Here is a 72,089-nt window from a genome sequence, read left to right on the forward strand (position 1 = left end):
GGGTGCCTGAACTGGCCTTGCCCCACTATCACACTGATGATTATCTCAAATATCACCATAGAATCTTCGTCCAGCGATGGATGGAGATAGAGACCCTCATCAGAGCAACGGACTGAGCCCCCAAGGTCCAGTTGAAGAGCACAAGGAGGGAGAAGACGAGCAAGGAAATCAGGACCACGAGGGCTTGGTCCACCAACTGAGGCAGTGTGCCTGTTCTAATGGGAGCTCACCAAATCCAGCTGGACTGGGACTGAACGAGCATGTGATCAAACCAGACTCTCTGATTGTGGCTGACAGAGAAGCCATTGATAAAGGCACTGGGACTTGTTTTTACAGCATGTTCTGGCTTTTTGGGACCCTAGTCTATATGGATGCACAGCTCCCTAGGCCTGGATGTAGGGAGGAGGGCTTTGGACGTCCCACAGGCCAGGGTTCCCTGCCCTCTCTCAAGCAGGGTGGGAGAGGGAGGAGGGAAGGAAGTGTAAATAATCAAATGGAAAAATAAAAATTAAAAAAAATAAAAATTTAAATTATAAAATGAAACATTTCCCCAGCCATTAAAAGAAATGAAGCCGTGTGGTTTGAAGGAATTGTTTTGTAGTCTAAGGCAAGTATGTGCTTTCTCTCACTTGTAGTTCTTAGATTATATATACATATATATATATATATATATATAAAATCAAGTATCTATATATACATAAAAATTCAAGTATATATACATAAAATCAAATATATATTAAAAACCAGAGGAATAAATAGACTAACAGGATGAGGAAGGGTTAAAACAAGGACCATAGGGAGGTACAGTGAGAAATATGCCTAACATATATTGCATAATTGTGTAGAAATGTAAATGTGTAGCATGGCAACGTGTATGATGAATGCATACAATAAAATTAAACTACTACTATTAAAGAGGTTTGAATATGTCGTCTCCTAGAATACTTTATTGGGCTGTACTTCCCCTCCATTTCTTTATGATGATGTGAGATGGTACGACCCATGCCTGTGTAAGCAGATGACATGCAGGGAACAGTGGGGGCATTGTGACCTAGCATTGGGCTCCCTCAGCCAGGTTACTCGAACATCAGCTGTGTGGTTGTGGTATCTTCCCAGCTGATTTGAAAACCAAGGTAATAACTTAAATGTATATCCAGGATGGGGTATGAGCAGTTGAGTGGATAGTATAGATACTATATGGAGTCATGGTTTATGTGTTAGGCAGTATGAAGCAAGAGAAATTTCAACCTGCTGCTCTGATTGATGCACAATTGAAAACCTGTGAATTATTTCCAGACTTCCTTCATTGAATAGGTTTCACAATGTAGTTGGCCACAAGGGACTGAAATCATGAGAAGTGAATAAGAGAGAATACTGTATGTCTTTTGCTTTTTTACTCTGATTGAAAGTAGGAACCCTATTGTAAAATTATTTGTGATGGCTGTTACTTTCAGAAACCTTTTGGAAATAGTTTTTGTAAGTTTCAAACATTTTGGTACTGTCTTTTAAAATCACTGTATCATATTACAAAATGTTAGCTGTTTAGATTAGTTCTAATTTACTTTTGTCATAGATAATATTGACATAAACTTTATTTCTTTAAAATAAACAGATATTTATTTACGTGTGTGAATGTTTTGCCTGTGTGTGTATGTGTACCATGTATTTGCCTGGTTCTCGAGCCGGTCAGAGAAGGCGGTTGAATCCTCTGGAACTGGAGTAAGTTTCAAGTTGCCAATGTGGGTTCTGGGAACCAAACCCAGGTCTTCTACAAGAGCAGCAAGTGCATTCTCTGAGCCATCTCTCCAGCTCTTACGTCTTCATAATTTTTTTAAAAAAAAGTGTTTGAAGGATAATATCCCTTCCTTAGAACCTCTCCAGCTTTCTGTCTGTTACTTAATACATCTGTGTTTGCTTTGTTCAACACAGTATTTGAAGGACTTATGTGCTGGCTAGTTTTATGTCAACCTGACACAAACTATAGAGTCTTCAGAGAGGGAGCCACCATAATATCAGGCTGTTTCAAGCCTGTAAGGCATCTTCTTAATTGGTGATGGATGTGGTGGTACCACTGTGGATGGTGCCATCCCAGGGATCATGGTCCTGAGTTCTATAAGATAGCAGGCTGAGTAAACCATGAGAAGCAACCCAATAGGCAGCACTCGTTCATCGTCTCGGCATCAAATCCTGCCTCCTGTCCCCACTTAGATCAATGATAAACAGTGATATGGAGGTGCAAGGCAAACAAACCCTTCCTGCCCCAACTTGCTTGTTCATGATGTTTCATCTTAGCAATAGTAACCCTGACCAAACAACTTTTTTTTGCATTTTCTAGATGTAAGCTTTACATATTAAAATAATTAAAGCAATAGTTAAAATTTTAAATGTATGCACAATGAATAATTTTCATGGAAAAAGTTTTCTTTTTCAGACGTAGGGATGAATACTAATGCCTCATGGATGCTAGGGAAGCACTGTATCACCAAGCTACATCTTTAACAGTGGGGAAACGCTTTTCATAACCTAATATTATTACCCATCTCTTTATATATGCACGTCTGTATATACATATGGATAAATATCTGTCTATATCTATGTAGATATACATCTGATATGCCTTTCATTTATTTGATTAAGTAAGTCACTATTTGTATTGCTACGTTTATTATTGTTATTACTATTATTAGTTTAGGCAGGGTCTCTCTCTATAGCTCTGGCTGTCTTGGAACTATTTTTGTAGACCAGGCTGGCCTTGAACTCACAGAGATCTGCCTGCCTCTGCTTTCTGAGTGTGGTGATTAAAGGTGTGCACCACTATGCCCAGAACCATATTATTTTTAAAATAAAGCTTGCCAGTATTCCTTGATGGTTTTAAATCCCAATGCTTTCAAGATCTTGAAGTTATTCATTCGCACATTTGCAGAATTCATTCAACATCTCTAATATTTTGATTGCATTTTATTGAAGATGTATATGTTAGTTACTTTTCTGGTTGCTTTGGTAAAATAAGTTAACAAAAACAACGTAAGGGAGGAAGGGACTGTTTTGACTCACAGTTTAAGAGACAGCGGAGTATGGAAGCAAAGGCTCTGCAGAAAGAGGTAGATGCTGCTGCTCCATTCATTTTCTTCATGCTGTTCAGTCAGCCCAGGATCCTAACCGGGGTATGGTGCTGCTTACATTTGGGCGGATTTCCTGCCTCAGTTAACCCAGTCTAGAAGCTCCTTCACACACAGACCCAGAACCTTGGCCTCTAGCTGTTTATAATCCCTAAAAACCTGACCATATTACCCATCATAACGTGTTTCTCCTAAAGTCATTCTTGCCCCCCATACTTCTAATATGATCATGCCAAATGCAGATGGGTTCATGTATGATTGCTTTATTTGTGATAACAATGTTCATCCTGGAGAAGATGCATGCACTGGATGCTAACAGCATAGCCATTTCTTCAGTGCCTAAAGCTGCCACGCTGAGGAAGGAATTACAGACTAGACACAGCATATCCGAGGCAGATGTTCTTCATATTGAAGGACTTCATATTTTTTCCCCCACAGCAAATAGTGGCCAAGATCTGTGCTCGCTTGAACATAGAATGTATTCTCCCCTTTCTTTAGAAGCTCTCATATCACAATGAATACATTGGTCACAAAAATTAACCAATTTAACTTGTGAAGAATGTGTACCAGGTTTTAACTTCTATTTACCAATTTTGCTATCTCACCCACACCTACAGATGCTATCTTGAGAAGCTTCTAGCTTGCACAAGAATTGCACAACAAATGTCATTGGATTCATTACCTTACTTCACGAAGTGTTTTCATTTTTTAACATGGTTGCTTCTCCTTATGTATTCATAAATGCATACAGACACATATATGTAACTCCATATATGTATGCACATGCATACATGCCTCTGCATAATATATGTGGGGAACAGTATATTAGTACTTATACATATATTCTAAATGAAGTATTCACAAGTTGCAGACATTATGATAGATAATTCACCACGGCTAGGGTTAAGAAAAGGTGAGGGGGCAAAAAATAGAGGTTGAAAAGCAGCGTTTATTTATTTTGTGTTTGTATTCACACTTGTACACACATATGCACATGCATGCACCCCATGCCATGTATGGAGGTCAGAGGGCAACTTGTTGGAAATTGCTTTCCTACTTCCACAGTGTGGTTTGCTAGGATTGACCTCAGATCATCAAGCTTGGTAGCAGTCACCTTTTATGAGCTGAGCCATGTGACATATCTAAGTGGGAATAAAAAAGAAGCCAATTTCCAAGGTAAATTCTATAGTATAGTTTTTTTTTTAAAAAATTCTGTACCAAAGCAAAGAGCCTTACAATGATCAAAATATAAAAAATAATTTAAGCAAGACAGGCTGTTGTCTGTTATTTATGATCCTTCATTATTGGGCAATGTGAAGAGTCAAATTTATATTCTCAAATGACAGTAAAGAAGATCCCAGGTTGTTGCCCCAGGGAGAGGGAATTCATCAGCCTTTCCTATGTGTGGAAGGAGTGGAGCTGGCACACTTCCTCCTTGGCCTTGCAGTCTCATCTAGCTCTGCCCCAGTACTCCATAATACGTCTCTCAAGAACACAGAGGTTCTCTCCCAGACCCCAGAGCAGTAACGAGAGGGAGGAAGTGAGATACGGTGCGCTACCGTGTACCCCGCAGGCAGAGTTATCTTTCCATGTTTGGGACGCTATTCCTTTTCTGTCTTGTTTTCACCGTTCAAGATTCCCTTTAAAGATCAGTCAGTCATCAAGATTCTTTATTCTTCTCTCTTCTAGAAAGCTTCTTTTCAATTCTGTCTTTGGTGCCCTCGCTTTCTTATGATAAAGCATTTCTTATCTTCTCTTAACTTTTATGCAGTGACTTTTTAAAAACATTCTTGCAGGCATATAATGTGTTTGAATCCAGTCGACCCTCCTTTCCCTCCAATTCTTCCCCTATGCCCTTCCTTCTCTGGTTTCACATCCTTGCACGGACATGTAGAACAGAGCAGCCTCGCTGGTTATTCAGTGAAACAGAACAGAACAGACCTACTGGTACAGTTTTAAGAGTCCCGTCCCAGGGTTACATAGGCAATTTCACTGTTTGACTTCACCTCAGGAATACTCCATTACGCGCTACTTAAAATTATATTCTTGTTTGCATCTTATGGTCCATCTTCATGGACAGGGGTGGATGAGCGCTGTCTAAAGAAAGACCAGAGTTCTCGGCTTGCAGCCCTTGCATCAACAACAACAGAACGATAGGAACTTTGCCGAGGAGCAAGTAATTCCAAACTAGAGAAGTCGAGCGCCTCTGGGCGCCTCAAGGATTTGCACTAGGAACACTGCTGGCTGGTTGCTTCTGCAGCAACCTTGACTGATTAGAAGTCTCCCCCGCGCCTCAGCTTCAGTCCCAGCTGATGTCTATTGCTTTTGTTTGATCTTGAGATAGGACTTTGCTATGCAGTCTTGGCCTCGTACTTACTAAATAGCCAATGCAGGCCTCAAATGTGGAAATCCTTCCACCTCAGCCTCCTCACACCTGAGATTACAGGGGTGAGCCATTGGTGGTGACTTTCAAGAACCCCCAGATTCTCAGAGGGAAATGAGCTAGTAATCTGTAAGGGAGGCGTGATGTGGTTATCTAAGTGAAGATGGGGCACAGACACTGGCTCTTGTAAACAATGCCACTTGGAAGGAATGAGTATGACCCTGCCTTCTGTTGTGCTTTCCCACCCTGGACAAATTTTACTGAACATAAACACATAAACACACACATACACACACACACACACACACACACACACACATACAACACAGAGGCACACACATACACTGATGGGCACAAGGGCTCACTATGACTTACTAACACTATTGATCTCTTATGGCTTATGGTCAGCCATCTAATTTTCTATAATCATAGCTCATACATGTATTATGCAGTTCAATTTTTTTATAATAGTTCTTTAAAATGCACGCAGCTTTCCTGTAGAGAACTATTATCAAGCAGTTGACAGTCCAGCTCCCATCTAATTTGCTCGCAGTGCTCATCATAATAAATACCATGAGAAGATTCACTGCTGGTAAATTCCTTCCCAAGTGCGACAACCTAGAAATGTTCTTTTCTGCCATTTTGGAACTTAGATTTCACTGTGGGAAAAGAGCATCTTATTCAAACTGAATTAAATGTCAGAAAGTTGGACTCTGAAGATTTTAGTGGGAACAAATGGCAATAGTATCCAGCTGCCCCGAGATAGCCCTCTGTTTAAATCCCTCCTCGACCTTCTATGTCGGAAGTAAACTTTTCATTCTCTGCCAAATACGTTTATGGTTCTGCAAGGCTCTGCTGATACAGCGCTGGAAGATTTGCATGCATACCACCTTCCCTGTAAATCCTGCAACCAGAGATGGTAAGCAGTTTGGCTGCAGTTATCCCAATTTTAAATGAGCAGCCATTCTTTAAAACTAAAATTTTTACTGAGATTACAGCTTCATGTATAGTTCCAAGAAATAATGAAACAAGCTCTCCTGTGCACTTAGCCTGCCTTGATGGGAAGATGAGACCTCTTTGCAATGGTATCGTAACATGTCACCATCTGAAGTCAACATCAATGGCCCGGGCAGATAGATGGCTCAGTGGGTAATGTGGTTGTCATCCAAGTATGAGGATCTGAGTTCAGATCTCCAGCTCATAGAGAAAGTCCATGCAGGTGTGGAGGCTTACCTGTAATTCCAGTGTTCGGTAGGCGATGACAGAGGACCCCTAGAGCAAGCTGGCTGTCAACACTAGCTGAATCAATGAGCTCTGGGTTCAAGTGGGAGACTCTGAACCAATGTATATAAGATGTAAAGCAACTGAGAAAGACACCTAACGTCAATCTCTGGCTTCCATATGTGCATGTACACACATATACATTCACCCCCCCATGAACACATGCATGCACACAACATATACATACGTGCTGAAAAAAAAGAAAAAGACAACATTCATGTAATCTACTGATCTTTTTCAGTTTCCCGTATTTGCTTGTATCCAGCCATGTATGTACATATCTTTGGTTTCATATAATTTATTATATGTGTAAGAGCATACCTTTAAAAACATTTATTTTTAAGTTTTTAAATTTAGATGCATGTGTGTGCCTATGAGTGGGTATTTGAACATGAATGACAAGGGAGGCAAGAACAGGGCATTAGGTCTCTTGGAGCTAGAGTTGTGTTACAGCTCTGAGGTTGGAAAGGTTCCCCCAATACAAGTGTTGCAGCTCTGAAGGGAAAGGTATCCTGGCAGTTGAGAGCCAAGAAATACCACAAAGTCATGTCACATAACAAACCTCATGTAGGAGATTTATTGAGAAAGAAGCAAGAGGGTGCCTACCTCTGCTCGGGCAAGAAGCAACAGGGAACTGAGCAGGAGGTAGGCTTATGTAGGCTTTCTTTGGGGAGGAGTTCTCCAAGGTGGAGATTTCCAGAGTAGAGATTGGTGAGATTTCAAGCCAAACCAGAGAACTGGCAGGATTTCAAGATCAGGGACTGGTAGGTTTGAGTTCAGAGACTGATGGGTTTTTGAGCTCAGGATTGGTGGGTTTGAGCTCAGGGATGAGATCAGAGATTGGTGGGTTTGGGCAGGTTTTCAAACGTGGAGTGGACTCGGACCTCTCACCCTTACAAGAGTTACAGGCAGTTATGAGCTGTCTGATGTGGGTGCTGGGAACCAAACTCTGGTTCACTCCAGCCCCATAAGAATGTAATCTTGAATTAGTATTTCCATTCTTCGGAATCTCTTCACTAGAGAAACTTGCAGATATGTCCAAAACAATGTATGCAGAAACTGCTTATAATATGTATCTAGCGGTCCAAAAAATGGCCACATCCTGTTAGCATCATTGGGAACAAGGAAACCCTCTTTTTTTTTTTGATGTTTCAAGACAGGATTTCTCTGCATAACCCTGACTGTCCTGGAACTCATTCAAGTGCATTAAAGGCGTGTACCATGACCACCAGGCACAAGGAAATACTTTTGTCACCATGCCAAATGCAGTGGAGAATAAAGAAATGAATATATCTATATATAGGGCAATAGAAAGCTTTCCAGACTAAATGTAAATTCTATAGGACAGGATGATAGTAAAAGCACACTAAAGGTGTACAAGGGTGAGTGTATGTATGCACAGAAATGCATTAAAAATATGAAGGATGCCACCAGGTGCCACAATGCACACCTGTAATCTTAGCACTCTGGAGGTGGAGGCAGGTTTGCTAGTGGCTAGAGGCTTGCCTGACTTCATAGTGTGCTCAAGGTCAGCCTGAACCACAGAGCCATCTTTTATGTGAAAAAGCAAATAAACAGCACGCAGTGGTTACAACTAGTTACAAAATGTTGCAACTGAGAACCCCAACATCTCAAACCAACCAATCTCTAGCGTTTTGAAAGCCAGCCTGTCCTTGAGAGTGGCTCAGAGACTTTAGGGGCTAAGATAGTCTCTTCAACCTGGAAGAGAGGGAAAGTGTTCGGAATCTTTCCTGAGCAAGTGATGTGGCGCATGTAGTTTCCTGGTGCCGGAGAATGTCACGGATGGTGAGTAGATAAGGGGCAGGAAAAGCAGCAAGCCACTGAGGCTCTGCTTACACCGGGCTCCTTTCAAACCCATTGACGGTGGCCATATGAGTGAGTGCCTGGAACTAGCACCCAGGATGAAAAGTAGAAATTGAAAAGTAACCTATACTGAAAGCCTAAATCCTCATGGAGGCAAACTGAGCGGACCTTAACAAAACAGCTCTCTTTCCAACCGGCAATTGAAAGATAGTGGGTCTCTTTCACACCTGTGACCCATTTCTCTCACCACAGGCAGGCATCCAGAAGTTATTGACAGGTAGAACTAAAGTGTGTACAGGAAGGGCAACATAGGACATGGCATGAACTTGCAGCCCCCCAAAGAGGAAAGCAAGCCCTTTCTGTCCCTCTGCACCTCTACCCCTTGCATTTTTGTAACATACAGACACATTTTTCCATAAGACACTCCCAGCAAAATTGAAACCACATGTGCAGATGGCCAAGCTGGGCTGTACATGTTCCCGTGCGAGCAGTTCCTCTGAGCTCTCGCAAAAGCAGCTTTCTCGGTTCTTGGATGCTGGGGCTTGTCTGAGACGCCTGAAGTAGCAAATAGATCTCAGGAGTCTGAACAGCGGCCTCCTACACAGCCACCCAGCTCCTTTCATTATCCAAAAGTTACAAAGTGTAAATTTCTTTCTTGATAAACTCGAAAGCTTGCTCCCTGATTGGTCTTAGTTTAGAAAAGAAAGGGGCATGACATCAGCAACTTTGCAGACTTGAGGCCTGGGGGGCTGTTGTGGACTTTGGCCAGTCTCCAGCCTGCTAGGTGGAGAGTACGTGTGTGTGTGTTTGCATGTGTGGTATGCGGTGTGTGTGTGTGTGTGTGTGTGTGTGTGTGTGTGTGTATGTTTCTGTCTGCATGCGAATCTGTTTGACCACAGGTAGTACTCACATAACCCTGCCTGTGCTGTTCTCTGCTGCAGACTGCCTGGACCAGGACGTGTGCAGTTCAGCCAACCACAGAACTGGAAATTCCCAGGGACACCAGGAGCATGTCATTCGGGTGTTTCTGAGCAACTGAAGTGGAACGTAGTTTGCTGGCCTACGAGAGTACCATGGATGGTGAACAAAGGGGCAGGAGTGACAAGCCAGGAGTCTCTCCTCACCTCAAATTCCTTTCAAATCCTTTGATGGGGGGTGAGTCATAGAAGACGTGAACTCAGAGTGCCGGGATGGGTGGCTAACATCAGGAGAGAGAAGAGAGCTGGACTATGTCAGTGGGTCTTTCTGTGGGATATCCGTAGGGCAGCTACTAGACAGACGTCTATCCATAGCTTGCTAGTCTGCATCCCTAATGTGGTTATTGAAAAATCTACCTTTATCTGTAGAGTCATAAAGGTGAAACAAATTTTAATTATCTAGGAGCATTTTCTAGTGGTGAAAAGTTTTGCTGCAAGGAATCATTATTTTGTGGGTCAGATGTATTACTTATTAAATACAGGAGGTTGAAGAGTTACTTATAAACAGCAGGGTTTTGGTCTCCTGTGTGGTCCAGGTTGGCCGTAAACTCATTATCCTCTCTCTTGTCTCAGCCCCTGAAGTGCTGAGATTACAGGTGTGTGTGTGTGTGTGTGTGTGTGTGTGTGTGTGTGTGAGTGTGTATGTATATGCATCCATATATGTGTGCATCACCATTATTTGGTCCTATAGGAACACTTAAATTGCTAAGACATTTCTTTCTGCTAAAAGTTCTCCTAGACATTTCATATTTGGTGAGGCTGGGCTTGTCAAGGATTCTGGCTGATTGATTGACATTAGAAAGGAGTCTTAGAAAATACAGGAGGGTTTCCTGCAGGTGTGAAATGCACCTGTTGGGGGACAACGCTGCATGCTAGCTGGTGGAGAGTCTCATGCAGTCACTCGCTGTCACTCTCCTGTTAGCACTCAAGATGAAGCAATTCTGGGCCTAAGCGTTCAAGGAGACAGTATTCCGTTCAGTTCACTGGTAGGCTGCCTCTAACACTTGTCTGCTAGAAGGACAATAAACAGGGGTTCTAAAGCCCCCTAGGACTTAATAATGTCTTTCTGCCCCAGTATGTAAAGGGAAAACGGTAGAAGGTAGACAGCACAAAATGCCTTCCATCTCTGATTGAGGAGGCAGGCCCGCACATTCTTATTTTTTTCTCCAATTTTCCTTGCAAACTCTGCCAGTCCTCAGGGGTGAGCAGAGCGTCCATACACAAAGACAGAGCTGAATTTATTAGAATGCATAGAGCACACATTAGGGGTAGTAGGGAGGTCGAGTGGCATTAAGACTCACTGTCAAAAAAAAAAAGGGTTTGATGACTATTTTTAAAGCACGAATCCCCTCGTTGTTGGAAACGGGGAATTCAGGAGCATTCTGAACAGTCACTCCACAGCAGAGGCTTCTGCCTTTTGATGTGTTTTGTTTGTATGTGGGGAGAAGAACCAGTCACGTTCTCCTGGAGGATATGCTGCAGGCTGTTCCTACTAGGACGGAGAGTACCTTGGAGTCAATTTTGTGAGAATTAATTTGGAGAGATGGAAGTGGATGATGAAGCGCGCGCGTGTGTGTGTGTGTGTGTGTGTGTGTGTGTGTGTGTGTGTGAACATGAAAGTGAGTGCATGCACTATATACCTGCGTGTAATGGTGGCGGGCACAGACCAACACTGGCTATATTTCTCTGCTGCTCTCTATCTTGCTCTTTTGAGACAGGGTCTGTTTCTCATTGAACCTGGAGTATACATTTTGGCCAGATAAGAAGGAAGTTTGAAAGGGTGCTGGCTTTGGAGTAGGGTGGCAAAGGAAGGATGCAGAGTTCTCTCCCTCTAGCTATGTTATATGTCCATGTTCCTGTATGTGTACATATGGGTGTGCGTGCATATGTGTGTATATATGTGTGTGAAGGTCAGAGGTCATTCTTATGTGGCAAGCTTTTTAGTAAGTTGACAGTCTCCCTAGCTCACCAGAGTTCTATTTTGGACATAAAGGAATGAATCCACATAGCCTGATGTTATGGGGCTAGGGATGGAAATGAATGCAAGTTGAGTGTGAGAAGCCTCAGAATGTTCTGCAGAGGGCTTGTGGCTGAAAGCCAGGGAAAGGAGAAATTTTCCAGTGGCCAAGAACTGGCACCTGGGGGCATCAAGGATGTGGAATCATTAAGTTCAACAGAAAAGCAGACCGGGATTTCTGATACTACTATCCCATGCAGCCTAAAGGGTTAGCAGCTTTCAAAGACACAAGAATCACAGGATAGATGCTCGGACACTTGGCCATACCTGCTTGCTTACCTCCTCCTTCTCTGATCCAGAATGACAAACTCCCTCCCACCTTCCACACCCAACAGAACCATTGCACCCCTGCAGCCCTCCCAGGTTTTTTCCTTTTCCCAAATAGACATTTTTTTTTTTGCTCTCTGCTTTGCACCAGGGGTTAAAAAACAACCCTCAGTGGTAACTTGTTACATTTGTTTACACTTCTGAGGCCTTGACCTTGGTGAAGTGTGGAATGAGGAACATTCAGAATGTTAGTTTCCAAAGTTGGCTCCAAGACACTCAGCTCAGTTGAAGGTACCCTCTGGCTCAAGGACACATCAGAGGGAAGCCTAAGACTGGGTATGGTTCATTCTTTTCTCTGCTCCTTTCTGTCAAGGTAGGGAGAAACGGATGGGAAGAGGAAGAGCCAGTTCTTTCCAGAGATTTATTTAATGCTTGAATTTGCTGTCCCAGGGACAGGGAAAGAATACCATTCCTCCCCTGAAAGTACTTTGTTAGGAACTGAGTTGTACCTCCCCAAAGATACTTTGAAATCCTAACTTGTCTTTGCACTTCAGGAAGAGACTGCTATTAATAAATTGAGTGGCTGCAGGTATAATCACTAAAACGAAGCCTCGCTGGCGTGGCGTGGATCCTTAATCCCTGAAGACTGGTGTTTCAATAAGAAAAGGAGAGAGAACATTCAGAGAGAATGATAGGAGGCAGAGGCAGAGGCAGAGATTAAAGCAAGGCATCCAAGAACCAAGAGAAGCCAAGGAGGGACGTCCACTATCAGAAGCTAGAGGTGGAGAGGAAGGATTCCTTTCTGAGACTTGGAAAGAGCATGTCTTTGCTGAAGTTGTCAGGCTTCCTTTAGACTCCCAGCCTCAACAACAGCAAGACAATACATTCCAATTGTCTTAAGCCACCTGGTTTGATATGGTTTGTAACAGAATTTTAGGAAACTAACTCACATTGCTTGTAGACACTTCACAAAGTACATTGAAGTGTAAATTACCCCCCCCCATTCCATCTATCACCCATTTATTAATATCTATCCTTAAGTTGAAAGCAACATTTTTTTTTAGATTTATTCCTTTTGTATGTGTGTGAGTGTGTACCTGTGGAGGTCCCAAGGACAATTTGTGGGCATAGGTTCTCTCCTTCCACCATGTGGAGCCCAGGGATTGAACTCAGGCCGTCAGGCTTGGTGGCAAGTATCTTTACCTGCTGAGCTGTCTCTCTGGCACAAGTTGGTTTTCATTTGTTTGTTGGCCAGGAAGCTCATACATCTATAGGTAATTCTTTCTTTACAAGATTAAACCCTCCTATTAGAAGAGAATTTTCACATTTAAGCAGAAAGCAGGCAAGAATGCACATAGAAAGGAAGTAGGTTTCATCTGCGGATGGGTTGGTTACTTTAAAATATTGTGGCAACTTGGCAGAGGATTCTCGGAGGGTGTCTTCTCTGTGTAAACAGAAGAGGCCATAGTGTGAAATTGTGGAGAGCAGAAGGGAGGAGGGTCCAGAGAGGGGGAAGAAGGGAAGAGGGGAAGAAAAGGGGGTGGATAATAGATGGAATAGATATGACCATCTTGCCCAAACAGGTCTCATGTTCGCTCCACCCTCCCCTCATCAGGATTCTTCTCCAATGTTGTAGTATTGGCTCATGCCACCAAATCTGCCTTTGCCACGTCTCAGATACTCCAGTCTCTTTAGAGCAACTCCCTCCTCCCACTTTTGACCTTGCAAAATGTTTCCTAACGTGGACGGATTTATGCTACTGGCCCACATTTACTAGAGTTCTTTGAGCTTCCTTAATAGCTCTTTTCAGAATGCAGCAATTAGTGCATTTTAAATCTCTCCTGAAATAATGGAAATCTTAGAAATTGTTCCAGAAAGCACAATAAAAGTGAAACGACAACCTTCCTAATGTGCCACAGGCTTGATAGAGACGCTCTCCTTTTCTCTGCTAAGTTTAATGACACTAATTGGAGGACTCGTGGAGTAGTTTTGTCTTGAGTGTTTCCTGCGTTGTTCACGCATAAGCTACAATGCTGGATTCATGCTGTTATCAGTGACCTCGTTTGGCATCCATTTTGTTTTTGGCTGTAAAACCAGATATAGACCATAGCTGAACAAATGCTATTAATGAGTATTCGATATGCCAAGAGTGTGCACAATCTGTTGCATACAATGACTCTCCAACTTCAAAGACTGTGGTGGAGTTGATGTAAAAAAGGCATTGTGGCCTTCAGTCTCCCCGTTATCTCATGGATAGTCTCCTACCATGAGCACCGTCCGTGGTCTGATAGGAACATAGAACCCTCTTCTGCTTGTTCTGTTCTTTCTAGTTGGCAGTTGGCAGGAAGTGGGTGAGGTTGCCTTAGGATTTTATTGGCCATAGATTGAGCCTGTAGCTCATTGCTTACTTTAGACATGTGTCCTGGAGACTCCTGGAGAAGGGTGTTCTAGGTCTTTCCTAAGTTGGCTGTCACATGGACCAAAACTCAGCTTTCCTTCCCTTGTTTTGTAGAGCAAAGGGTGTGTGGATTATTTCTATCCTGCAACATTATGGTGTTTGATTTGTCCTCCCTTTCTCCCCCTCATCCGCTCCTTTCATCTCTCCCTTCCTCCCCCTTGCATGTGTGGTCTGTGCTGTGTTAATGCTAGAAAAGTGTTGATGTGTTACTCTTACCGATATCAATATTTAGGTTTTTACATACTCCTCTGTTCTGAGATATGCTAAGGGTAGAGGCCTTGTATGCACTTAAGAGAGGTTTAGGCTAAGCTTAGACCTATGTTTTTCTTCTGGGCAGGAGCACGAGCTTAACAAATGTTATATCAAAATGGCTTTGGAGTTAGAAGGGTAACCCCTGTCTATTGTTGATGGAAATACATGGTGGGACAGCCACTTTAGAAAGTACTCTCAAGAGGCTAAACATAAGTCTCATTTTTTTGGAGGGGGGGTAGACACAAATAATTGAAAGCGTACGTCTATCCCAAATATGGACAAGAATGTTTCTAACAACATTATTACTAACCCCAAAGTGGAAACAACACAAATTTGCTTCACCTGGTGAATGAGTCAATACAATGTAGTCTATCTATAACAACGGTTATTAGACTAAAGATGGGAAAGACGTGCTAATACATGCTACAGGGTGGATGCAGCTTAGAGCATGCTGAATTAAAGGCATCAGTTCCAAAGAACCACATAACATACAGTTTCACTTAGAAGAACTGTCTAGACCAGGCAAATCCTTAAAGACAAGAAACAGATCAATGGTTGTCAGGAGTTGGGGCAGGTGCAGATATCTAGTGAATGTTAATGGCCGTGAGGCTTCTTCACAAGGTAATGAAAATGGCCCGAGATCGATTGTGGTGTTGGTTGCAGAATCCCGTATTTATAAGTAAAGGCATTGGGTTATATGTACTTCCAATCATATGTGAGTTTTAGCTCAATGAGGATGTTCACTAGTTATCCAGATGTAGATACAGTATTGTCAGCCTTGTGGTGTGTTCTCAAACCATATTTTATACTTCTAAAAGATGCAGGCTGTCTCTGTTCCATAAATACTGAATTCTGCATGATTTCAAAGCATCCATTAGACTTGGTTTTGGTCTTAGGGGAGGAACATCATTCTGTATTTTCTGTAACAAAGAGGAATAATGTTTCTTTGATGACTAAGTAGGAACCGAGACCCAGTTTTGGGCCTTCAGTTAATAATATAGTTGCAACACTTTATGACATCTGGGCAGAGATGTAATTTAGGCCCTAAATGACCTTCCTGGACTGTTTAGGCTGTCAAATATAATAATCTTAGACAACATTAAAAATGCAGAGGGTTTTGACAACTGTATTTCTTAGCAGCTGAGTGCTTGGAAGAAAAAAAATAAGCTAATCATGTCACACTCAGTCACTGGAGCCCAGTTGCACATGCACTAAAACTAATTTTCAAAACCATGCTCAAGATTTGTCTTTTCTCACTGAGTATGTTCCGTGAATGGTGTCCTCCACGATCAGCATCCAAAGGATGGGATTACCTGCATTTTTATTCTAACTCAGCATCCAGCCTTTCCGTATGTCTAATCTGAAATTAAAACTCCCTAGAAGCAGTGGTGCTTTTCCTGAGAGAATTAGGAACCTCTGCGAATGCTGTGAGGATAGGTACCTAATTCAAGATTTTGGAGCTAGGAAAAGCCATTTCCCTTAAGGTGTTTTGTCTCGGGACCTTAGTGACCCCAGTACGAAAGCACAGGCTGGGCTGCGTGTAGGCGGCCCACACGGCGTCCTTTCATGTACTAAATGCTTAATGAGTCCATCTGCAAGGATGGTAATTTCCTCACTGGGACAGATTTGCCAGGGCACTGATGGCTCCAGGTGGCAGGCAGCCCTCAGCTAATGCGCGTTAGGTACAAAGTGTTCTTGTCTTCCTCTTCGTGGTCTTTTCAGTCTGCCGGGCATTAGCAATTCCCCTCGCTCTCAGGCCCTCTCAGCCCTTAACAGCCCTTAAGTGCCCATGCAAGGAGCAAGGGGCATTAGACAGTTGCACCTTGCCTGCGTGCCGGGTGCTCATCAAAGCAAGGCAGAGCTTGGAGCCGATGCCGACTCAGGCAAACCTCCCCCATTGTAGCTTCCTGCATCTGGTTGTTCTGGAAATCAGATGCAGCTTGAGATGAGAAACAAATCTGGTCTGTGCCGCATTCAATTATATCTATACTTAATTACAAGGGCAGAGGAAAGCTTAATGTGCTGGCTAGGGTTTACGGGCTTCTTTCCTGAAAATGTGTAGTCCTCTTGAATGATAGTAGACCACATTTGCTGTTTTAAATGCCGTGCTTACGGGGTGTAATCAAGGCACTGTGTAGTGTCACGACAAGATAATAATAGTAGCTAATACGTATTGAGCCATGGGTAAGTATATTTCTGTCTTTACCCAAAATTAAACCGAGTGTCAGAGTTTGTTCAGGGGGCTACTGTTCAGAAGAGGTCAGCTGGGTCAGAATTCACGATGTTCTTTTAATCTCATTAGGACATTGGTTAGCCGGGAGGGCCACAGATGATGCCAGTTTCAAGGTTAGGCTGAATTCTGATTTGTGCTTAATATTGGGACAGACGGTACCCTACAAATAGATACAGTGTTCCTTAGTTTGGATTCCAAGCCCAATGGTGTATGTAATTATATGATTGCTATTATTAGTGCATGCTACTGTTTGCTGAGATGCCAAAGTTTGTGTTTCATGCAGGAAGTGAGACTGGCACCCACAGCGGAACTCGCTAATGCTGGTAATTAGCAAAACTCTCACGTCACTAAATGAATCCTTCACCTTTGAAGCCAGTATGAAAATGGAAGTTCAGTCATCTACCTGTCCTTGCAGCTTGCCTCTTTAAAATAGTAATTTGAATCAGAGTTGTTTTGGAACGATGTGTGAAACCAAAAATTGTACGCATTTATGAGGTACTGGGTAATGGCTTGATCCATGTTGAAACCATGTTATTGGTATCTGTCTCTTCAAGCACTGCTTGTTTCTTAATGCTAAAAATATCAACAGTTTTGTAGCTTTTTGATAACTGTATCATGCAGATGCTATTTAAAATCCCCCTAGGGAGGAGCAGTGGACCATACTGTCTTCTTCCTCTCTCAAAGAGTGATTTAGTATCCACTAATCAATCTTCCTTATCTCTTCTCTCATGCTACTCCCCCAGCCTCTGGTGACCACCGGTGTCCTCTTCATTTCCTGCATAGGAGCTAGATCATGTCGGACTGATTTTTGGTGCTTGGCTTCACTTGACATGTGTTTCCAGTCCTTAGTTTGGGTGCTGATCTAAGCACGTGAGCATGATGTAACCCATTCCTCTCTTTCCATGCAGATGTCGTGTCTGATTGGTCACCTCTGCACGATGCTGCCATCCATGGCCACCTGCTGACCCTGAGGAACCTTATCAGCGAGGTAGCTCTAAAAATAATACTAACAGCATCAAGTATCTCCCATTGCTATATCAGACTGAGGAAAGAGAAATCACAGAGTGGTAGCAAGACAGACCTTTCCTCAAGGAAAATCAGCAAAATGAGACGAATCTCATTGTAATAACCATTTCCTTCTTTGTAGGCGGTCATAATGTCAGTGTTTTGTGAAAAACTAAGCACACACTGGGAAGCGTGCTAAATAGTTGTTCGATGACTTACCAGAAAGTGTTACTTTATGTTCCTTTCTGTTTTCTAAATAAACCGTGTTCTTACATTTATCAGGGGGAGGTGGTTCAGTCAGTAAAGTGCCCACTGTACAAACATGAAGACCTAAGGAGGAATATCCGGAACCCCCCCCCCCCCCCACACACACACAAAAAAAAACCCCAGCAAATATTAATCTGAGCACAGTGGCACTATAACAGCACTCAGAGCGCAGAGACGAGCAGATCCCTGGATTTGCTGTCTAGGCGACTGATGAAGGCTGGGTTCAAGAAGAGACCCTGTATGAAAAGAAGAGGTAGTGAGCAAAAGTGAAAGATACCCCCAGTTTTCTACCTCTAGCCTCCATGTGGACACAGCACACACATCTGTGCTCATACAGAAACACACGGAGACTTGTAATGCATGAGCAAATTCACCTTGCAAAGTGTGGATTTTCAGCTGCGGCAGCTCCATCTCTCAGGGGGAGAGTTTCTAGAGCCATGATTGGCCCTCATACTAGAGTGGCGCTAATGCATCTAGTGGGTAGGAAGCAAGGAAGGCGTTAAGTGTCCTGCAGTGCATAGGACAGCCCTCTTGTCGAAAATGAGGCGGCTCTACATGTCAGCAGCACAAGACTTAAAAACTCCTAGTGTAAAATAAATGCTTGAAAATGTCCTTTATAAGACTTATATAGGCGATATTCAGTGATATTTTCAGTTTGGTCAAATTTCCAGTTGCCTGTGGCTCTCGACAGTTTGATTTTAGTTTTCTTCTCCTTAGATGCAATTTGCCTGTACTTAACGGTTTTTGTTGGCTTTAAATTAGTAGGATCTTTTGCACAGACACTTTAAAAAGCAGTTTACATTCTAACAAAGTCTTTGTTCAAAAGGTTCTATTCTCTAAAATGTTACTGTATGATTGTGAGTGCTCTCTCTCTCTCTCTCTCTCTCTCTCTCTCTCTCTCTCTCTCTCTCTCTCTCTCTCTCTCTCTCTCTGTGTGTGTGTGTGTGTGTGTATGTAGAACTAGGGATGGAACCCAGAACCTTTTCCAGGATAATATAGTTCGCTCTTTTGCAATCCAGCAAAATCTATGGACACACTATCAAAGAAAAGTTTCAAATACATGAAACGGAAATCAGGGGAAACCTATCAAAATATTGAAACACATGTGCGATGTAATAACATATGGACTTTTAGATTGATTCGTTAAAGTTTTAGTTGTGATTTTGAAACTGCCATGATGCTAAGCAGGGCGAAACGATCTTAATAATTATGATCCACTGAAAATATCTGGGATAGCTATGGATGATAATGTTATTCATTTCAAGACACGTAAAAGCAGTTAAACTAAAAGTCAATTCAAAAAACACCTCAAAACTTGGACTTCCCACAGGGCAGGGAACCCTTACTGCTCTTCAGACAGGAGAGGGAGGGGGAGTGGAGGGGGGAGGGGGAGGTAAATGGGAGGCAGGGAGGAGGCGGAAATTTTTAATAAAAAATAAAAAAGAAAGCACCTCAATTTGATGGACCTATCTAAAATAAGAGATTTGTCCATAAGTACTTTATTTCTAACATAAAATTTATATTACCATAAGCTACTGTATTAAGACAGTTTTGGAAGCAGCAGCCTTTTATAAATAGATTCTAACACATAACTCTAGCTAAAAGATGTTCGGCTAACATTTAACATTCCAGTAAAATGAAATATTTATGCTAATAAGATAATATGAAAAGTCATCATTGATGTGTTTATTTATCACTTGTTTTATTTGGGTTTTGTCTGTTTTATTTTTATTTGATGTGTATGGGTGGTTTGCCTGAATGTATCATTGTGTACCATGTGTGCACAGTGCCACAGGAAGACAAAAGAAGGTGCTGTGTCCTCTGGAACTAGTGTGGTAGACAATTGTGAGCCACCATGTGGGTACTGGGAATTGAACCTGGATCCTCTGGAAGAGCAGAAAGTGCCCTCCTCTCGTGAGGTCCTGACACTGGACCCACTAATGAAAGCCTGTAATCCCAGATACTCTGGAGCTGAGGCAAGAGGACTACAAGTTCAAGGCCATCCTAATTTACAGAGTGAGTTCAAGCCCAGTCTGTGCAACTCAGATCCTATCTCACATGTTTAAAACGGCTGGAGGTGGGGTGGAGGATAGCTCAGTGGTTTAAGTGCTTGCATCTCAAGCATATGGACTAAGGAATGGATCCCCAAACCCATATAATGCACATGGGGATGTGGCCATGGTTTGTCTCAATTTATACTTCCAGGCCAACAGTTTACCAGTGATGGACGTCAGGGCAGGAATCAGGAGGCAGGAACTGATGCATAGGCCATGGAGGAGGGTTACTTACTGGCTGCTATTCATGGCTTACTCAGCCTACTTTTTTTTTTTTTAGAGCACTCAGGACCACCTGCCTAGGGGTGGCAAGGCCTACCTACAGTAAACTGGGCCCTTCCGTATCAATCATCAATCAAGCAATATAGGCTTGCCTACAGACTGATCTGGTGGGCACTTTTTTTTTTCTCCCAGCTGAGGTTCCCTTCTGACGTGACTCTAGCTGTTTTCAAGATGATTCAAAATTAGCCTGCACAGATGCCCACTGGGATCTTTAAAAGTCTAATTAAAGATCAGGACAGAAGCAAAATTACTTGCATTTAGAAATTGGCAACTGACGGAAGGCTAAGTGAGAAGGAAGAAGAGATCCCAGATAGTGCTGGCCTGGCAATTACTGAGTGCTAAACTTTTGCAGCCACCATTTTCCAGTCTTAATAACGTTAAAAGGCAGGTGCAGTTGTAGCCATTTTACATAGGAACATGTTGTGTTGTAAACAGCAGGAGCTGGCCACTTCCCACGGCCCGGCTCCCAGCTAGCTTTACCCAAAATAATTACACGGAAACTGTATTCATTTAAACACTGCCTGGCCTATTAGTTCTAACCTCTTATTGGCTAACTCTCACATATTGATCTAACCCATTTCTAATCATCTGTATCGCCACTTGACTGTGGCTTACCGGCATGAGTCTAACCAGTGTCCATCTCGGAGAGGAGAGCCATGGCGTCTGCCTGACTCTGCTTGCTTTCTCCCAGCATTCTGTTCAGTCTTCTCTACCTATCTAAGCTGCTGTCCTATCAAAAGGCCAAGGCAGTCTCTTTATTTAACTAATGAAAGCAAAACATAGAAAGAAGACCCTCCTACATCAATGTTGCACCTTAGGGATAGGTAATTGGCTGCTAGTCACACTGCTTGTTAAGTCCTGGTACTTGTGTTTGACCTTGGGAGTAACTGCCAACCTACCTTCTGAGCTCTCAATTGTAGAGATCAAGCAAGCTCTTTCTTCATGCCCCTGAGAGAAATGGGAGTGGCAAGGATTTTTTTTTCTTAGATTGGAACAGGCTGACTTTATATTGCTAGTTGGGTCCCTAGGTGATTATGTCTTGGCATAGAATTTGAAAATGCACCAGCGATGATTAAGAGCATGGGTATGTATGCATGCATTTGCATGCAATCACATGTAAGCAGCATAGAAAAGAATGAACAAAAAAAAAACCCCCAAAACATTTGAGGAGAAACTTTGAGAAAATGCCCATGCTGGGAGAGGTACAGAGGAAAGGACAGAGTCAGTGAAAGAGAAAAAACCATGGTCTGAAGATGGAAATCAGGTAGAACAGTATGTTAGAAGCCAGAGGAAAAGTTTCTGGAGTTGAGCGTTACTTATTTTTCTTTTATTTTAGTGGAGCACACAAAGCGGCAAGTTTACTTAGGGCATTTACCTACAACCCTGGTTTACTTATGACACTGGTGTACAATCTTCGTTTTGGTGGACCTTGTCCCATGTTCTCTTTCCCATCTTCTCCCCCGTCTCCAATGAAAGCTTTTCACCCTCTGGTGGATTTTATCTTCCATTTTAAGATCATTAAGAGAAGTTTGGGCAGGATCGCGTAGTAGAGAGGAATGTCTGATAGAAGGCAAAACCGAGAGCATAGGCAATTTTTTGTGTGTGGTGGGGATAGGGAAAGCAAGGAGGATGCTGAATGATGGCTGGACAGAGGTTTTGGGACTCAAGGATATGAAAGTGTAGGGCGCAAAAGTAAAGTATGTCTGAAGAGAGAACTGGGAATGGGAGAACGTAAGAAGGTAGATGACATGAGGTTTTATGGGTGGAGGAGGGACCCCATAATTCCAAGGGCTGTCAGGGCAAGTCCATATGTTCCTTCCTCAGAGAAAAGATCAAGGGAAAGGAAGATTGTAGAAGGTGCAGATAGACGTTAGGGGTGGGGTTAAGGGGGCCGTAGGAGTGCCATGTCAAATGGCTGAAATATCCTTGGTGAAGCAGGACGGGAGTGAATGTGAGGAAGCCAGGTCATCACCAGCTCCCTTCCTGCTGAGAGTACAGAAGGAAGTAGGAACCAGGGACAGAAAAGCTGACCAGCCTAAAGGTCTCTGTGGTTGGCTCCAGCTAGGTGGACACATGACACTTCGTGTTGTAACAGAATGTTACTGGGGACTGAGCTCTATATTGGCTCAGTCACCAGTCCTCAATCCTGTACAACGCAAGTGGCCTACCAACAAAGGTGTGTGGCCATGAGCTGAAAGAAGATGGCACCTCTTAAGAGAACCATTACAAAGAAGCTGTCCGGTCAGTTTGTGTTTGCGCAGGCAGAGCTCCCCGTGGACTAAAAATTACACCCTGATGTTAGATGATTCAGATTTGTCAATTAGTCAGACAAATCCTACGATCACTGAAGGCACAGCTGTGGCTTGATGAATTCTAAATAAGGTCCTACAGGTTCAGAAGGAGACCTAAGGGAACTTTGCTGTAACACGACTCTATAATGTATGGTTAAAAGGTTTCACACTGGGACTCATTTCTGCATTGCCTTGTGTTTTCCTGGGTTTATATACAAGTTCCCAAGTGTTGGCTTTGCAAGAGCTAGAGGGCTATTTTTCATAATACAAAATGAGTAAAAAATTTCATTAAAAGGACAATTGTCTTTTATTTCATCCTCTGTTAAGACAGGTAAAAAAGCAGCCGTGTGTGTGTGTGTGTGTGTGTGTGTGTGTGTGTGTGTGTGTGTGTTGCTGGAAATTGAATCTAGGGCCTTACACATGCTTGGCAGTTAATCTACTACTGAACTATGTATGCTACCAGCTTTTTTTCTTTTCTGACTTAGGGTTTTTTTGTTTTTGTTTTTTTTTTTGTTTGTTTTTTTTTTGTTTTTTTTTTTTAACTCGCTGGTGCTAGCCTTTGAACTTTGCTCTGTAGCCTAGGCAGGATTTGACATTTTGGTCCTAAGCAGCTGGGACTGCATGCCTATGGCACCAGGCCTAAATTTGCAGTTAACGATTTCATCATGAATTTTCCTACGTGCTGCAGGGTGAATGGTGTAGATTAGACAAATAGGAGAATATTGATAACGAAAATTTAAACGAAACAAGGAGATTTGGGGTGGTGCTTTCACTAAAATGAACAAATGAATAATAACGGCAACAGTAAAATCATGAGTGTCATGTTGTAAAGTCCATGGTGATGCTTGGGAAAGGGATATATTCAGTCAGCTCAGTTCTGCTGGTGTCAGGACATTGGGAGCTGTGTTTCGCGGTGTCAGGGTGTATAGATGGAATGTGAGGTTCTGGAGAAAGGGAAACTCAGTATCTTCCTTCCCTATAAACAGCAGAGTGGGCATTGAGAAAGACTGTCAATGGCGTTGGAGCCTCTCATGTACAAACATATTGAGCCCTTTCCCGGGCTCTGGATCTGAGCCCCTGTGAACTGGGGCGTGAGCACTGAGTGATTTGATATCTCAAATTGTGTGACCCTGCCGATGAGAAGGTAAAAGCCAAAGGCACAAGATGATTAGTGGCTGACCCACTAATAAATGTCCACAGAAGTAGAAAAATATGTGTCAGGACTAATGGAGAGGAAGGCCATTTATTGGAACCTTTTTAGGCAAATTTAGACTATTCCAGGAAGAAAAGTTATAATACATATTTGAGTCATTTATTAAATTAGCCATGCATAAGGGCTAGGGAGATAGCTCAGTGGATGAGAGCATTTGCTACACAAATATGAGGACTCACGTGGAAAGCTTGGTTGGTCACATTAACTTGCAACCTCAACACTGTAGGGGGTTAGGGAGGGAAGGGACAGAAGGCTTGCTGGAACTCTGTGACTGCCAGTCAAACTCAAGGTTTAGTGAGTGATGCTGTCTCTAGGGCATAAGGAGGATTGTCATAAAGTAGGACACATGCACCTGAACACGCATGTGTGTCTACATCATACCTGTACACCTACACACATAATCACACACACACACAATTAAAAACAACCGTAAGCATATGTAGATTAAAACATACTTTTATTGTATCCGTGTCTCCAGGACAACATGTTCTAAGATGGGGTAGGGCTGGGTCTCTGGAACTGCTCCTGGACCTGCTTGCACTGAGCTCAGCATCTTTCTCCTAGACTACACATCCCCAGAGCGCGTGATGGATCCTGAGGCTAAACTTTTAGACTTTTTTTTTTTTTTTTTGCATTTCCAGACCTAGGGCTGAGTGTGGGAATGCAATTGGATCTTTGCTTTGGAATTTTTTTTCTTTTTCTTTTTCTTTCTTTTTTTTTTTTTTTTGGTTTTTCAAGACAGGGTTTCTCTGCAGCTTTTTTAGAGCCTGTCCTGGACCTAGCTCTTGTAGACCAGGCTGGCCTCGAACTCACAGAGATCCGCTTGCCTCTGCCTCCCGAGTGCTGGGATTAAAGGCGTGCGCCACCACCGCCCGGCTGGAATTTTTTTTTTTATCTACTGAGGTTCACCTGGTGCTTGGCCCTGTATCATTTGGCCCACACCACCTTCTGTGTAAAAAAAAAAATGCTCAAAAGTTAGCAACATGAAGTAACAAACAAGTGGCTTTGTTACAGACTTTGTCAGGAATTTAGACAACATTTTGATGGGGCCAGGACTCTCGAAAGAAAGTCTACAGTCGTCGTAAGGCTTGACTAATGGAAGATCTGTACCCAGGCTTCCTGAGGCAGCAGCTGACAAGATCCAACTCCTCCTGAGGGTCTCACTTCCTGACTGGTTGTTGGGTGGTGGCCACCTTCATTTTCACCAGAATAAGCCCAGAAGATGCCAACACTAAAGAAAGCAAGCCAAATAAGAGTTGTTTAATCTTGGAAAACAACCTTTATATATTATCTTAAGTAGAAGCAAATCTTGCTATGAATGCAGCTCAGTGGTAGCGTAGTGGCTTAGCACATGCAAAAAGATGAGGAGCAGAAGGAGAGAAGAAGAAGGGGGAAGGGAAGTGGAAGGGAGGAGGAAAAGTAGGAGAACAGTTGAGGGGGAGAAGCAGAGGTGAGAGAAGAGAGGACCGGAGGAGGGAAGGGAAGACTACAGAAGAAAGAGTAAGGGAAGAACAGCGAAGAACCTAGGAGGAGGAGAGGAAAAGAAGGGGAGGATGAGGAAGACTGGAGAAGGAGGAGGAGAAGGAAGAATGAAGGAGGAGCAAGAGGCTGCATCAGCGAATACTGCATTAAAGGAGAGCCCAGTACACAGGCCGTTACTACTAGGAGACAAGACTCACTGGAGGGCTTCCCAGGCAATGCATGTGCGTGCGCACGCACGCACACACTCACGCAAGCCAGGCAAACAGAGGCTCACGCATGCTTTCCCTCACTCTCCTGTCATACGTGTCCTTCTCAGTAAGTACTTGGTGAGGCCCACTGTTAAATCAAGCAGATTGGCAACCAGTCTACCAGGTGAGCCACATCCCCAGACTCCTAGGTATCTGTTTCTTGAGTGTATATAACAGTGAAATTGCCAAGTTGCTGGCTTCAATAGATCCTGGCAAAGTCATTTCCTTTGTGGCTGTCTTATATTAAGCTCTCATTTGCTCTGTGGAAGGGGCCACTTTTCTTGTCTTTTTGTTTTTACACGACGGTGACGACTTTACTAGACATTTTTTTTTGGCCTGCCCATATGATTTAACTTTTCAGAGAATTCACATAGCACTGGAATTATATAGCTGAAAACCAACCTGAGGGTACTGTTGCCTTCTCCCCCCTTTTGAAACCATTTCTCTTCTTCTAGGGCTGGCCTGTGAACATCATCACAGCTGATCATGTGTCTCCACTCCATGAAGCATGCCTGAGAGGTCATCTGTCTTGTGTAAACGTTTTAGTAAGTCATGGAGCTCAGGTAGGTGACGCTTAAACAACAGAAACAAGCAGTATCAAAAATGAAGGCTGGCTATTTCCATTGCTTTGAATAATTTCCAGTACCTTTGACTAGTCTGATTTGAAATGTGAGGAGTGATCCTTTTCAAGAGAATTATGCCCATCAAGTGCATGTACTTTACCGGGAGGTGGACTGTTTAATTTTTAGCTAGAAAGTTGTATTAGTTCCTTTTCTGTTGCTGTGATAAAACACCATGGCCAGAAGTAACTTGGAGATGAACGAGTTTATTTGGGCTTACGGCTCCAGAGGAGTAAGAGCCCGCAATGGAGAGGCCTGACTGCAAGCAGCAGGCTTGGCAGTAGGAGCAGGAAGCTGAGAGCTCGGATCTTCAAAACCAAACAGGAAGAAGAAAAAGGATGTGGTTCAAATGGTTCAAAGACAAACATCCTTCAAAAGGCCACCCCATCACCCCAAATAGTCCCACCGACTAGGGAGGGACTAACTGTTCAAATACCCGAGCCTATGAGGGGTATTTCTCTCTCTCTCTCTCTCTCTCTCTCTCCCTCTCCCTCACCCTCTCCCTCTCCTTCCCTCTCTCTCCCCCCTCCCCCTCTCCTCCCCTCCCCCTCCCCTCCCTCTCCCTCTCCCCTTCCCTCTCCCTCTCCCCTTCCCCCTCCCCTCCCCCCCCTCCCCTGAGACAGGGTTTCTCTGTGTAGCCCTGGCTGTCCAGGAACTTGCTCTATAGACCAGGCTGACCTCGAACTCAGTGAGATCCACCTGCCTCTGCTTCCTGAGTGCTGGGATTATAGGTGACCACTGCTGCGTGGCCTATGTGGGATATTTCTAATTCAAACTACCACAAAAGTCATGCTTAGAGTCTGAAACCTTTCCCTCATCAGATAGCACCAATAAATATTGCTACATAATTGTAAGCTCTCTGCTTTCACGTGTCTGGGTGGCAGGGGGTGAAATGCTGCAGAAGAGGTAAGAAATTCCCCTAGGAATGGCTGGGATGTCAGAGTAAGAACGCTGTAATCTCTTCTCCTTTAGCAAGCATCCTGCATTTGTTCACAGGAGAGCAGGGATTGCAAAGGGCAGCAAAAGAAGGCAGGCCTTTCCCCCTTGCGTCACATTTGCTATTGTCATATTGGCTAACGTAAGTCTTAAAGGCAAGCCCAGATTCAAACACTGGAAAAATAGCCTCTGCCTTGTGATGGGAGGGTCTGCAGAGCCATACTGTAAAGGAATGTGCACCGTGGGAGTGAGGGAGCCAGTTTGGAAACTAACACAGAGCCAAGGGATTAATAGGATTATTGGGAGCGCATACAAGTGTTTATCTATTTCCAGCATGGTGATTGAAAGGGGCTTTTTTATGGGAAACGATGTCTAATCTGAAACAGAAGGACCTTAGAACAAGTCAGCCAAATTGTGAATTAAAGGAAGGTAAAGACGTTGAATGCATGAGACACAACAGACACAAAACCCTGGAAGTAAAATTGGGCAAATTTTACCAACCCATTTCTATGGCAGGAGAAGAGTGGGTGAGAAGGTTTCTTGTCAGTTATGATGAGGACAGGGCTAAGGATAAGGGGAGGCAAAAGAGGCAACTGAGATAAAAATGTTAAAGAAACAGTCACTCCGTGGTCCTGTGGCACTATGGGACCTCGAGAGTGAGCATCTCCTGCATGTCATCTAGGCCTTGGCCTTCTTTGGAAAGAGGGTGTGTCAGTGAATTCGGTTTTTCTCCCACAATATCTTCATTTAATAGATACATCAGATTATGTGACTAGAAGAGTCTGTGTGTATTTGTAGCTGAAACATCATGGCATGGATGCTAGTTTGTAAATTTCTGTGAAATTTCTAACATTAGAAAAATAGCTCCAAAATATATAATTTTATGATCTTGCTAACCAGTGTTGTATCTATTTGCAAACATATTTAAGTAGCATCTTGACTGGCTCTATAAATTCTTTGTTGATCCGACCCTACCATCTTACCAGTTCTCTCATTAATGGATGAATTAAACAAAATCTTGGCATATGTTAAGCATATTTGCACGAGAATCAACCTTTTAAATGAAAAAACCCCAGGTTTTTTAAAAGTCAATTTCAGATTATTCTGGCTACTGTCTAGGATAGATGTCTAAAATGGAAATGTTAATTTGTAAGCCATGCCATGGATCTTCACAACTAATTTCAAAGTTCATGACCCCAAGGAAGGCAGGGAGGAGATCGAATCTTCAGTAGCATTGTTACTGCCTTATATCTTATACTTCGTTTTTTTTTTTATGACAATTTGGTGGTCCTCATTTTACATAAAAAGGTGGACTTTAAGGCTCAAAGAAGTTAAAAAATGCATTGAATGTGGGAGGGTTAACCTGTGTGTGTGTGGTCCACGTCCGTCACTGTCTTCATCCTGGAGCTGGGTTTTCTCCACAGGTGAACGGCATGGCTATAGACTGGCGAACTCCCTTGTTCAATGCCTGCGTCAGTGGTAGCCAGGAATGCGTGAATTTGCTTCTAAAGCATGGAGCCACTCCCCACCCTGAGAGTGATCTGGCCTCTCCCATCCACGAGGCTGCCAAGAGAGGTAAATTCATGGGGATTTTTTGGGTTTTTAACCCAGTCCTACTGAAATGGGAAAGAAGAGGGAGGTTTTGGAGCAGTAGCTTTTAAAAGGCACCTGGTAGGAGGAGCATCAGTATGACGGGACTGTGAAGGCAGACTCTTGGGCCCTGCTCCAGGCCCATTTAATCCAAATCCCTTCAGGGGTTTCTGGTGCACAGTTAAGCTTGAGAATCAGAGCTATACTTTCATAACAAGGGATGGTACATAGTAGACTATGGATCTTTGTGGAATACTTGACCCCATAGAAATAATCAAGGCTTTTTTTTAAAGTTCCTATTTAATTGTATGAACCAATAGGTATCACACTAACATTTTCATTTGAGGCTATCATGTACCTCTGTCATATTCAACCCCATTTCCCTCTCCTGCCCTTCTTTTTCCTCTAAGTAGTCCCCCTTCTACTTTTATGGTGTGTGTGTGTGCGCGCGCACACATGCATATATAATCTAAGTTTCACATATGAGTGAATGTGTATTTTGTATTTGCCTTTCTGGGTTCGACTTATTTTGCTTAACAAGATGCTCTCCAATTACATTGATTTTCTTGTGAACAATATAAGCTCAGTCTTCTTTATGGCAGAATAAAACCGTGCTGTGCATGTATCATATTTTCTTTTCCCATTCGTCTGGTAACGGATATCTGGGATGATTCCATATCTCAACTACTGTGAACCATATTATGATAAGCCTGGGTTTGCGGATATCCCTGTGGTACATTGGCTCAGGTTCCTTTAGTATATACCCAGGAGTGTTGGTATAGCTGAGTTGTCTGGTAATTTCATGGCAGTTTTTCTGGGGGACCTCCAAAATGCTTTCCATTGTGGGTGTGTTGGCTTACATTCTGACCTGCAGTGGATAAGGGTTCCTTACGAGCACTTGGTGTGTGCATTATAAAAACAAACGTTCATTTTCTGTTTTAGGGTGTTAATAGTGGCTTAGGGTCATCTAAGTTTGACAAGTGAACCATATTTTCTGTCAGTTCAGGGATGATCTTAAATTTTTTCCCCCTGTTGTGATAAAATATTCTGACCTCCGATGAAAGCAACTTAAAGGACAAAGGGTTGCTTTTAGCTCCCACTTCTAAGTACAGCCCATCGTGGTGGGGATTTCAAGGCAGTGGGAGCCTGAAGCAGCTGGTCACATGGCATTTACAACCAGGAAGCAGAGAATGATGGAGGCACACATGCTGCTGCTTAGCTTGATTTCTCCTGCCCAGGAAGTGGTCCTACCCACGATGAAGATGAGTCTCCTGCCCAGGGAGTGGTCCTGCCCACGATGAAGATGAGTCTCCTGCCCAGGAAATGGTCCTGCCCACGATGAAGATGAGGCTCACATACTAATTAACAACAATCAAGATAATCCCTCATAGAAATTCCCAGATGCCAACTTCAATCAGATAATTCCTCACAAGTGTGCCTGGAGGCTTCAAACTGATTCTAGATTCTGTTACATTGACAGTTGTCACAAGGGGGCAAATCTTTCTATAAGATTTGAAGTTTTACTTTTTCTCTAGTGTTTATCATCATTGGCACACCTATGCTTTGCTGGAGGACTTTCTGTTTACCCAGCGGCTTTCCAGATGGCTTTGCATTCAACCAGACCAACCCCTGTTGAGATTATCTGGAAAAAAGCATTGCCATTTCTTTATGAAGAGCCAAACCAACTCAACATATTTACTGGATACATACAACTAAAATGGCTCAACATGAGACGGCAGAGAGACAATATTGAAAGTATGACATTCTGGGTCAAGGCAAGAGTGAATCTGTTTGACCAAACTTTGTTTGTCAGTCTGGGCTTTGCTCCTATGGGATTTGGCCGTGTCTAAGATTTGCCTCTGCTCACTGTGGCCTAGTCCTTTGGCCTTTGCAAGCTGTAAGCTTCCTTCCCTGTGCTGTGATTCATTCCATGTCCTCTTTTGGGGCCATCTTTAGCCCCGTCTCTCCATGGCTCTTTTAAGCACACAAACAACTGGCAAAGGGGAACAGCTGCAGGTGCCATTGTAACCACAGCTGCGGATGTGAATGGTTGGAGCCTGCTCTTCGGCTGACCCTCCTTTGGTTTTTGTGAACCAAGGCCAAAACCTCATTCTCCTCTTCGTGGTGTGGCGTGGATGTCCGGTGGTGGAGCTGGCCTAATGGACTTTGGAACAGATATTTACTCCGATGTCAGTGTTTGAATCATTCCCCATTCTGAGTAAAAGAATATGGCTTTTGATTGCTGGATATGTTGGAGATACATTAAAACACACAAAAAAACTGGGATTGTTGTTTAGGGAATTTGTACCATAATCCCTTTCTTCTTCTTTTTGGGCTGTAGGCCACGTGAGATGCATCGAGTCCCTTGCAGCTTATGGAGCCAATATTGACCATAACATCAGCCACCTGGGCACTCCTCTCTATGTGGCTTGTAAAAATCAGCAGGTAGCCTGTGCCAAGAAGCTTCTGGAGTCAGGTAAGACAAAAAAAAAGTGAAACAAAATAAGACGTGCAAATGAAAAGTAAATTAAGTCAATCTTAAAGATCCTTCTGTCATACTAGAGGGAAGACTGTGGGCAAGGGGGCTTGAGCGAGACCACACTGTCCCGATGGAAAGTTCTTCCACATGGTTCACACTTCAGTTCTCTCACTCTAACTAGCATGGCAATGAAGAAGAAGAAGATGATGATGATGGTGATACCGCCCATACCTTCTTCCAGGGTGGTTGGTCCTCATCTTTTACTAGCTGGTCCTCCCTTTCCTCTGCCTCTTTCTGGCTGGGCAGTTATACGTTCAGCTTTGCACAGCTTGCAAAACTGCCAGCTTTTAGCTGACTCTTCCTATTTGGGACTATCTTCCACATTTCTTTCCGATTAGGAATTTACTCTGCCATAAACAGTTTCCTGTTCTTGAAGAGATGTACTAGCATTCCCTATCTCCCTTCAGCTGTCCAGAAGGGAGTCCCCTTCTCAACACTGAGAACACTATTGCAACTCTTTAATTATCTGAATTCTGTTCCTCCTTTAGGACTCCATGAGTCTCGCTCTTCCCTACCGCTCTTGAGTTCGCTACTTCTTTTCACTTAACTGTTAGCCATTCTTATTCACAAGTTTTCTCCGCCTCTCTCCCTCCTTCCTGTTACAACTTTTAGGTAGAATTTAAACTCTGAGACATTTAAAGCTCTTATCCAGGACAAGGCCGTGTTTGGCATCTCTCACAAATTAAAAAAAATCATTTAAAAACAACTCAACATTTGTTGAGTGGGCATCGGTTTTTGTGGAGGGGCATGAGCTCAGGTGAAAGTGTGCCCTGCATATACCTCAGTAAGAAGCAATGTCTGAGCTGGGGGTAGGGATTTATTTAGAGGGTAGGTAGAGTTGGGTGGGGATATTCCCAGAAATCCACCTGACTCCTAAAGAGAATTTGCCACCCTTCCTGTGTGGCAACAGGACCCATTATTCCACCTCGGGGAAAAAATACCTTCCTTAATTGGTTTTGTTTAATGATCCAGCTCACAGAGTCTCAAGTCCCCATGGCTCTAAATGCAATGCTGGCTGTTCAGTGTGTGAATCTGACTGTGTGATGTATGCAGGGTTTCCCCATCTCACCTCACTTTCGGTCTGTCTAATATAATGAATATGCAGCTTTCATGCTATCCAGATTTTTCTTGCTCGCATCATGCCTAGGAAGAATACTCTGTGGTGAGTTGTTAGCTCCATATGCTACTCATCCCACACTGTACTGCCAGTCACATTGTCAAATAATAGTTTCCTTTTATATTTGTGTAAAAGTGTGTGTGCATGTGTGTTTATGTGTGTGTGTGTGTGTGTGCGTGTGTGTACATGTGGAGGCCAGAGGTCAAAGGCGTTGTTCCTCGGGAGCCATCCAGTTTGATGTTCAGAGCAGGGCTCTCACTGGGACCTGGAGCTCCCGACTGGGCTCAGCTGGCCTCAGGGGTCTGCCTGTCGCCACCCATCAGCACACTAGGATTATGAGCACGTGCTCCCACACTCACGTTTTTCCTCTGGTGATTGAGCACAGATGCTCATACTTGCATGGCAACCACTTTACCAATAGAGCTGTATATCCGTTGCTCAGGTTCCCTCTTACTATAGTAAATGCTATAAAAAAGATCAGTTCCCAGTCTCATGGATTCCCCACTTTTAAATGCCTTTGAGACTCCATGTTGTGAGAAAGTGGGTGGTTAGACACTGCTCCCCTTTGACCTCTTTTGTTCTTGTGGCTGTCTAGGAGCATCTGTGGATCGAGGCAAAGGCTTGAATTCCCCTCTTCATGTAGCGGCCAGGATGTTAAGCGGGGAGCTGGTGCACCTGCTGATGGACTTCGGAGCAAATGCTCAAGCTAAGAATGCTGAAGGAAAACGGCCCGTGGAGCTGGTGCCTCCGGGGAGTCCTCTGACTGAGATCTTCTTGGAGAGAGAAGGTGCCTCTCCTTTCTTTGCCCGAATCTAAGCCATAACCCTTGATATTCCTTTGATCTTTAGCATGAGACAGGTAGTTACTAAGTTCAGACTTCCAGTCCAATAAAAGATTGCTCTCTGCCATCACCATGCATGGGAAACCGGAGATAATTCCGCAGGGCATAGCATTGTTTATGAAGTAAACAGCCTTCTGTTGTTTGATGTTTGAGTCAGGTTGTTAGGCCAGTTTTTAAAGAGGTCGGCTATTATTTAAAAGTATTTGATATTTAAGTGAACCGAAGCATGCTTTAGATCAATGGCTCTCAACCTTCCTAATGCTGTGACCCTTTAACACAGTTCCTCATGTTGTGGTGACCCCCCCAACCATAAAATTATTTTTGTTGCTACTTTGTTACTGTAATTTTCCTACTGTTCTGAATCCGAGTATAAACATCTGTGATGCTCTTAGGTGACCCTCTAAAGGGCTTGTGACTCACAGGTTGAGAACCACTGCTTTAGAGACCTTCAGCAGAAGCCTTCTAGGCATTGTCTGATTCCCCCCCCCCCCCCCCAGATGTCTAACTGCTCCGTAGAGCAGCCAAACCACAGAATAATTGATTGCTGGGGTTAAGATGCAGATAACTGAGAGTTTAGGGTATTTGTTTAACGAGTCACACCAATCAAGATACATTTACTCTTACAAGTTAACCGCACTCCTCCATATATAAGACCTCACACTGCTCACGCAAATAACTGGACAGTGGTGGGCACAGGAGAAGGGCCATTTCTGGGAGCAAAGACCCCTTCCAGGTTGGGAGGATACCTTATTGCATTATTAGTTGTCCTTGGAGGAAGTTCAGGACCTAATTCCTGCCAGAGGCTTGATTGTGCTTTGGTTTTGGACTGTGGGATTTTGAAGCTGGCCTCAGGACTCTGATGTCAAATAAGCTGGTTGTTTTCTAACCACAGGCTGGGACGTAGACTGTCGCTGGGTGGAATGATAAGTGGGCTAAGAACTTCCTCCCCCCTCTCCCACTGCCCCAGGGCAAATGCCCAGCTTGCTGTTGCCTGTATTCTTTCACATTTCAGGGCAGGCTAAGGAAGACTGATGTAGGCAGAAGGAATCAAGTAGAGAGCTCTTTCCGTTAATCGGTTGGATAGTCACTGGGCATCTCTGCCTGCGGTTTGATGATTTCTTGTTTTAAGAAGATTCTGTGTATACATACAGGGTCACTTTTCTCCTATAGTCCCTCAGGGCCCACAGAAAGGTTTTAATTTTGATGAAAACAAGAAGAAAGACAAATCAAGCTTAACTAGAATTATATTCTTCTTTATACTAACATAGTTGTAAAATAATTTGTAATATTTTTTATTGGGAATATGACACCCAGAGTAGCTGTAACTGTGCCTCGGGTCCTTGAAATCATATAATGGGGGCGATTATAACTCCTTCCTCTCCATAGAACCTTATAAGATTTTCAGATTGTATTCACTTATGGTTTCCTTTTTTTAAAAAAAATTGAGGCAGGGTATCTCTATGTAGTCCTTGCTGTCCTGGAACTTGCTATGTACATCAGGCTAGCCTTTAACTCACAGAGGTCTTGCTGCCTCTGCCTTCCTGTTGGGTTTGAAGGTGTGCGCCACCACCCTCAGCTTGATGTTCTCTTTCTACTCTATTCCCCAGAGGTATTCATGGAGACCTGGGCCATCCTTAATTTCATCTCACACTTGGCCTATGATTGTACTGGTTTAGGAGTACAGCTTGCTGGGATAGCACATGCTTGCCACAGTGAGAAGCTCTAGGTGCCACCCAAAGGATACCCAATTTTACCCTGAAGAAAATCACCTCTGTTTTGCCTTCCCGAGTCACTTTTGGGATGCTGGTGAGGCTACTTCTTAGCTGGCAGAGAGCCCACCAGAAGCGGTCCCAGGCAAGCACAAGAAGTTAGATCTGCAGGTGTAACCCATCAGTTTCTGGGGCTGGGTGTCCTTGCTGATTCAGCTTACCTGGTATTCTGAGCTCAGGGAGGCCACTTAAATTGCTGTCCTTCAAGAGTGTGGGGACTGGGGAATATTAGCTGACACTTAAATGTACTGAGTTGGGCTCAGCATGGAAGATAGAAAAGGTGGGGATCTCTCTTTCTTTGGGAGCGAAGGGAAAGGATTTTAAGAATTTTCCCCCCCCCCCCCGTGCTTGGTACCTAAAACTCTTTTTCATGGCACAGATTGAAAATGTGTAATGACTCTCTCAGCCCACCAAGCCTGCTCTGAAGTCATCTTCTTCATTGAACTTCATGAGTGCTTCCCACAGTTGTCCCAACAGTGTGTCTAGCACGCATCAGTCACATCCTTCAGCACTCCTTAGTGAAATTACGTTAACTCCCATCTCTCCCTAAGTATATGCTGTGAAGTTTGTTGTTGGTCCTGTGCCTTGAACATAATCTGGAAGGTGCCCTATCCAACTGATCCCTTCTGGAAAGTGCTCTTAGGGCCCCAGCTAGAGTGTACACACATCTCTTTGACAATATTTGTTTGCACATCTTGTCTTCCATCACCAGAGAGACCCAGAACTAAGTTGACCTGTCTCTTGTGGTGAAGCTGCAGGACAGTAGGGGCCAGAGCATCATTTCAGCTGTCATCTCAAGATTGACTTCACAATAGAATGACCCGGGGTCGGGGCTTTAACAAAATCTATGCCCACAGGCACAAACCAACGATAATTGAAGCAGTATCTTTAGGGTGGGACACAGAGTCACGTAGTTTAAACTTCCCCAGCTCCAGCCAAATCTAAATTGGATCTTGGATTGAAGGCTACTGTTTCATCCCGTTATTAAGGGTATATAGTTTTCTTTTAAAAATTACCAAAAAAGCCCAGCACTTGGGAGGCAGAAATAGACTGATCTTTGTGAGTTCGAGGCCAGCCTGGTCTACAGCGTTAGTTCCAGGACAGCCAGAGAAGCCCTGTCTGGAAAAAAAAAATCAAAAAACAATTACCAGAAAAATTCCATTTTTTATTTGGTGTAAGGAGCAGAGGTAGGGTGGGTGATTATACTTTCCCTTCTATACTATAATAAGGTTCTAAACCTTGGTACCATTGGCAGAGTCAAGAGCTGTGCTGTGCTCCTGACTCCAGGAAGAAAATACTTTCCTTTTCCCTTCCCAGCCTGTTGAGAGCCGTCGTCATAAGATGTAAACTCCTGGGTGTTCCCTGTGCACGCTTCTGTTAGTTCAGTTTCCACCCATGAGCTGAAGCGTTGGGATAGCTTAGAATACAGAATAGAAAAGGAATATTACGACTTAATAACATGAATTTAGGATTCATTGGGAGCCTAGTATATTTGAACATCTTTAAGTTGCTAAAATTATAACATAATCATACTTTCATCTAGAACAGTGATTTACTTTTTTTAGGTAAAAGAACAGCACCATAAAACATAAATGTTATTTTTATGATTAGAAGTTTCATAGAGTCATTTAAACCTCCAAGTTAGTTTCCTTAAGCATCTGTTAGCGAAGGTAATTTTTAAACGCCTTTCATGCTGTCGTAAATTAAAATCCAGTGAGAGGCGGAGATGACTGAGCAGTTCCGGGTGCTTCCTGCTATTGCAGAAGACCGGGGTTCTCTTCCCAGCACTCACATCTGGCAGGCAGCTTACAGCCGCCTGTAACTCCAGATGTGGGTGATCCTATGTCCTCTTCTGGCCTCCAAGGGTACCCTCATGTGAGCATACTGTCATTTATACACATACATATAGTTAAAAATAAAAAATAAAACTTAAAATACCAAAAAGGTTTTACTTCAGTTAAATAGGAAAAGAGAGAACATGGCCTCGAAATGCCCCTTCATATATGTACATAATAATTAATGATGAAAGAGACCGTGAATCTGAAAGAGAGCAAGAAGAGGTAGGCAGAAATGTTTGGAGGGAGGAAAAGGAAGGGGAAATTCATGTAATTCTATTATAATCTCAGGAAAATTCAAAAAGTTAAAAACAAACAAGCAAACCCAAGGGAACATGACCTTAAGCGTGTAGTATTTCTGTATAGGAATATTGTATATTGCATGATTTTAAAGGCAGTCCTAGGTCAGCGAAGCTAATGCATGACTTGTGCCATGTTCTTTCTCCAGGACCCCTGTCTTTAATGCAATTATGCCGCCTGAGAATCCGGAAATGCTTCGGCATTCGGCAGCATCATAAGATTACCGGACTCCTCCTCCCGGAAGACCTGAAGCGCTTCCTTTTACACCTTTAATTGCGTGGAGGGTGGAGCCATAAACAAGTGAAAAAAATTGTTGAAACTTCTGCCGCTGGAGTTTCAAATAAACTTGTTTATACTATTTGAATGTTTGACTAGTGCTTTCTCCCCCCCCCCCCCCCCCGGGCGGTGGCAGCACAACACGCCTTTAAGCTCAGCATTCTAGAGACGGAGGCAGGCAGATTGCTTTGAGTTCAAGGCCAGCCTGGTCTACAAGAGCGAGTTCCACAACAGGCTCCAAAGCTACAGAGAAACCCTGTCTCCAAAAACTACAATCCGCCCCTCCCCCCCCCCCCCCCCCCCCGTGAGACCCTTCTTAATGGGAACACACTGGGTACTTTATGTTATTGGTTAGAGAGCCCAGAGACTGCCCTCTGTTTAAACATGACTATCTACAAAATAGCTATTGGTTTCGAACATGTCCTGCATGGTAAGCATGAAGCAAGGAAGACGTTATGCATCTTCTAATTGAGCCTTCACAGCCAACTGCCCAGGTGGGTACTATTTACTGTATTACCTTTGCCAGGTAATACGCTGAAGCGCAGACTGATCAATATATCCAATTACCCAGATCAAGGACAGAGGAGCCAGATGCAAATGTAGAATGTCTGCTGTTAACCAGGACAATTTCAGCTAAGAGAGAATTTTCTGTTATTATGGTCCTGGCTCCTACTCCATGGCATGGAAAGGGAGACAAAGGACAACGTTTCTTTGTATCTAATGTCATTAGCCTTCTCTCATTTTATGCCACGACTGTGGCTGTATTAGATATAGGAGTTAGCTTTTCCTATCCCAAATCCCATATGAATATTTAACCTATTCTAGAACCTCACTGTGCAATATAGTAGCTGCTGTTTAGGGCTTTCAGCCATGGGTGGTTTTTCAATCCCTCGCCCCCCACCCCCACCCCCCAGCTTGGGACACTGACAATGGCTGCAACCATTCTTAGTTGTCTTTACTAAGGGGATTTGTACGACAGGATAATCTCCGTTGTGCATGATTTGAGAGAGATAGCTGCTTAGAGGCCAGGGTTCTCCTAACACGCTCACAGGACAGCCCCTCACCCACAGCCAAACATTATCCAGGTCACCATGCAGACTTGATTAAAGCCACATAAAATTAAAACTTCAGCTCAGTGCCATCAGCCACACCTATCAGGGATTGAAAACCTACTCTGGCGAAGTGGCCACTGCGTTGTATTTCACAGATAGAGTTGGAGAAACCTTCTATTGGACAGTGTTCCTCAAATGGGCAGTTAACAGATTTTAACTGCTTTCCAGTTTCAGATTTACAGGAAACCTGTCATGCAGTTTAGCATGGATGGTTGCAGTTATCTCTCTGAGAAATGCATTTGGGGTTCCGTTATATCATTATAAAGAAAGAAAATATTGCAGCCATTTAAGGAAAGTCATTACATATGAGATTAAATGTGGCCTAGAAGATCCCCCAAATACATCCAATATAATTTTTCTGTGAGTCTCACTTTCATTTGCTGTAAGAAAATTGGTTTTAAAAGTCCCAACAAGTTTTTCCAGAAGATGGCGCTGTTGCCCCATACTTATTCAAGCAAAAGCCTTGCTACTCTTAAATGACCAGTCACAAAATGGTTTACCACCGAGGCTCTGGAAATTTCCATTTGGGAATGAAAACTTCGTGGTGATGGATTCTACTGACAACAGTTTCTTTGTCTGGTGCTATAGTCCATAGTTCTGGTTTGATTAAAGACGCTCCCCTCCTGGTTTGTCTGCTTTATAACTTGACCATCTTTCCCTTCACTGCTCAGAATTTATAGATAGCTAATGAATGTAAATGTTCTTGCACCTTGCTAATTCATTCTATTGCATTCATTCACTGAATTTGTTCATTTAGGGATTAGTTAGTGCCTGCATCTGTTTCAGGCACTATTCTAGACACCAAGGAGGCAAAAGCTAATGAGATAGGCATATTTTAACAACAGATACGGTTTTCTAGCTCTTACATTCCAGTCAAAGAGTCTTTTGCCAAGGGGCAGGAGCTGTAAGCATTTTGCCAGTGTTTTCTTTTGGAAAACATCAGTTTAGGTCTAGGGAATTGGCTCAGGAAATGCGAGCATGGCAACCCAAGTCTCTATGTTGATTCCCCAGGACCCATGGCAACATACACTTTTAAACCCAGTGCTGGCAGGGGCAAAGAGAATCTAGCCAAAATGGCAAGCTGCATATTCAGGAGAGGCCCTGTCTCAAAGGGGAAAAGAAGGAGAGCAATTGAGGAATACAGTGTAGACCCATAGCAGCCACGCATAAGGGCACAGATGATCATGCACATGTAAACATACACACGAACACTGTACACATACACACACACGTACACACTGTCAGTTAAACAATAGCCTGGTGTTTCACATAAAATATCCCAGACAAACCCTTTCTATGGTAATCCAAAACTGTAACAGAATTGCTAGAAGAACATTTTTTCTTCTTAAGTATTACAGTCAATTAAGCAATCTGACAATCTCTATAACAAATGGTCATCTTCACAAAGACACTGCCACCACTTCCCTTGTTGCAACATAGGGGAAGGCTAAAGCACCAACTTAGCAATACTCAGAAAGCAGGCTCCTTTAACAGACTCACTTTGGGGAGCATGGGAGTGACCGTGTGGCATGCACCTCTGAAGGCTTTGTTACCCTAATGCAGTGCAGCCAGTTATGCTATCAAAGTGGCATGAGTGACAGTTAAACACCCTCTCCATCCTGGCTAGTTTTATGTCAGCTTGACATATGCTAAAGCCTTCCGAGAGGAGGGAACCTCACTTAAGAAAATGCCTCCATAAGATTGGGCTGCAGGCGAGCCTGTAGGACATTTTCTTGATCGATGATGGGCCTGGGAAGGCCCAGCTCACTGTTGGTGGTGCTGCCTTTGGCATGATGATCCTGAATTCTATAAGAAAACAGGCTGAGCAAGCCAGTAAGCACCCCTCCGTGGTCTCTGCATTGGCTTCTGCCTCCAGGTTTTTGCCCTGCTTGAGTTCCCGCCCTCACTGCCTTTGATGATGAACTGTTACACAGAACGGGGAGTGAAATAAACCGTTTCCTCCTCGAGTTACTTTGTATAATACAAGTCATGCGTATTATCACCGCACTGAAAACCCTATACTACCCACTTACAGGAATGATGGATGTAAGTTTAGCTTCGTGATATCTTTTAAAGATAGTAAGCATTTTGTCTGCTTTCGGGTCATAGCCTGACACATTCTGTAGACTAATGTATTGTTGCTTTACAAAATTTTTCTTGTTTTGGTTCAGTAGGTGTACACGGCTAGCATAATTTACGTTATGATGAATGAAGAAAGCAAGAGAAAAAGGGCTGGAAAGCGATGGCTTTTTAAACTTCTGGCTTTGGCTGACGTGGTCTGGTACTGCGTGTACCAATCTGGAGTGGCCAGTCAATAAACAGACACTACGGGTTCGGGAGCAGGGAAACAAAGTGTGTTCAGCTGTCTATTCTGGGCACAGGGGTGGGGTTTTCCAATACGATTAAAGCCTAGCCTTTGGGTTTCAAAATAAGATCAGGTCAGCAGCATGTAGCTAAATGACTCCTATTTCCCAGGGCTCACTAAAAGGGAGGTGTGAAGCACTAGTGCCTTATATATTAATCTTTACAACTGTTGTGGCACTCCGCAGAGAGGTGCACAGAAGGGCTAAATAGTCACGGTGAGCAAATGGCAAAGCAAGGGTTCAATTTAGATGTCAAGTTTCTCATCAATCATGGGCTTTGCCAGTTCTCCTTCCTTCCTTCCTTCCTTTCTTTCTTTCTTTCTTTCTTTCTTTCTTTCTTTCTTTCTTTCTTTCTTTCTTTCTTTCTTTCTTTCATTAAGCAACCACAGAGCTCCGTTCTTCAGGTTGCAAACACCTTTCCTAGTTTCCTGGTGGCTCCTGGAACATGGATTGAGAAGCAGGTCTGGAGGTCAAAGGTCCCACTGTGATGCTGAGAAACAATGCTATGTGCTTAGGTCTGGACATCACACAGTGCTTTCTCGAAATCGCATGAATCAGCCTGAGAGACCCCCAACCTTAGTAACTCTTGGGGTGAGTGAGTCAGTCTTGCCCTTCCAGTGAGTCAGGTAGATATAGAACCACATTATATAATCTTAGAAGATCAAGCTTGGGATTGCAAATGAACTCTTTTGTGTGAGCCAAGAACATTGTGGGCTTACCTTGTAAGTGACAAAATCTCTCCCTGTCATGGGGTAGGGTGATAAGGATGTCCCCTATACTTTGGATGACACTGATTGCTCATTTGGTATTCCTGTGTTTGCTGTTTTTTTTTTCTGAGTGTAATAGTTTTAGGCTGCTACACAACAAATTGGTACAAATGTATTGGATTAATGCAGCGCAAATTGCTTATGCCATTGTTTCTCTACGGCAGAATTTTCAGCGCGGAGAGCTAAATTCTCTGTTTAGAGTCTCCATGGTGCTGAAACCTCAGTAGAGTAGTTCTCGCATCTCTGTGACCAAGTCCCTAAGAAGAAGCAACTTGAGGGAGGAACGTTCAATTTTGGATCATGGTTTAAGGAGATGTGGTCCATCGTGGTGAGAAGTCATCATGGCAGGGAGCAACTTGCAGCTTGTAGCTGAAGAACCAGGAGCTTGGGGCTGCTTGCTCATGTCTCAGTGGACCAAGGAACAGTGAAAAAGGAATGTCAACATTGACCTTTCTCCTATTTCCCTTTTTATTCAGTTTGGCTATGGGACGGACGTCACCCCCCCCCCCAAACTCATGGCATACCCTAATCCCCTTGTTAATTACTCTTTGGAATTGCCTTCATAGGCACTCCCAAAAGTAGGTAACACTAATGTCTGAGGCATTTCTTAATCTGATTAATTTGGCAATCAAAATTAATCACCACACACATATGTTGACACAATTATTTTTATCCAGGGTACATAGGACTTTTTTTTTTTTCTAAATGAGCTTATTTCCAGAAACAAGTTCCTTATAGTTGTAGGATTGTGACCCCCTGTTTTCCTGATGGCTGTCAGTCAAGGGCTCTCTCAGCATCTAGAAACCACTGAGTGCCTTGCCACCTATTTGAAGGTACTAGTATAGAAGTGTACTTCCTGTTAGTCCAGGAGGAACACGTCTCCCTGACTTCCTGTCCATGATCAGCTGGAAAACACTGTCTGCTTCTAAGTCAAGTCTATCTGGGTAATATCCTGGCTTTAAGATCAAGAGCTCTGGATGTATTTTAGAATGTCGCTAGCTGCATATACCTGCGGATGGCTAATAGCCATCAAGTTTGTGTTGATTTGCCTGATGTCTAATATACAGGAACACAACAGTGATTATTTTTGCCATTTTATCTAACATGTACATAGCACTTAATATATGACCCCATGTTGGACCCGGAGCAAAGATTTTCATAAATATCACACCATATTAAAGTTATAATGCTTTATAATACCAAACACAGTTATATTCATTTTATAGCTAAAGAATCTTAAGTACAGAAAAGCCAATTCATTTTGAGGATGTCTCCATAAGAATAAAGCCACTGATGTGGCTGCTTAGGGAGTTAGTTGTCATGGTGGGGCACTACTTCCTCTTCTATTGATGTTCATGACTCTTCTGCATGTCTAAATAAAGCATCAGGTGAATGTTTTAAAAGAGAGTCACTAGAGTTTAAGGAAGCCAAGTTGGACAACTTGCTTATAAAAGGCAATTAAGTTTGCTGTAAGCCCACTTTCTGGTCTCCCTCCTGGCTAACTTTCCCAGTACAGAGAGCATTAGTCCCTTGCCCCTCCTGATCTTCCACCAGCACTTCTTTGTGATCTCTCCTCTGTACCCTGAAGTTTAGAGAGGGACACAGTATCCCTCTGCTCAAGGCACACACCTTCCATACTCTGACTTCCTGCCTGGTTCCCTGACATCACTGTCAGAGCGATCAGTTGTCACTCACTAAGGGGTGCTCTCTGATCAAAGGATGGGTCTTATCAGATAGCTTAGCACCCAGCTTCACGGTGCACACCATCACATGTAGGAGGAAGAGGCCTCTGGTAGATGCATTGCCTCCACAGTGTTGAAGCTGAGACCGAGGAAAGGTAACCAGGTTTGGTTTCTGCCTTTGGACGCATCTTGATGATGAACATGGCAAAACCCCATGTCACTGTTCTCTCAGTACAGAAAGGAGCTCAGCCTTCATGTTGTAGCCTTCACGATGTGAGAGAGGACAAGGATGTTCTATGGCCTAATACACAATCCAAGACCTTTAGACTCCTTCAAGTATATAAATACTCACTGATTTGACAAGATTGATTTTCTACCCTTTACTTTGCAAAATCCATTGTGAGACCAAAGCAAGTAAAATTGATTTTCACTCACTTTCTTCCCCACCCAAGGCCTCTTTGCTCTCTCCTGGTGATAGGAGATTTTCTAACTTTCTATGCCCTTTTGAAAAGCATGTCTATTTCTTTCTTTCCTTTTTTTTGAGTACAGTGAAATCAGAAGGTTCCTTGGGCCTGCATAGAAATTTTAATGTGATGTTTTAGGTGTGTAAACTTCATAGGTTCAAAAATATAACTCTATTGTATTGTAGTTGGAAGTTCAAGAATTTCCACTGCAAAGCTAAGCCATGACTGAAGCCTGGCGATGATTCTACCCTCATTTTCATTCAGTTCACATTTTGTGCGTGTTACTTAAATAAGAATGCACTTCAGAAAGCCACCAGCCAAAATGTATTCCTCTGAGTTGTACTGTCCAGGATCAAATGTAGTGGGCTGCATTTTGCTTTTCAGTAGAGCACATAAAATGTTTCCATGCCTTTAGTTCTCTGAAATGAATTTAGCTGGTCATGAGCCACCATCAATCTGACTGGAAAGTCAAGCTCTCTCACAATCCAGACTCCAACAAAGGGGTAAGCAGACTGATAAAGGTCTTATGTTGCCCAGATATTGCAAGAAGGATACTCTTGATCATTCAGGATGCTTCTTTTCAAGGCTCCTGTGGTTCCTTGTAGCCAAGAGGCACAGGCAGCCATGTAACTCAGTCTGACATTGGGAGTCCTACTGCCTGAGACCTAGCTTTCCTCCAGAGAACCTGTAGCAGCTTCTTTTTCATCCCATGCTATACCTCTTCATGCCTCTGCATGGGAAGAAGACATGAATATCTGCTTCTGGGATCCACTTTAAAACCAGAGTTCTCTTTCATTGGGGGGTGGGGAATTAATGTCTCCCCATGTTATTGTTCTCTCCCTTTTAGCTCTGGGAAAATGAACACAGTTCTCTTAGTGAATTATGGGCATCTTACCCAAGAAAGTGGGCGCTCAGCAAAGACTGTGACTGCCTTTAGGGAGCCTCAGTCACAGCTCACCAATGGCAATGTTTTGAAGCCTAGAGAAGTACAAGCTTAGGTAGTCCCTATTTTCTCAATTAGACAGGATAACTGAGCATGGGGGAGGTCAAGAATAGAAAAAAAATAGAAAAATTTCCCCAAGAGTGGAAAAATGAACTTTATTATAGAAATGCGTTAGCATGGTCAGTGTGTGCGATGCCCTCACGAGAACTGAGGCTGTTGAGGGGTTTATCCTTTAGTCACACTCATTGCTCAGCTGCAAGTGTGTCATAGGTAGAGCACTGGGAAAACGAGATGATGGAGTAAACGAGAAGGGTACCAGGGAAGTTTTTCAGGCTCCACTGGACAAAGAGGGATAGGAGGACTTGAGGAGACAGGGCTGGTCCATAATGGTGTCTCTCAGTGGCTTAAGTGACTCGAAGGACTGTTGGCATCTCGGTCACTCTTCCGCAGAGAATTAGAAGAAAGACTGACCATTATTGAGAATCTTGAAACCCATACTTTAGACGTAGTTTGGTCACTGGAGAGATCCTCCAGGAGAAAGTGAGTAGATTAGGTGGAATCGTGCAGATGATTCTTGGAACTGAAGTTTTCAAAGACAAAGAAACCAAGATACAGTCTGAATTGTCTTCTCATGAGTGGAAAAGTTGCCCACAGCAATGACAAACATAAAAGATGAGGAGAAAGATGAAGAAGATGGGAAACCTGGTCTAAAAAGCACACGCTTCTCGACGACTACAAGGAAGTTGAGAGGTGAGAGTTCTCCTCCTACAGTGGGAATTTCAAGGAAGTTGGACATCTCAGGGAGGAGAAAGAAATGGTGTAAAGCAGAGTTTGGCAAAAAAAGGTTGGTTACCAGAACAACTCCTTCTTGCCTTCTCTTTTTTAGACCCTTCTCAGCCTATAGCCCAAGTTGGCCTTGAACTTACATGAAACCCACACTGGCCGCTCAAGCTCATGACAATTCTTCTGTCTCAGCTTCCCAAGTGCTGGAATCATATCCTAAACTAGCCTTGAAGGAAGGTTCAAACTCCGTTCCTGGATTTCTGTCCTTATAATTAAAACTTTACTGGACCCAGGTATGTTCAATATGCGTGAATAATGCATGTCTGCTTTAGTAACATTGAATTTTGACAGAGACCACCCAAATCATTTACTGCCTGGTCCTCTACAGTGAAAAAAAATGTTTTTCTGATCTCTGATCTAGAATTAGCAATGGGGAGCAAAAATATTAACCTCTCAGCAAGAAGCAGGCATAATTAATATTTTGATAATTTTTTTGCAGCATAAATGTCAAATTCTTTGTTTCTCTTAGTCTGGGTGCAATGCAGGTCAGCAGATGGACAACTGTGACCTAGCTGAATTGTCCCCACGATGAGTCAGATTCCTGGGTGGGTGACAACACAAAATGGATGACTGCTTTAGTTTCAGGGCAGGGATCTATTTTTCTTTTTAAACCGTAAAGTAATGTAAATTTCAAGATAGGCTGTGATGGCTATCCCGTCGATGGAATTTAAAATCCCCATGGAAACACCCCTCTGGAGACGTCTGTGAGGGTGTGTCCAGAAACCTTTAACTTTGGAGGGGAGAGCCACCATGAACATAAGCAGGGCTCTCCTATGTGCTGGGGCCTTAGACGGACTAGGAAAGAAAGAAGTGGGCTGAGAACCAGAATGCAACCTGAAGCTGCCTCATGCTCCTGCAGTCATGCCTGCCCCGCCGTGATGGACCGCCTGTACCTGCAAACTGTGACACACCCGAAAGCAGTCCTTCCTTAAGTTGTTTTTGACAGGTATTTCGTCATAGCAATGAGAAAAGTAACTTATGAATATGTAAATTTTGGTTAGCATTCACTATAAACTTAATGGCAGGGCTGTGTGTCTTGGGGTAAGGTACTGACTAAAGAGGCTAGTGGGCCTGTAGTTTACCTCCAATTTACTGTCCTAGCTTACCTTATTCTTGCCTGTCATCCACAAACATGGAAACGGTCTTGCATGGCTTTGTCCACAATCTGATGAGATCGATATGGGCGGCACTCACATGGTAGGGAATCTGTTGGCCTGACAGTGGTCACTCCCATTCCTTCTCTGGAAGATTTGAATCAAACAGTAGAGTAGCTTGATGAATGGACAGCTGAGTCACGTGGTGAACGACTAAAGCAAGTGTTCATGCTTATGTGTCACTAAGCTTTGTGAAACTTCTTTATTCCTGTTGCTTCTTGAACCTGGAATCTATACCGAGTCCTCTTCTATAATATCTTCACCCCTTTGCTTGAACGAGCAGAAACAGATCCTGTTCATTTGAAGTAAGTGGTTCTGATATAGTTGTGAGTACCAAGGCAGAAGCGGACAGCCTCAGTTGTCTCCTTCAGGGTTTCGTATACGATGTAGTTCCCAGGTCAGTAGTTCCTTATGCCTATTGTTCTCAGAGAATATGGAGGCAGGAACAAAATTCACATTTATACTCTGAGAGAGGCCACCAGTGGCATGAATTCAACGAAAACTGAGTCAATAGTCACACTAGATATAATTGTCTAGGTTTAATGGAACAGACTGACTATTTGATTTAAGGGCCATTCTGGTCATTTGCTGCCCCAATGCGGTATAAGGGATTCTTTAGATAAAGCTAACACACAGCATTGAAGGTACATATTGTTTCTTTGGAAGATTTAGTAACTAGTGCATCACCTGGCCCATATTCCTCTCTGCACTTTCCCACACTGATATTAGCTGTGGTGTTTGTATTTGAAATGTCATGTCTCAGTTGTGCTGTGGAACTGTCTAATTGCTGGTGATGAAAAAACTTAATCAATTTCTGCATAGCCTGTAGTTGCCAGCCGTTAATGATGGAAACATTCCCTATTACGGCTTCTGGCTCATTAATAGATTCTGATGCCATGGATTCCTGTGTTAGCTGGGATTAGTGAAACTTCACAATGCTATTTGTAGTAGAACAAGCGAGGGGGAGAAATGTGTACCATACCAACTGCAAGGAAGACACGCCACCAGGGATCTAGAAAGAATGGACAACAGGAATCCTAATGCCTCCCACATTCTGAGGTTTTAAATGTATTCTTTTACCTACCCAGTAAGACCTTTTCCCCTCCGATTAATGACTAAACAGTTTGCTGTCTTTAGTTCGATAATCTGTTCATTGGAGGCAGCTGTTGTACAGTGGGTGCCCCCACCAGTGGTGGGATGCCAAATTAGTTGTTCAATGAGGCTGGCAGATCATTTTCCTTGGGCTGTGAATCTCTGTATCCCATGTGATTTCCATTCCGTGTCAAGACTGGAGACAGCTACTTTAGAAGAGGAAAACTTTATTCTGATATGCTAAGTTCATCTGGGCTGTGTTTTTAAAAAAATCAGCAAAAATAAATAATAAATAATAAATAAAAAACCCCATTAAAACACAAAAACCAAAACCAGCCAACCAAATAACCATAAAACAGATCTCCGCCCCCATTCCCATAAACCTTCTTTTGCTTGGGCTTATCACAGTGGACAAAGATCCCTCTTGAAATCGTGATCCAAAGAAGAATGGGCTTCTTCTTTGAATTAGGTTTTTTGTCATTAAAAGAATGACTCAGAAATTAGTGAGGTAATTTCATTTTCTCCCAGGGAGGAACAACTGGGCAGTGTTTCGTACACGGCTGCTCTCAATAGAGAAGGTTGTTTTAAATGCCAAACTTGACAACACAACAGCAGTTTGGCTTTGTCTCCTTTGGCTTCGAAACAGCTTCTGATGCTGGTAAAATAGTTCACATACAAGACCACAGGAAAAATTCAAACAACCGATTTGTACAGTTTACCAATTCTTGTGGCGTAAATACATCTATAACAGCCAATCTTAAGCTGCTAACAAAAGCTGTGAAAGTGGCATTTGGCAAGGCATTTGCGCAGTCAGCTTTTGGAAGCTAATAGTGTCTGGTTCCAGACCTAACTGTCTTTAGTGATTGGTAGATCATCTACAGTGTGGCCAGCCACTGTTGACTGCTTCAGCAGGTTGTCAGCTGGTGGGGAGGGTGGCGAGAGGTTTTCTTTGTTTGTTTTGTTTATTTTTTTTTTGAAGAGATGTTTTGATGATGTCTTCTTCAACTGCGTCTCATTTATTTGGCTCATACAAGCCAAAGAGGAGTTCACTTGATTTGAAGAGGATTTATTTGATTACTCCAAGTGAATTGTGTGTGACCATCTCCCATCTCATGTTTTTCTTGTGGCAGTACAGAACGGTGGAAAGAACTTTGTTTAGGGCTGAGGCTGGTGGCATATTATGAAAGCATTTAGCCTTTTTCCTAAGGTCCTCAAGTTATTATTGGCTATTTCGCTTTGGGAAAAATCACATACCACCTATCATCTGTAACAGGAAGGGGCCAGGCTGCTTGTTCGTCCCGGCCGCCTGGCTAGCTTAATCCTGAAATAACCACACAGAAACAGTATTAACTAAAACACTGCTTGGCCAATTAGCTCTAGCTTCTTATTGGCTAACTCTTACATTAATTTAACCCATTTCTATTAATGTATATATTGCCACATGGCAGTGGCTTACCAGGTAAAACTCCCAGCGTCTGTCTCTGGCGGATCCATGGTGTCTCTCTGACTCTGCTTTATTCCTCCCAGAATTCAGTTCCATCTTCCCTGCCTACCTAAGTTCTGCCCTATCAACAAGCCAGGGCAGTTTCTTTGTTCATTAACCAATGAAAGCAACATATAGACAGAAGGACCTCCCACACATTTCACCTTTTTTTGTTTAAACAAAAAGGAAAGCTTTAACATAGTAAAATTACATATAACAAAACAGTTATCAAATAAAAATTTCAGTTACAATACTTATATCTACTTTATCCTTTATCATAACTATGGAAAACTATAACTATGTATTTTTCAACTCCATTAAAGACTCCAGGAGGATATAATATTACCTAAGTAAACAGGAAGTGCATTGTAAACCAGGCGGCTGGGATAAACAAGCAGCCCCGTCCTCCAGCAATCTCCTTTCTCTTGTACTGGTTTGTTTTTCTGTTGCTGTGATTAATACCATGACTAAAAGCAATTTGGGGGCAGGGAAGGTTTATTTGGCTTATACTTCCTGATCACAACCAATCACAGAAGGAAGTCTGAACAAGAACTCAAGCAGAAGAAGAGGCAGGAACCATGGAGGAATGGTTGCAGGTTTGCTCCCTCTGGCCTGCTCATATCCTTTCTTACATAACCAAGGACCACATGCTCAAGGATCCACATCAACAGTGAGCTGAGATTTCTTACATCAATTAGCAATTAAAAGAATGCCCCACAGACATGTTCAGGAGCCAATCAGATGGAGGCAATTATTGAGGGTCCCTCTTACCAGGTGTGAAAGTTGACAAGAGATGCTAATTATACTTTATTCCACAGAATTTATTAACGAAAACAAAATACTAGAGCCTGTGTGGTGACTCATGTTTGCAATCCTAGCACTAGGGAAGTTGAGGCAGGAGTGTTCATGCATTCAAAGGTATCCTGGGTTTCATAGTGAGTTTCGGGCCAACTTAAGGTACATAATGAGTTCCAGGCCATCCTGGGCTTTGAGGGAGATTCTCTCAAAGCAACAAGAAGGAAGTGCCAGGGATGATAACAAGGAAGCCACCAGCATCCCATGTCTCAACAATATGGCTCACCACCTGGCCAGAGGGCCATGCCTGGGCTCCAGGATGACTGATTGCCTTTGGTGTGCTGTGGGCATCTTTACCCTAGATAGCCTAATGGCTGGAGATGGCATGGAAGGCAGCTTTTAGGGTGCTAACCTGCTACCTTCTCGGATTCTGGCCCTCTGGGAAAAAAAAAGATTAAAGATTCCAAACAAAACAAAATAGCAACAGAAACTACAGAAAGATCGAAGTCAAGACAAAGCACAACAAAGCCCCACAGCAGCAACCAACTTCTTAACCGAGTCAAGAACAAAGCCCACAGTGCTATCCAATTTTCTGTGCATCTTGTTTAACTTCATCTGGGGAGTTTTGAAACCACTGTACAGTGAACAGAAGACAGAAAGAAGATGTCAAACAGCACACAACTTAAAGCCTACAGCAAGCTGTTTAGCCTCCTCTGAAAGAATTTCACTGCTTTGGAAGTTAAAACTGTTTTTTTTTCTTCATGAGAAGGTGCTTCAGACAATGGCATACTAGCAGGGGGACCTGAATTTGATTCCTAGCACCCATGTGAAAAAGAAAAGCTGGGGGTTGTGGCTTAGTGCAGAAGGAAGAGGCAGGTGGATCCCTGTAGTTTGATGGTCAGCCATCTTAGACTAATGACTAATCTGGAAGCCCTAGGTCCTAATGAGGGATCTTGTCTTAAAAGACAAAGTAGATCGGTCCTGCGGGAGGACACTTGGGGTTGATCTTCGGCTTACACATCATGTATTTATGTGCATAAACATGTACATACATCTGTATACATACACATGCACACACACACAATTTTAAAAAAGAAAAATAACCTGGCTTTCCCAAGTGAAAATAGCTTGCTTATTGAAGTCACTGATGAATTTTGAACTCTGATGAATTTTGAACTCATTGATAACTTCTAACACAATTTGAACAAATGTCTCAGACCATAGATTGATACATAGATACTAAAAAGCAAAACAACAAAATCCCCAAATACACCTCCCTCCCAAACTTGAATCCCAGCACCTCCACCACAGATCTGGTAATTTAGAATCCTAATCAGGATGGAGAGTAAAGAGGGTGTGTGTGTGTGTGTGTGTGTGTGTGTGTGTGGTGATGGAACTCAGGTCTTTGCACACGGTAGGTAATACTGCATCTTTGACCTACATCACTAGATTTCCAGAATTCGTGTTCTTAGACCACTCCTCAGATGACTCTGATACAGGCCAAGGGTTGGAAAATCACTGCTGTAGAACCAACAAGCAGTTGGTTATTGTTCAACTAGGCAGAGTCCAAAGTCGCTGTTCATTTTCTTGATCAGAAGTCCAAGCAGTGGCATTTACAGACGAGTGCTTCCAGTGATGAGAAACATAACCCCTGAGTCAGCAGAGCATCAAAGCAGTTCACTGTTCAAATTTTAGATTCCCACCCAAACTTCAACATTAATGTTGTTGACAGACAAACTCTGTGGTGTTTGCCTAATGCCAGCCATTTTGTTTTCCCACTTCTATATCAGAGTCCCTCAAAAAAAAAAATAAATAAAAGCTTCAGAAAGAATTAGAGCAACCGAAAGAGATGCCATACCTGAATGACTCTGATTGCCTGCAGAGGCTGAAATAACCGTCAGAAAGAGAAGTGCTTAGCTACGTGTGGCCTTTCATGGATATCAGGTTTTGGTTTTGAAGTCAATGTGAATTATGTACATCAATTCCTATTGCAGCTGGCTGTCAGTTAACATCTCTGTCTCTTATGATAACCGACTTGAATATAATCAGAAGGTGAACACACTTTTTATCCTTTTCCATCTTTCTAGCTTCTATGCACTTATTTTCAGCCTCAGAGCTGAGCCAAACCTGCCTTGACCTCTCAAAATGATTTTTCTGTTCTCTCTCTCTTTTTTTTTTCAGTTCACTCATTGGATATGTGTAGAAAGTCTACTATGGTCCATATAATGAAAATAATGCAGTAAAAAAATTAAGCCAGGAACTTTGCTTTCATAGAACTCTTAGTGTAAACAAAGTAAGAAAAAACAAGTAAATCCATAACAAATGAATTGTATAATATAACATATAAAATAAATACGTGAAATATATATTGTCATGTGGGCAACTCAACAAGAAGCAAGAAGGAGGGATATATTTGGGTAGGAATTGTGTACTCATAACAGTGGCTGTTAAGTAGGACATAAGTTGCTGAAGAACACTTATGGGACCCTAAAGAAGAATGCCAATTGTTTATTTTTCCTAAAGAAAAATCAGACACAATGCAGAAAGAGCATTGAAGTAATGCATACACCACAAATGTAAGGCTTGTGTTGACAACCCGATAGAATCTGGAATCATCTTGGAGACAGGCTTCTGGGTATGCCTGTAAGGCATTATCTAGATTATATTAATTGAGGTGGGAAGAATTGCTGTGGTGATTTGAATAAGAATGCCCCCCCATAGTCTCATATATTTGAGTGCATAGATATCAGGAAGTGGTGCTATGTGAGAATTAGAAGGTATGCTTTTGTTGGAGTAGGTGGGGCCTTGTTGGAGGAAGTGTGTCACTGGGGGCAGGCTTTGAAATTTCAAAAGCCTAAGCCAAATCTAGTTGCTGTCTCTTCCTGCTGTCTATGAATCTGGATGTAGAACTCTCAGTTGATTCTCCAGCACCATATTTGTCTGCATGCCACCATTCTCCTTGCCATGATGATAAAGGCAGAATTCACACCCTCTGAATTGTAAGCCAGCCCCAATTAAATGGTTTATTTTATGAGCTTCTGTTCTCATTTGTTTCTTTAAAACAACAGAACACTGATTGTTGACTGTAGGCCAGTTATTTTTGCTTTATGTCTAAAAGTCACTTATGGGTGAGCACATATTATATTTGTTTTTATAGGTCTGAGTTTCCTCACTTGGTATGTTTTTTTTTTCTAGTTCTGTCCATTTGCATGCAAATTTCAAGATGTCATTACTTTCTTCCCGCTGTGTAGTACTCCATTGTGTAAATGTACCACATTTTCCTTATCCATTCTTCAGTTGAGGGGCATTTAGGTTGTTTCCTGGTTCTGGCTATTATGAGTAATGCTGCCATGAACATAGTTAAGCAGATGTCCTTGTAGTATGCTTGAACATCCTTTGGTATTTCTGGGTCTTGAGGGAGATTGATTCCTAATTTTCTGAGAAATTATCATACTGATTTCCAAAGCAGCTGTACAAGTTTGCATTCCCAGCAACAATGAAAAAGTTTCCTTTATTCTGCATCCGGCATAGGTTATCTTTGGTGGTTTTGATCTTAGTCATTCTGACTAGTGTAAGATGGTATCTCAGAGTTGTTTTGATTTTCATTTCTCTGATGGCTAAGGATGTTGAACATTTCCTTAAGTGTCTTTTGGCCATTTGAGATTGCTCTGTTAAAAGTTCTCTGTTTAGGTCTGTACCTCATTTTTTGGATTATTTGTTATTTTGATGTCTAGTTTCTTGAGTTCTTTGTATATTTTGGAGATCAGACCTCTGTCTGATGTGGGATTAGTGAAGATCTTTTCCCATTCTATAGGCTTCTGTTTTGTCTTGTTGACCGTGTCCTTTGCCTTACAGAAGCTTCTCAGTTTCAGGAGGTCCCATTTATTAATTGTTGCTCTCAGTGTCTGTGCTACTGGAGCTATATTTAGGAAGTAGTCTCCTGTGCCAATGCATTCAAGTGTACTTCCCACTTTCTCTTCTATGAGGCTCAGTGTGGCTGGCTTTATGTTGAGGCATTTGATCCATTTGACTTGAGTTTTGTGCATGGAGATAGGTACGGGTCTATTTGCATTCTTCTATGCATCAACATCCAGTTGGTTATACCAGCACAATTTGTTGAAGATACTTTCCTTTTTCCATTTTATATTTTTAGCTTCTTTGTCAAAAATCAGATGTTCATAGGTGTGTGGGTTAATATCAGGACCTTTGATTCAATTCCATTGGTCCACCTGTCTGTTTTTATGCCAATACCAAGCTGTTTTCATTACTGTAGCTCTATATTAGGGCTTGAAGCCAGGGATGGTGATGCCTCCCGAAGTTCTTTTGTTGTACAGGATTGTTTTTGCTATTCTGGGTTTGTTGTTTTTCCATATGAAGTTGATTATTGTTCTTTTGAGGTCTGAGAAGAATTGTGTTGGGATTTTGATGGGGATTGCATTGGATCTGTAGATTGCTTTTGGCAAGATTGCCATTTTTCCTATGTTAATCCTACCTATCCAAGAGCATGGGAGATCTTTCCGTTTTCTTATGTCTTCTTGAATTTCTTTCTTCAAAGATTTAAAATTCTTGTCATATAGGTCATTTACTTGTTTGGTTATAGTTACCCCAAGATATTTAATATTATTTGTGGCTATTGTAAGGAGTGATATTTCTCTGATTTCTTTTTCAGTCCATTTATCATCTGTATATTGGAGGGCTACTGGTTTTTTGAGTTAATCTTATATCCTGCCACATTACTGAAAGCGTTTATCAGTTGTAGGAATTCTCTGGTGAAATTTTTGGGGTCACTTATGCAAACTATCATATCATCAGCAAGTAGCAAAAGTTTGACTTCTTTTTAAATTTCTATCCCCTTGATCTCCTTTATTTTAGTTCTGTTGCTCTAGCAAGAACTTCAAGTATTATGTTGAATAGATATGGAGAGAGTGGATAACCTTGTCTTGTGCATACTCTTATATAACCAGTATTGGCAGCTATGACCTCTGATGGTCTCACTGTGACTGCGAACTAACTATTAATCTTACTGTCACCAATATACTGTTCTGATAAGCTGGTAAAAACCTCCCTCAAACTCTTCATACTCAAAATTACGCTATAATCAAAAGGTTTCAAGCCCTGGAAAGGGGTCAGTGCTATATAGGTGCATTACTTATTTCAATAGACTGGCCAGCTTGGGCCTATTATAACTGTGCAGAAATTAACTCTAATGACATAGAGTGAAATTTCAAATAGCACCTCTAAATTCAAAATTTTCATTTCTAAACAGCAGGACAAACTGTCAAAGTAGCTGTGCTGGTTAATCTTAGTTACTACCTAGATAGGATCTAGAACCAGTAAGAGTTTTGCCCCTATGTGGGCCTGTGAGAACGTATCTTGGATGGATTCGGTGAAAGGGGATGCACCTCTTCCAGAATGACTAGTATCTTCACTCAGTGTCCCATATATAAGAGATCTGAGGGAAAAAAAATCAGTATTGCTTTTGCATGCCTGCTTTTGTTCAGTGCTGGTACATGCATCTGTTCTCTATGGCTACTGCTGTTACCCTCTGCTGACATTAGGACCCATATTCTTTGGCCTTCCAATGTGGACTAAAGATGAGCAACTCTCCAGAAATTCTTTTAAGCCTTCATTGCCCTAAATGAAGACGTTAAAAGATTTGCTAGTTCTATTTTTATTGTTTTTTTTTTTTTTTTTTTTTTTTTTTTTTTTTTTGTCTTTCGAGACAGGGTTTCTCCGCAGCTTTTAGAACCTGTCCTGAAGCTAGCTCTTGTAGCAGGCTGGTCTCGAACTCACAGAGATCCGCCTGCCTCTGCCTCCCGAGTGCTGGGATTAAAGGCGTGTGCCACCACCGCCCAGCTTGCTAGTTCTATTTTTAAAAAGAGATTTATTTTAATATATATGTATATATATACATATATGTACACACACACACACACACACATATATATGGGCTGGTGTTTGCAGAGGCCCTGAATGGATATCACATCCATGGAGCTAGAGTTATAGGCTGTTGTCAGTTGCCTGACAAGGGTTCTGGTAACCGAACTCCAGTTCTCTAAAGGTACAGCAAGCTGCAAGCACTTTTAACCACTGAACTATCTCTCCAGCTCTTTTTTTTAAAAGCAGAAATGACACAATGAAGAAAGGGGACTACTGAGGTATCAGGCCTCATTGAAGGAACAGATTCCAGGCTCTCAGCCTCCCCAGTTTGAAGACAGCCATTGTTGGACTACGCAGCCCATATCATATAAGCCAACACCTTAACCCTTCTTTACAATATAGTTTCATTCCATAAATTCTGTTTCTCTGAGAAACCTTAATAATAGTGGTTAAAGAGCCCACTATCCAGAAACCCTAAATCACCTGTTTTTTTATGTTTTTTTTATATTTAAAAATTTCCATCTCCTCCCCTCCTTCTCTCCCTTCCCTTCCCCTCCCCTCCCCCCTACCCCCTCTCCCTCCCTCTCCAGGCCAAGGAGCCATTGGGGTTCCCTACTCTATGTTAAGACCAAGGTCCTCCCAACTCCCCCCAGGTCCAGGAAGGTGATCAACCAAGCTGAGAAGGCTCCCACAGAGCCCGTCCATGCAGAAGAATCAAAGCCCAGCACCATTGTCCTTGGCTTCTCAGTCAGCCTCCACCATCGGCCACATTCAGAGAATCCGGTTTGGTCGCATGTTCCATCAGTCCCATTCCAACTGGAGTTGGTGATCTCCCGTTAGTTCTGTCCCAGCGTCTCCATGGGTGAACGCACCCCTCACGGTCCTGACTTTTTTTCTCATGTTCTCTCTCCTTCTGCTCTTCATCAGGACCTTGGGAGCTCAGTCCGGTGCTCCAATGTGGGGCTCAGTCATTTTCTTCATCTATCGCCAGGTGGAGGTTCTATGGTGATATGCAAGAAATTCATCAGTATGGCTATAGGAACTGGCCTTTTCAGGCTCCCTCTCCTCAGCTGCCCAAGGGTACAGAGAGACGGATGAGCAAGGGCTATTTAACAGGACCATGTTCTGAGAAAAGTAGTTTCCGAGGGTAAGATTTCATAAAGAATGGGGGAAATTTAGTAGAGACCATCAAAGATGCTGGGTGCTGGTTGGAAATCCACATTGCACGGTCAAATCCTTTACAGCTCCTCTTGACTTTTGCTTCATGCTGCACCCAAACGTGTCAATTCATTCACAGAACAGGTCTTCTTAACTTGGCACTGTACTGAGAGAATTTGGGATGACTGTACATTTAAATTTTAAAACATTTCATTTTTACTGACCTCTAACTGAAATAGACTGTTTCTTTCCAAGACTGTTTCTTCCAACTTAGAGTCCTGGCAATGGTAATAGTCTCAGCAGAATTTACAGTTGCCAATCATTGATGTCACAGAGTTTTTTTTTTTATAGCAGATTACTATAGTCATGGTAATATCCTAATCTATGTCTTATACTTGGTTCTTCTTTGAAATCACTGTAGTTATTAGCCTCCTGCTGCTACAGCACACATGATCATAGTCTTCATGTCTCCAGATCAGATGATGCACTGTATGTTTTCAAAACCAGAACTCGGTTTTGATAGCAGTAAACTCTGGAGCATTCGGATGTCTTGAGAGACAGCCTTGACCTTGCAAAAGGAGCTGTGGAAACTTCCATTTGCCACAATGTATTGCTCCAGATTGACTTCTTTAATGTTTTCATCCATTGAAAGAACTAATAGAAGTCTATTTTATATTTAGCATGATGTGCCCAAGTCTTATCAAAAACTACTCCAGAGTTTAATGTGCTTTAGTTAGGATTAAATGACAATAGGCTTTGAAGGTCGACTCAAGGTTTGTGTAAAATATTGACATGTGTGTTGTATTTTTTACTATTACTTATGGTCACAACAGAAAAGCTCCTGTACCATATTTTTCATTTTACTTATCTTGGAAGACTCCATATATTCTTCATATGTATTATATATATATATATGTATATATATATATATACATATATATATATATATAAAATTCATGGAACTTTACCAGCTACAAAGTAAGTAAATAGATAGATAAATAGATAAATAAATCAATCTGAGCTCTGCAAGAACACTTCTGATTACTTGTTCCAAAAAGATATGCAAGGTTTCTAGGATAACAGCTGGTATCTTGAGAAATTGAATTTTCTAGTGCCAGGTAAGGTTGATGAGATATTAGTTCAGAAATGGAATATATCATATAAGATTTGACAAGCTTGAATTAATACCTAATGTTCTCAGAAGAGGTGGGAAATGATTGGGGAGCAATCAGGGAGCGTGTCTGAATAGGCCACCAGCATGAAAGCAGATAAATATGAAAATGCATCCCATTATCAGATCAGCGGTGGACTGGACTGGGCTTATTTCTGCTGAGGGCAAAATAAAAGCTTAAGGAAACGTGTGAGCACTGCAAACAGCCAGTAGCAATGGTGATTTCTCTCTCAGGTAACTAGGGATTTTTGTATAGGGCTTGACTATTCAGACATGCTTTGGGCTGAAGGATCTTTTTAAATAATGTTAACTAAAAACTTACATGGGTTGAGCAGGCTATACATATATTTATGTAATTAGAATAAAAAAAGGCCATGTATTTGAAAGAGAGCAGGGAGGGGTATATAGGAGAGTTTGGACTGTGAGAAGGAAAAGGAGAAACATGATTATATTATAATCTCAAAAAAAAGAACAAAAGAAATTGACAAGGAAAAAAATCCTGCTAGATCCTAGACTCCCTCAACTGATAAATATTTGCTTGCCAGTTCTGTTTCAGTTCCTCAGCCAGTCTGACAATGGTCTAATAAATGCTGACAAGCAACATTTAACCAATCAGGGCCTACAGGATCACTGTCTTCTTCAGGATGTTGTACAGGGAATGAGAGATACTCAGCCCATTGCCAGGGTACATTTGACCATGGCTGGAGATAGTCTGTGATTATCACAGTTGGATAGAGTTCTTGGCGTGCATTAGGCAGAGGTAAAGGATGTTGCAGGCATACCGCAGTGCAGGGTCATCCTTTCATAGTGAAGGATTTGCCAGCCAAAGTTGTAAGGAGTGGCAAGGGTGAGCAATGCTGGCATGGTGGGTGGTGCTTGTCACTGCCTGATAATGTCAGGCTTGCAGAGGTGAATGAAGGTCTTGAAGGTGGAGCAGCAGTGGCCGGGTACAGAAAGGAGGTGATGGCTGCTACCTCTCTTCTGATCCATTTTCTGAACTCAGCTCTGCCTTGGCCTTTAGATTGCTTCATGGAAAGCATTAAATTCTCTCCTGATTTTGTTTTACTTGTGGGTATAAAAAAGACAGGTGAGACTGGATAAAGCTACTGCAAGTCTGGTATTTTTTTTGTTCTGGCCAAATCAAGAAAAATAGCGAAAATGAGGTCTTTCATTTAATCTTTTAGTGAAATAGCAACATATCACATTATTATTGATCTTTTTGTATAGCAAAAATAATCATTTATAATATGCTAGTATAGCTTACCACCCTAACTAATTAATTAAAGTCAAGAATTTGAATAAAATCATAGTTCATATAGTGGGATGATTAAAGTATTTTAACCCTGAGGCAAACTCATGGTTATTAAGTGCTCTGATTTAGATATGAAAAGAAAACAAGAAAAAGTTTTACAGCAAAATGTGTTAACACACAGCCGTAGCAGAAGTCAAGAAGGGACAATGAAAATGAATGGCAGTAAAACAAGAAATCACATTTTACCTAAGTTGTAGGAGAGGATAATAGCATAAGGCTGGACCTACAGCAGATTGGGACGTAGGGCAAACTTGTTAGGAATGGCTGTCCTTAATCACTTCTGGTGGCACATTCCCTACCACAGAGTCCAGGGCTCATTTGTCTATCCACCGATGGTTCACTGGCTGCTACCTATTTATTCCTGCTCTAATATTTGTTAATGAAAGCCCAAGATATTCCCTAGCAATGTAATTAGGGATCCGGGAAAACAGGAAGTCTTCATAGCCCAAGAGAATGACTTCTATTGTCCTGTTGGAAGAACAGATGTTTAGATGTTGGAAGAACAGGGCTCAGATGGGCATGTCGTAAATGCTTCCCATCCCTGCTTAGACTATCGCCTGTCTCCGTTCACTTAGACAAAATGATTTGTTCTAGCACAAGTCATAATTTCGATCCTTACATCCCAGGTGTCCTGACGCAGTCTCCTGACAGAAATGTGCTTGTATATCAATGACTCCCAAATCTAAGAACTAAGAAGTGACAGTCTGATTTGGGAACACCAATACAACTAGATAAGCAGAGCCTTGCCTTCCTGGAGCTTGAAATTCCATCCTAGTGGGTTGAAAACAAATGATTGGTGAGAAGGTGGAGATGGACTCTTTCTAGAATGATCCAGTAAAGAAGTTCAGGGGAATGGAGGTTCTTACTGGTGCCTCCTTTACCTATACAATACCTGCTAGCTCTAGCTTTGATTTTTAGCTGTAGCAGACATGGAAAGTTCCTTGCAAAACCTGACACTACTCACACTTACAAGACTCTACCTCAAACACATACATCTTCCGGCATTCTGCTTCAAGGACTCTTCCGTCACCTTGGCAACTCAGTTGTCCCATGTATGAGCAGAGACTAGACTACAAGGGAAGCTCCTCCAGCAACAAGCCTCACAATGAGGAAAGCAATAGCTACGCACACTTTTCACCTTTTATAGTTTTAGCTGTTTTTTTCCTGCTTTTCTGGTGAAATGGGGTCCCTGCTTAGCATAGCAGAAAAAAATTATATTTATTTTTTATTAGTTTTAAATTGTGTATACATGTTTATCTGTGTGGGGTTACATGCACATGAGTGCAGATTCCCTCAGGGATAAGCGTCATTGAATTCCCCTGGAGCCAGAGTTACGGGCTGTTATAAGCTGCCCAATATGGGTGCTGGCAAGAGAACTCTGGTTCTCTTTGAAAGCAGCATGTATTCTTAACTAAGCCACCTCTCCAACCCCAAGCATTACAGTATTTCCATAATGTGATCTGAAGTTAACTTTTCCTCCTCTTCTGTCCCCATCTTTCCATTTAGTCGTTTCTGTCCCCCAAATGCTGTCAAGTCCTTTTGCTTATGTCTTGGTATTACCAGCGTGAGGGAACCCTTTAATTGTACACTGATGTATTTCTACTGTGCTTATTCACATACTAAGTTTGGATACTGAGTACTGTTTCTTTCCCTTTAAGGATCTCCTGTGTTACGCTTCCCACATTCCCTTATAATCAGAAGCAGATGACAGAGGCTGCAAATTTGCCCTTGAAAACTGTCCACTCCCTGAATTAAGATATATGCTTCCCTGCTCCCATATCCAAAGGTGCTGGGCTTTGATTCTTCTGCATGGACGGGCTCTGTGGGAGCCTTCTCAGCTTGGTTGATCACCTTCCTGGACCTGGGGGGAGTTGGGAGGACCTTGGACTTATCATAGAGTAGGGAACCCCGATGGCTCCTTGGCCTGGAGAGGGAGGGAGTGGGGGTATGGGTGGAGGGGAGGGGAGGGAAGGGGGAGGAGGAGGGGAGGAGATGGAAATTTTTTAAATATAAAAAAACCATATTAAATAAAAAAATAAAAAAATAAAAAAAGAAAGATTAAAAAAACTGTCCACTCTCACACTAGAGCTATTGATGGCAATTTCTGCAATTCTTCTGTTATGATCATGTTTCCTGACTTTTCCATACCTTTCCAGGGTTTATATATGCCTCTTAACTTCCTATGGCAAGTCTCTTCCTGCTCATGGTTAGTGTTTTTGTGTTTTTGTGATTAATCCCAAAGTGATGTAACTATACTTCCTAATTTTAAGATTAGAAGTCTAAAATAAAATTTAACTTGCAAATAGCTGTGGTTAAGAGGTAGGAAGAAGATGATAAGATCCAGCTTATGGGACAAAGCAAAGACAAAGTAGATATATTACATTGCATGGAAAGGTGAAAATCATTTCAAGAAGAGGGGAATCCTTGATGGTGAATATTCTATTCCCTCCCAAGACCTGTCAACCTGAATCAATCAGATGGATAGAAAACAGTTTTAAAAATAGATGTATTGGAGCGTTTTGGAAGCCCTTGAAAGTGAAGGGAGGAGAAAAAGATAAGCCAACCATGGCAACCTTGTTTATATGTGTGTAGTGACTGAGTTATCTGACTTCTTATGGGTGCTGATCCTGGGAATTCCAAACTGCATGGTGCTTCAGAGGGAGAAATAAAATTTACTGTACAAATCAAGGATTTTGAGTTACACTGCAGTTCATAAATCTACCATATAATAATAATTTCTTTGACAGACCAGCAAGGTAGCATTTTAAAATATAGTATTTTTAATGCTCTCTGGATCTGTCAGAGGGTAGGAAGAAAGCTTGTTTGCTCTTATTTGTTAGAGCACAGCAGTGCCATAGTCATGTAAGTCAAAAGGTACAAGTCCTAAAACGAATGCTTAAATTATGTGTCTGAGTTGGACAATTATTTGCTATTCTCTAGAAAGCTATTTTGCATTGCTCCCCCAGAGATTTAGGAATAAGATTTTGAGTTAGTGACTTTAATTCATAATCCTGATTTTTGGAAAATATTGTAGATAATTTATAGGATTCACCTCTTTGAAAAGGCATGTATGTTAGTCAGGGTTCTCCAGAGGCATACATTCCGTATGGTGAATGAATGAATGGTATGGTGGTTTGAATGAAAACTGTATCCCATAGGCTCATGTATTTGAACACTTGGTCCTTAGTTGGTGACACTGTTTGGAGAGGTTATGGAACCTTTAATAGGTGCAGTCTTGCTGGAGGAAGCATGACACTGGGGTTGGGTTTTGAGAGTGTATTACATTCATTCTCTCACTCTCTCTCTCTCTCTCTCTCCCTCCCTCCCTCCCTCCCTCCCTCCCTCCCTCCCTCCCTCCCTCCCTCCCTCTCCTCTCTCTCTCTCTCTCCTCTCTCTCCTCTCTCTCTTCTCTCTCTCTCTCTCTCTCTCTCTCTCTCTCTCTCTCTCTCTCTTCCTTGTGTATGGGTGAAAATGTGATCGGCTATCTTCCTGCTTCTACCAGCATGCTTTTTCTGCATGTTGCCATACCTTCACCACCATGCTAGAACATCAGTTAAAGAGATGTGTTCGGGATTCTGAGAGCACAGACAGATACCTGAAGGGAGCTGGAACTGAGGTCTGGAAGAGATGGAATCCTTCTTTGCCTTACAGGGGTAAAAAGATTTTTCTAGAATGAGAGAAGCATGAAAAGTATAGAACAGATGATAGAGGCAAGAAATAGAATAATAATCTATGTAAGAAATCACAAGCAGTTGTCATGAGGAGTAAAGGAAATAATTCACTGAAGCACCAATGTAAAAACAACTCAAAGCTCAGAAATTTGGTAAGTTCAAACCTTGTCTTTTCTTCCCTTTTTACCCACTTGTTGTAATCCTTTGAGGAGATCGTGAGGACTTCAAATGTTAAATAATATTTGAATAACTAGAGAAGTACTTCCCGCAGTCCACTACTCCTAAGGAAATGATCTGGAGTGAATTTATTTATCATAGGAAGCACTGCCTTGAAGTGTGGGATGCTTTGCAAAAGCTGCTTTTGGGGGAACAGATTGTGTTGCTGCTGAGGGAATTCACAGGAATGAGGCAATCACTGTAACTCAAATAATTTCTCCTCGTTTAAGAGCACCAACTGTTTATATTAGGACTGACATGATCCATTTATGCAGCATTTCAGTCTAGTTGCCTCTGAAATTTTGGGCTGTCAAATGGTCATCAGCATTGGGCTGGCTCTAATCACAAGCAAGAGCCTTTTGATCTCGTCATCAAAACCTTCTCTTATCAGTCACCACGTTTAGCCTCAATTGGATGGCTTATATGTGATACCACTACGTGCCAAAAGTATGGTCTCTTAAATTCATTGTGTGACACTATTAGAATGTGTACCCCACTATGTTATAAACATACAAATACCATTCCCCTACTTTCAAACCCTTCTAAGGGTAACAGAAACAGACACACAAATGATTGCAACAGGAAGTTATCACTTAGACAATATATAGTGGAATGATACAGGCAGAGAAATGAATTCTCTTTATTGTAGAGACCAACAAAGCGGGAGAAACATTGCCCCAGGGAAGGGAAGAAGGAAGTAATCTATTTCACTGAGAAAAAGAAATTGGCTTCGCATGGTTGGAAGAACATGTTGGGGAAAGGAAGGAGATGATGTTGGGAAATCAGCCAAGGATCAAATTTTGTTTGGAATTGTGTGTGTGTGTGTGTGTGTGTGTTCTGGGTAACATTAGCTTTGACACACACACACACACACACACACACACACACACACACACACACACCTTAATATGAAGGCTATGTCTGCTTTATAAATGTTGTTTTCTTATTTTCTTAGATGCATTACTATAAGAACCTAGTGTAGTTTTTTTTTTTTAACTCTTTGGGTACCCACCACCCAGCTCCCAAATAAATACACTCTGAGAGTTATTTTTTGCTTATAAATGCCCTGTCTTAGCTTGGTTTATTTTTAGCCAGCTTTTTCTAACTTAAACTATCCCATTTCTCTTAAACTACATTTTGTCTTTGGGCCTTTTACCGTTCTTGATTCTATATATCTTTCTTTCTTATTTCATGGCTGACAGTGTGGCTGGGTTGCTGGCCCCTGGCATCCTCCTTTCCTTCTCCTTTTATCCATCCTCTCACTCTTCTCTCTTGTCTAGATTTCTCCTTCTATTTATTCTCTCTGCTAGCAGCCCCACCTGCTTCTCTCTCCTGCCTAGCCATTGGTCGTTAAGATCAGTTAAGTGTTTTAGGCAGGCAAAGTAACACAGCTTTACAGAGTTAAACAAACGCAACATAAAAGAATCTTTGCATCATTAAACAAACATTTTATAGCATAAATAAGTGTAACACATCTTAAACTAATATTCTTTACTCAGAAGCTCACTGCATGCAGAATAAAGCCCAGCCCAGCCTGTTTTCTAGGTTATTGAATCTGAGAGGATACGATAGTCATCATTCCTATGTCTGAGATATGTTTGAAAATGTGGGCTTGGGTTTCTAAAGATTTGTGCAGACACATATCATGATCTGACTCATACTGTCGAAAACCCATTTCAGGAGTGTAATGAGTTGATATATGGGAGGCCATAAATAACAAATAATCATGGTACAGAGATGAGTGAGGGGATGACAACATTACTTTCAGAAAAATATCTGAAGACGCGAACTGAGAGGACGAAGGATGTGGAGGTATAGTAGGCATGCCTGTGGAAGCTGGTAACGGAGGAAGAGGGAGGCAGAGAAGACCAGAGTGACACTCAAGTTTCTCACATCATCTCTGTATAATACTTCTACGAAGAAGAATGTGCCGATGGGGAAGGGGGTTTTCCTGCAATGCTGTGGGAAGGAAGGACAGTTAGTCTTTTTGGAAAGGTATAGAGATTTCTAGGACATTAGAGGTCAGGTGGTGGTTTGGTGCTGGGATTCAGGAAATCCTGGTGGTAGGTGAAGGGAAACATGAAATTTAGTGAGGAGCGGAGTTGGATGGGGAACGAGACAGAGACCAACACAAAGAAAATAATAGAGGATAAAAGCCCCATTCTGAAAGATCTTTTGTTGAGGTTTTATCTGTGACTTTGGTTACATAACTTTGAAGGACTCAGTCTTAGGTTGCTCTCTCTCATCCTCTAACGGTAGTCATACCAAGTTCTAGCTGGTCATGTCCCAATGATTTCCAAACATGTGAACTAGGAAGTCATCACCTGATGTGGCAGCTCCAACAGCCTAATGACAGCTTGGCTTCACTGGACCTGAAATGTGGTCACGGTGGGAAACAAATGGGAGGTGAAGAGGTTGGGATGACATCAAGCTCACTACCTTTTTACATTGTGCTTCCTTCTCTCTCTGATGTGGGATTCCTGTCCTGTGTGCTGTGAATATGTTTTATTGCCATTGCATAATAAAGAGGCTGCTTTGGCCTAAGGCAGGAAAGAATATAGGTAGGCAGGAAAACTAAACTGAATGTAGGGAGAAAGAAGGTAGAGTCAGGCAGATATCAAGTATCTGCTGAAGAAGATGCCAGAACATTACCGGGAAACCACAGCCTCATGATGATACATAGATTAATAGAAAACTTCTAAAATTTAAAATTTAAAATGTAAAAGCTAGCTAGGAATATGCCTGAGTCATTGGCCAAACAGTGTAGTAATTGATATAGTTTTGTGTGATTATTCAAGTATAGGTGGCCAGGAAATGAAAGGACAGTAGTCTCCATTTTTATTTTTCTCTGTGAGTGTGACCCCCTAACCACAGAATTATTTTCGTTGTTACTTATAATTGTAGTATTGTTATATGATTTATAATATGAATAGTTTTGGGTAAAAGATTTGCCAAATGGATTATGACCCACAGGTTGAGAACCACATTTATAGGCTCATGGCCACTATTGTCTGGGGCTTGAGAATGACTTTTTGAATGAGTTGTATGAGGCATAGACAATTTAAAAAAAAATCTCTGATCTCTAAAGCAAAACCACAGCAGAAACAACATCCTTGTCTCTCAACAGCAAAAAAAAAAAAAAATGCTGGGTTTTTTTTTGGGGGGGGGGTTACTTGACAAACTCAAAAGGCATACTGTTTTTGTTCCTGACAAACTCAGTACGTGTTGCTTTCAGAGTCAAAATCAAATGGTTCGTGACTTGATTTATCAGTGAAAAAAGATAAAATAGGCAAAACCATTGCTTGCTGAGAGCGTCATGAAATGAGCACAAATATTCTTTTTTCTTTTTTTTTTTTTTTTTGGTTTTTTGAGACAGGGTTTCTCTGTGGCTTTGGAGCCTGTCCTGGAACTAGCTCTCGAACTCACAGAGATCCGCCTGCCTCTGCCTCCCGAGTGCTGGGATTAAAGGCGTGCGCCACCGCCGCCCGGCGAGCACAAATATTCTTTGAGGTTCACTGCGGTGGTGTCCCCTAGGATGACCAGGGGAAAGTAGACGGAAGAGTAAAATGGCCTTACTCAGGCCTGGCACGTGAGAACCTGCACAGCAGTCTGTCATGCCCTTTCTCTTCCGGAGGGCTGAACTGCTGGGCATTCTTCGAGACTGCCTACGGAGGTGACACGTTGAAGGTGGTGCAGCCACACGTGGAAAGCTAGCTGATCCTGCAATCAGCACTTTGAGAACTGTTGCATGGGTGACTACCCTACATTCTTTGGTTGAGGTACATATAGTTTGTCTTCAGGTTCTAACTATTATAAATAAAACTGTTATGAACATAGTTAAAAAAAAAAAAGAATTATGGGAGAAGTAAGCCATTACTGTGTTAAGCTGTACAATTGGGGGCTTGTACGTAGCTGTTAAAGCAGCTAGTGGTAGCTTGTCTAATAGATCGGGTAGGAGGGATCAGGCGATGTGTTGGAAGTGATGACTGGAAATAATTTTTTCTCTAGGAGAAAGACAGACTATGTATAAGAGAAATCTGTGGCTAGTGAGTACAATGTGTGCCATCCCCACACAGTGTGTTTATTAATACAACCAGAGAACATCATGGTTTCAAGTCCCTGTGTCCATCCGTGAGAGGCCCACCCACCCGCCAGAGTGGAGAAAGTGCATAGGTCCATGTATTTTTATCACTGTAGTATCATGATTATGATTAAGGCAGACCAGGCCAGCTATTTGGAAAAGGGAAGACAACTTTGAATCACACAATTGATGGGGGAGCTGACCAATCCCTTTGTCTGAGGGGCGTGCCCCCTCCGGGCTCCCAAATACCTTTAAAAGATCCGTGTGCTTTTGTTTTCGCTCTCTTTATTTCCTGTGCTCCTCGCTGGAACCTTGGCTTTTGTAAGTTCCTCTTTCTTTCCTTTATTAAAGCTGAATATTATATATGAAAGCTAGTCTGGTTAATCATAATTGCCGATCGACCGCGCCCCTTCATATATTTATCAAATGAATAATTAAATTATTAATTTAATTATTAATTAAATAATAATTAAATTATTATTATTATGCAAAGGAAGAGAAAGCAAAAATGAGAGTACAAGTGAAGAGACGCGAAAAAAAAAAATGACAGCATGGGAAAGCCTGACCTGAGGCACATTTGAAGCTGGGGACATTCTGCCACAGGTGGTTGTGGCTGATGATGGCAGACAGGGCATATGGAGTGTGCTCCCGAGCTTGCCATCTCTAATTTCCCAGGGGAAGCCCTCTGTGTGGAGGCGCCTGCCTTGTGTCAGGCCTTCCGTACACACCCTGCAGTCACTGTCCGCTCACAAGCTGCTCCTCTGCCAGCCAGAGGCGTTTTCATGGCTAAGAGCAGTGGGGGGGTTTTCTGAGAGTCAGGGGGCACCAAAAACCCAGGGAACATCATGGAGATTGATTTCAAATAGCTTGCCACCGTGAACCCCCTTCTCATCGGTTGTACATAATTTAACTTGAGTCAAAGAACTGAGACATCTCTGGCTCCATGGCTTCTTTGCTTTTCTAATGTCCAGATAATAAAGCCCTCTCCCTCTTTTGCTGTGTTAAAACATCATTTTGTAAATGGAGTGACTGATCGAAAGATCCCAAGGCTTGTGGTATGTGAATGGCCAATGAGGGTCAGGTGGGAAGTGGGGAAGGCGTGAGAGTGGTAGAATCCAAGGGCTCAGGCTGGAAAGCACCCTGAGCAGTATCAACAACAGCCACGCAGAGATTAAAAAGGGACAGAGACAACTAGAAGCACAAGAAGACGGCAAGCACAAACGGGGCAGCTCAGCTCCACTGCACTGCTGCTGTGGACTTGGAGGCAGTGTACTGTGTGTGCCTTCCCAAGCAGGCTGTCTTAAAGGTCCCGTGTTCTCCTCTTGGAAATATTGTCATCATAATAGTTCACAGGCTGAAGTTCAGAGAACAACCACTGCGTGTCTTCTGCTGCGTAAAGTACATATATTGCCACATTGATTCTAACAACTACTTTAGCAGCTAAGACCTTGTCCCTAGCAGATTAGTCATGGAAAGCGAGTCTTAGAGAAATAAGAAACATGGTCAGTGGTCTCAAACACAGCAAATAGCAGGTCTAGCATGGGCTCATAAACACGGAGAAGTCATTTCGTTATAAACTTTAACAATTCTTATCCATGTAATTTGCTTGGAGGTTGTAACAAATCTTTATGCACCATGATGTCCTTCAATCTTCCTGATAGAGTCGTGGAGTTGGAGTTATGGTCCCTGTATTGAGATGAAGGGGAAAAAGGTAGGGAGGTTAGGAGACTCTCTCAAGATCCTACAGTTCGGTAAGATGGTCTTTGACATATCGACACTAAAGGTTTTTGGCTGAACCTTTAACTGCTGTTCTCTGTAGTTTGCCGTCTAAATCAGGCAGCAGCACTAGGGATCTCCCAGTTGTTGGAGTGCACATCTTATTGTCCAAGTCTGTCAGTCTGTTCGATGCTCTGCTGAGGAAGGGTATCCATTATTTAAAATTCTAGTCTCTAAGCTGTGATACTGCTGGAGTTGGGAGATTAATGTTGGCAGAAGTGCTGGCAGAAGAGACTGAAATGGCGGATGCTTCAGAGATTTAAAATAAATTGCTCTCTCTCTCTCTCTCTCTCTCCCCCTACCTCTCCCTCCCTCCCTCCCCCCCCTCTCTGTGTGTGTGTGTGTGTGTGTGAGTGTGTGTGTGATTTCCTTCTCATAATGCTCTTGGGGATTGAATAAAGGAATGCAATCGGATGCTTGCCCCAACCCCAACGCTGTCCCAGGAGCGATCAAAAGCCCTGTGTGAACTGGGGCCTGGTATTTGCCTGAAATGTAACTCAGCCATGTGGAGAAATATATATGCAGCTGGCACCAAATAAGAAAAATGTTTAATCTTTCTTTTGAATGGATTAACAGTTGGCTTCAAGAAGGCACTTCTAACTCTTGGCTATGTAGATCAGGAAAAGAAGCTATACTGCATAATGAGGGTGAAAACCGAAGGGGAATTAATTGTGTACATGCAATTAGCAAAAAAGAGCCGTAAAATTATTTCCAGGAAGAGCCAGGCTTTCTTATGACAACTGGAATTGAAAAAAACACCCATGCTGAATTTTTTTCTAATGCTGTCAATAAACATTTATATTCCAGAGTGCCATAGCATAACATTGACCTGCCCAGTCAGTGGCTACTCACCCCAGGTAGCTTTGGAGCCCTTGAAATGTGAGCAGCCCAAATTAAGATGTGCTGAAAGGCCAAAAGGTATTTCAGAAGTGAGGAAGAAGTGAAGAAGAAGAAGAAAGTCAAATATCTTATTGATGACGTTTCTGCAGATAAGATCCTCCCAGGGTAACCTTTGGGGTATATTGACTTTTCTAATATGTCCTACTAAACTTCACATGGCTGCTTTTTCAGATTTCAGTGTGACTACAATTTGAAATTCCATTGCAGTTCACATCATATTTTTATTGGGAAGCAGGGCTCAAGTTTCTGAGATGGACTGTGTGATCTATCTCCTGATGTCATTAACTCTTGTAAACAATCCTGGTCTACAGAGCTAGTTTCAGGATAGCTAGGGCTGTTACACAGAGAAACCCTGTCTCGAAAAAAAAAAAACCCAATAAAACAAGTCTTGTAAACAACTATTTCTGTGAATGGAGAGGTGCTCAAATTGATGGGCCATACTTCATTTTGCTCTGCCTCCTTTCCCAAGCATGGGCTTTGAAGTCCAACTCATACCTGTAATTCAGGGTTCCAATGATTATGAAAGAATGAGATATTAAAAGTAGCTGGCAGAGTAGTCAGCACTACATAAATATTAGGGGTTTGGGCCCTCTTTTTGTGGCATGTTAGTTTTTAAATTCAAAGGCCAATCAATCAATACAAGGCCTATAAAAGTCAATAAATTGTGCTTAAAGCAAAATATATAGTACTGAATACATTTCTTAGAGAAACAGAGAACAAAGTTGGCAGTGAAATCCAAAGCTCAATAATAGAGGAGCAGAAAAACTTGAAATGCAAAAATAATTATAAAGTAAAATACCAATGGTATCTGTCTATGTCTATCTATAAAGCATAGATCAATAGAATGCAAATTGCTTCATTAAAAATTATCCTTAGCCAGTCAATCATTTGACAAATACTATATCAAGAAAAACACAGAAGAAAATTAACAGATAAATTTAGGACTTAGAAAGAATATAATATGAGATTTAAAGGGAATATTCATCATAAGAGTTCTATACCCAACTATGTTTTATAGTAAAAATGAAAATTTGGGTAAAATTAGGCTTTAGAATATATTCAAATTTCCAAAATTGACCCAAGGTGTATCAAAATGGGATGAAATAATAATCACATAAGAAGCAGAACTGATATTCAAAGAGAAATGGTTTACATTCACATTTCATTTTTCAAAATAAATTTAAAAATTTCACTGCAGAGTGTTCCCATGATTTGTGAACTCTTTCAGAACATATAAAAATGTGACTGACTTCTACACTCACTGTTTGAGGCAACAATTATATTGATTGAAAAAGTGGAGAACTGTCATATACATATACCATTTGACCTGTAAGTCTGAATGTACATGAACTAAGTAAATTCGTATTTAAATGCAGTCTGGTTTAAATCAACATTTCATAATGCTTAACTGTAATCCAAGAAAAGAAGAAGGACTTGAAATGTGAGCATCTATAAGAGTGTTTTTAATTACTTTTTGCCTTTTTGACAAGAGCCATCCTATCTGTGGTGAGAAAATACTTCACCGTGATTCTGATTAGCATTTCCATGGGTATCAGGGTTGTTGATGTTTTCCACCTAACTGTTGGCAATTTACACATTTTTTGAAAATTTCTTCCTCAGATCATTTGTTCATCTTTCTTTGGATCATTATTTTGTTGTTGAGCTTTTTGACTTTCTTATTATGACCATAACAGATTAAAGAGGTTAAACTGAGTATCCTCTCACGCATGTTGAAAAACCAATTGACAGT

The 72,089-nt window shown here is 42.2% G+C and overlaps 1 protein-coding gene across 1 annotated transcript; it reads left to right on the forward strand.

Moving 5' to 3' along the window:
- Nucleotides 1–9,680: 9,680 nt before the first annotated feature.
- Asb9 (ankyrin repeat and SOCS box containing 9) lies at nucleotides 9,681–37,473 on the forward strand. Its single transcript, XM_038317332.1, has 7 exons — nucleotides 9,681–9,762; nucleotides 17,720–17,799; nucleotides 26,109–26,216; nucleotides 28,634–28,784; nucleotides 31,141–31,275; nucleotides 33,051–33,242; nucleotides 37,349–37,473. The coding sequence occupies exons 1-7, from the start codon at nucleotides 9,681–9,683 to the stop codon at nucleotides 37,471–37,473; spliced, it is 873 nt and encodes a 290-aa protein (XP_038173260.1).
- The last annotated feature ends 34,616 nt before the right edge of the window (nucleotides 37,474–72,089 follow it).

This window comes from Arvicola amphibius, chromosome X, assembly GCF_903992535.2.
Source record: "Arvicola amphibius chromosome X, mArvAmp1.2, whole genome shotgun sequence".
Lineage (NCBI taxonomy): Eukaryota > Metazoa > Chordata > Mammalia > Rodentia > Cricetidae > Arvicola > Arvicola amphibius.

Bases quoted from the DNA above. Each gene is read 5' to 3' on its own strand.
- Asb9 (XM_038317332.1), top strand. From the start codon at position 9,681: ATGGATGGTGAACAAAGGGGCAGGAGTGACAAGCCAGGAGTCTCTCCT. The intron at 9,763-17,719 runs GTGAGTCATAGA...CTTTCCATGCAG, and splicing joins TTCAAATCCTTTGATGGGGG to ATGTCGTGTCTGATTGGTCA. The intron at 26,217-28,633 runs GTAGGTGACGCT...TTTTCTCCACAG, and splicing joins TAGTAAGTCATGGAGCTCAG to GTGAACGGCATGGCTATAGA.